Source organism: Silene latifolia, chromosome 2 (genome assembly GCF_048544455.1).
Source record: "Silene latifolia isolate original U9 population chromosome 2, ASM4854445v1, whole genome shotgun sequence".
NCBI classification, from domain to species: domain Eukaryota; kingdom Viridiplantae; phylum Streptophyta; class Magnoliopsida; order Caryophyllales; family Caryophyllaceae; genus Silene; species Silene latifolia.
In genome coordinates, this window is record NC_133527.1 from 5,564,866 (window position 1) to 5,636,954 (window position 72,089).

General features: G+C 41.2%; 6 protein-coding genes and 1 long non-coding RNA gene across 7 annotated transcripts; 3 read left to right on the top strand and 4 right to left on the bottom strand.

The window, feature by feature from the left end:
- Window positions 1–4,685: 4,685 nt before the first annotated feature.
- LOC141632762 (F-box protein At5g07610-like) lies at window positions 4,686–5,975 on the bottom strand. Its single transcript, XM_074445277.1, has one exon. It carries the CDS (start codon window positions 5,973–5,975, stop codon window positions 4,686–4,688), a length of 1,290 nt encoding a protein of 429 aa, XP_074301378.1.
- An 8,191-nt stretch (window positions 5,976–14,166) lies between these two features.
- LOC141632769 (putative F-box/kelch-repeat protein At4g22430) lies at window positions 14,167–15,489 on the bottom strand. The gene has a single exon (XM_074445285.1). The coding sequence runs from the start codon at window positions 15,487–15,489 to the stop codon at window positions 14,167–14,169; it is 1,323 nt and encodes a 440-aa protein (XP_074301386.1).
- Window positions 15,490–19,677: 4,188 nt separating this feature from the next.
- Window positions 19,678–20,258, top strand: LOC141628007 (uncharacterized). The gene is made up of 3 exons (XR_012537087.1): window positions 19,678–19,812; window positions 19,924–19,996; window positions 20,196–20,258. It is a non-coding gene; the product is annotated as an uncharacterized LOC141628007 (long non-coding RNA).
- Window positions 20,259–24,152: 3,894 nt separating this feature from the next.
- On the bottom strand, window positions 24,153–25,406 carry LOC141632774 (uncharacterized). The gene has a single exon (XM_074445289.1). The coding sequence runs from the start codon at window positions 25,404–25,406 to the stop codon at window positions 24,153–24,155; it is 1,254 nt and encodes a 417-aa protein (XP_074301390.1).
- A 1,402-nt stretch (window positions 25,407–26,808) lies between these two features.
- LOC141632778 (uncharacterized) lies at window positions 26,809–28,104 on the bottom strand. Its single transcript, XM_074445293.1, has one exon. The coding sequence runs from the start codon at window positions 28,102–28,104 to the stop codon at window positions 26,809–26,811; it is 1,296 nt and encodes a 431-aa protein (XP_074301394.1).
- A 2,082-nt stretch (window positions 28,105–30,186) lies between these two features.
- LOC141632785 (F-box protein At3g26010-like) lies at window positions 30,187–31,410 on the top strand. The gene has a single exon (XM_074445299.1). The coding sequence runs from the start codon at window positions 30,187–30,189 to the stop codon at window positions 31,408–31,410; it is 1,224 nt and encodes a 407-aa protein (XP_074301400.1).
- Window positions 31,411–31,935: 525 nt separating this feature from the next.
- Window positions 31,936–33,192, top strand: LOC141632791 (F-box protein At3g26010-like). The gene has a single exon (XM_074445304.1). The coding sequence runs from the start codon at window positions 31,936–31,938 to the stop codon at window positions 33,190–33,192; it is 1,257 nt and encodes a 418-aa protein (XP_074301405.1).
- Window positions 33,193–72,089: the final 38,897 nt, after the last annotated feature.

A 72,089-nucleotide genomic window follows, 5' to 3' on the forward strand; every position in this document is an offset into this window, starting at 1 on the left:
GGTTCACTGGTGGCATCATTATCATGTGGAATGCGGGAAAGGCAGCTGTCACCCTTCTCAATAAAACTGATCAGCTGATTAATGTGGTGGTTCAGGTACCCCTCACCTCCTCTACTTTTTTACTTTCTGCAGTTTATGCTAGCCCAAAGTTCAGATTTCGAAAGAATTTGTGGATCGACATCACTAACCTCTCTGTTAACCATGACCTACCTTGGGTCTGCTTAGGAGATTTCAATGAAGTAACCTGCGGTACTGAAAAAATTGGGGGTCGGGGCATTAAACAAAATAGGGCAAACCTTTTCAAGACTTCCTTTGATTCGTGTAACCTCATTGATTTAGGGTTTTCTGGACCTAAGTTCACGTGGACCAATAAGAGACGTATTAATCCCATCCTTGAGAGACTTGACCGTGTCTGGGTTAACCAATCTTGGCTGGAACTTTACCCTAATTCCCACAACTCTCACCTAACCCGGCTCTCCTCTGACCATTGTCCGATCATCCTCAAGACTTCCCTTCCCCAACAACCTGTTACTAAGTCCTTTAAATTTGAGTCTTTTTGGACTTGTGAGCCTTCCTTCTACCCCCTGATTGCTCACACTTGGCCCTCTCTGACCGATTCCATTCCTTCTAGACTCTCCAACCTCAGCCTCACAATTAGTGACTGGGCCAATGCGATCTTTGGCAATCTCCCCACTAGGAGAAAACGCCTCACCTCCCGCCTTCTTGGTGTCCAGCGTGAGCTTTGCCTCAATCCTAGCTCCAACTTCCTTACCACCCTTAATGACACCCTCACCCATGAACTCAATTGTATTCTTGACTTAGAACATTTCTATTGGAGAGACCGTTCCCACACCAGTTGGCTCACTGACGGTGACCGTAACACATCCTTCTTCCAGAAATCTGTCACCCTCCGCAGAAGCTTCAACCGCATCCTCTCCCTTACCAACAATGTTGGCCTTGAGATTACTGGTCATGATGCCTTGAACACCCATATTACTCAATACTTCTCTGGTCTTTTCACTTCTGGCAAAGAGTCTGCTTGCCTTTCCCCCACCACCTCTCTTCCCCCTCCTGGCCTCCCTTTCATCACCTCTTACTTAATCCCCTCTGGCGATGAGATTCGTGCCGCCCTCTTCTCCCTTGGCTCCAGCAAGGCCCCGGGGCCTGATGGGTTCCACGCTGGCTTCTTCAAGAAATGCTGGGACATTATCAAACCTGACTTTATCCCCTTCATCCAAAGTATCTTCCTCTCAAAAACCATTCCTGAGGCCATCAACAAAACTTCTATCTCCCTTATCCCAAAAATCCCTTCCCCTCAATCCATCACTAACTTCAGACCCATTAGTCTTTGTAACACTACCTACAAGATGATTACTAAGATTATTGTTAACCGCCTCAAACCTCTTATGCACTCTTTGATTTCCCCCAATCAGGGAAGCTCCATCCCTGGAAGGGGTACTGATACTAACTACATCATTGCTTCTGAAATCCTTCACTCTATGCACACCTCCAAGAGTAAACTCGGATGGTTCGCTCTCAAACTCGATCTTGAGAAGGCCTTTGATAGACTTGAGTGGGACTTCATCAGATCCTGCCTTATCACGGCCAATATTGATCCTGATACTATTTCTCTCATCATGAGCTGCATTTCCTCGACCTCGGCCTCCGTGACCCTTAATGGCACCCCTCTTGATAGCTTCCTCCCGTCCAGAGGAATCCGTCAAGGCGACCCCCTCTCCCCTTACCTTTTCATTATCTGCATGGAATCTCTCTCCCGCCTTATTCACCAAGCCTGCCACGACAATGAGTGGACCCCCTTTCCCCTTGGAAAAGGAGGCGTTTCTTTCTCCCACCTCCTTTTCGCTGATGACATCCTTGTCTTCGGTAGAACCTCGGAGAGAAACCTTTGCTCCCTTCAAGACACCTTACTCTCCTTTTGCTCTAACTCTGGGCAAAAGATCAATTGCTCCAAAAGCAAGATTACTTTCTCCAGGCACACTCCCCCCCTTGATGCCGCCCTGTTTGAGGAAGCCCTGGGCATAAAGAGGACCAACAACCTTGGCACCTACCTGGGCTTCCCCCTCCTTAGGAACAAGCCTAAGAGGGTCGATCTTCTTTTCATCCTTGATAACATTAAGTCTAAGCTTGCCTCGTGGAAATCTCAATTCCTCTCTAGAGCTGGCAGGATCTGCCTTATTAAGTCCACCTTGAATGCTATTCCTAGCCATGCTATGCAATGCATCCACCTCCCCTCCTCTATCCTTCGGGACATTGATAAGACTGCGAGAAACTTCCTCTGGTCTAGTAAGTCTGCAAACAAACTCCACCTTGCAAATTGGGATCTTGTCACTCTCCCCCTCACCCTGGGTGGGCTGGGAATCAAAGCCGCTGCCCCCCTCAATGATGTCCTCTCTGCTAAACTCAGCTCTCACATCCTCCTTAACAACCACTCTTGTGCTGCCAAGGCCTTACGCAGCAAATATTGTTATCCCTCCCGCCGCTCCTTTTCCAGCGGCTCCCATATCTGGAAGAATGTTGGGAGAGGATGGAACACTCTCAAAGACCACCTCCTTTGGTCCATTGGTGACGGTTCATCTATTAGTCTTTGGGATGACCCTTGGCTTAGCCACGATCCCCTGAGAAAGGCCATTCTTGGCCCCTGTAATCTCTCCTCATCCACGGCCAAATTAAGCACCATCATCAGAAATGGATCTTGGGACCTTGACTCCCTGGACTTTGTCCTTCCTGATCACATCACCACTAACATCCTCTCCATCCCCATCCCGACTTTACCTCGACCTGACACCCTTTCCACCTCCCTTGCCCCCAAGGGCAAATTCTCTACCAGTGAGACCTACCTTTCCCTGCGCCGGCCCACTCACACCCCCAGCCCTCCCCCCCTCTCCTCTGACCTGAGCTGGCTCTGGGACATACCAACCCAGCCTAGAATCAAAGTCTTCATTTGGCTTGCGTGGTGGAACAAATTGCCACATAAAGCCTCTCTCTTTGGGAGAAACATCCTCCCCAGCCCATCTTGCTCCTTGTGTCCCAACCCTTCTATCCCTGAAACCTCCCTCCATGCCCTGAGAGACTGTTGCTTTGCCTCTCATTGTTGGACTCTCCTTAATGTCCCTGACTCTTTCTTCACTTCCGATCTTCAACCTTGGCTCCTTGCTAACTGTTCGTCCCGCTCCTCTTCCTGGAATACCCTCTTCACTTTCCTTCTTTGGCGTATTTGGCTTAGACGTTGTGACCTTACCTTCTCCACTCCCAACACTTTTACCCCATCCTCCTTCTGTGCCTCTGTGACCTCCCAGGCCTCTGCCTGGATCCATGCCTCTGACCACACCCGCCCTGGCCCCCTTATGATTACCACCCCCCTTGATGCCTTTAGCTACTCTTTGAGCTGGGCCCCTCCGCCGCTTGGTTGGCTTAAGGCCAACGTTGATGCGGCCTTTTCCCCCTCCTCCTCGTTTGCTAGCCTGGGGTGTGTTATTAGAGATCCTTCTGGTTCCTGGGTATCTGGTTGGTCCACCCGCCTCCTTGCCCCTAACCCTTTCCTTAGTGAGGTTCTTGCCATCCGTGATGGGATCATTCGCTCTAGAGTCCATGTGAACAATGTCCTGATTGCTTCTGATTGTCTTGATGCGGTGACCTCTATTTTACGCCCCTCCCCCCCTGTGGTCCGTACTCTAACATTATTCTTGAGTGTAGGGACCTCTTGCAGGACTCCCCCCATTTGACGCTGGTTTTTGAAAAAAGGACGGCTAACCGTGTTGCTGATGCCCTTGCCCATCATTCCTTCTGGGACACCAGTTCCTCGTCAGGCTGCTTTGAGTGGGATTACCCCCCTCCTTTTGTTGTTGATCTCTGTATTTCTGATTCTGTTTTGGCCTGCGTGCCTCTATCCCCAGACCCGCCCCCGTGATGTATTGTAAACTCTTGAACCGTTTATTTTAATTCTAATGCTCCCCTTTATCCAAAAAAAAAAAAACGTCCAAATCGAATTTGTCTACACGATAACGAACTAACACAACTCTAAACTTATAACGTTTAGTGTGGGTGCTATAAAGTGGTCAATGGTCGTTCTTCCCAGCCATGCACGGTTGTAATGAAGGTCCACGATGGCTCGTTATAGCCCTTCAAAAGGGTGGTAGTGTTTTTCTTGTGGTTGGCGAACTGGCTATGAAAGTTGGAGTCGGAGATTAAAGAACACCAACGCTTGTTCACAGGACTGCATGCTAGTACCGTCGCACAATTAGGGAGTCTGAGTAGTATTAGAGTAAGCATATAGTCATCTAGATTGTCGATTCTTGTTAGATTACCACCATGGTTAATCTTCTGTATTTTTTGAGGCCTAGCCATGGATTTTTCACTAGGTAAATAACTGTAATTTTGGTTACTTATTCGCTTTTTATATGAGGAGTAAAAGAATACAATCATATTCCAAAAACAAATTAGATTAGGAAAATATTTCTTATTCTGTTTTATTTATAACTAATAGACGAGTTCATAAGAATAAAAGCGGTAAACAAATGAACTAATAGAGGTAGTTCATTTGAACAAACTGACAAAGTTAATGAACAAAAAGCAACACTAAAATGTCAAATAATCTGAATGGGTGGTCACATTAATTTAGGTTCGCCTTCGGTCATAATATTATTTATTAACCATTGGTGTTCGAGTCATTGCACAAGTGCAGGAACTGAAGTGGGCCACCATTGATGCTCGAGTCTATGAATTCTCGACAGAGAATACCTATGCACACTTTTTAAAGGCGTTATGTATCCCGTTTGCGTGTCGCACAAAACAAACCAGTCTTTGGTAGGAAGAAACATATAGATTAGCTTGTCATTGTATGGGTGTACCTCAATGAGGTCGCCTTCTAATGCGATGTTACGCTGCAATTGTCTACCCTTCCAAGTGCCTTTGCACACGCCTCGGAAAGTCATCTCCCACGCGAGACGTGCTTGATTCAGGTCCAACTTCCACATTTCCATCTCCAATTCAATAACCCTTCTATCTTCACTATAGCACACGAAAGTTTTGCTACATCTCTTAGGAGAATTTATGATCAACAATTGTCCCGATGACTCTTGCAAACACCCAAAATCGGGTAGTGGTGGCATAACTCTCGCCTCAAGGGTCGTGTCACAAGTGTCGTTCACATCAAACGGGTCCAATCCCACCAAAGATAACCCACTTTTAAAGTAGATGATGCCATTACAGACAACAGTGGTCTCAAGTTGTCGAAACTCCTCCTTGGGGACCCTAAGATTAATTTCCTTCCATTCACCAATCTCCGAACAATAAACGACTAAACCTAATGTCTCTTGACTAGAATCAATACAAGTATTACGAACCTCCACAACTCTAAACTTATAATGTTGACTAGAATCAATATAAGGTTGTTGGCATATCAAAGCGGTCCTTTTTATCCGTTCCTGTTCCCATCGATGCTTATAAACAGGGCATGGTGGCAGAGCAACCCATTGTTTGGTTATCGGATTGGTAATGTAATAAACTAGGCGGCCGTGTTCTTGATAAGTCCAGTAATTAGAGCATAGCACCAAATCCTTGAATGTGACCGTAGTAGTGCAAGTTTTACACGGTAGAAATTCAAGCGATAATTCACGAAACCCAAACATGAATTTTGTAATTAGAGGAACCCATTGTTGACTGGACTGCATGGTTGCAATCAAGTTCCAATGTGCCTCGTCATCTTCATGATCCGAACCCGAACCCGAACCTTTCAAAAGGGTGGTAATTTTCTTCTTGTGGTTGGTGAACTGGGCCGAAAAGGTTGGGTCGGAGATTAAAGAACACCAACGCTTGTTCACAGGACTGCATGCTAATACCGTTTTACAATTAGGAAGTCTAAATAGTATTTGAGTTAGCATATGGTCATCGAGACCGTCCATTCTTGTTCGATTACCGCCATGGTTAATCTTTGGTGTTTTTGGAGGCCTAGCCATGGTTTTTTTTTTCACTAGGTAAATAGGTAAATTTTATTGCGAATACAATTCTAGGCCAAAAACAACTCTAGTACATTACGGTAGAATCAAATTAGATTATGAAAATATCTGTTTTTATGGCAACTACCCATCGTTTCCATAAAAACAGACTAAGGGCAGGCCCAGACATAAAAACAAACTAAGAAATATTTTCATAATCTAATTTGACACACGCAAAAACCGTAGAATTAAATATTTCTTAATTTGACACTCGATTTTTGTCATTGTATGGGTGTACCACAATGTCCTCGGCGTAAATTTTGCCTTCGAATAATCTCTCGCAAACGGGCAATTTAATAGTATTCACATTGCCTTTACACAAGCCTTGGAAAGTCGTCTCCCATACGAGAGGTGCTTGATTCGGGCCCAACTTGGATACTACCATCTGCAATTGCTGTAGTGAAAGAATAGCAAGGCAGGAAGTCCAACGACAATTTTGGCGACCCAAATATGATTATATTATTGACTTTGTCGATGTCCGGTCGTCCAATTGTTTTCACCTTGGTGGTTGTAATGAAGGACCACGGTGGCTCATCATCATTAATGTCGGAATCCGAGCTCTTTAAAAGGGTGGTGGTTTTTTTGCACTAGCTAGGTAAATAGCGTTAGCTATTAATGTGAATTTGATTGATTTAATTAGAGTAATGTTAGAAAATATTTGACCTGTTTTAAACTTAAGACGTATAGTACCCGTCTTAAGCAAACCTACTAACCTAAAACATATTAGGCCCAATTTATAAGATAGTGATTTGAGCAGGAAAATTCCTATATACACCTAACAAATTCCGGACATTCGAGTCCCACACTCGAATTTCCTAACTTTATTCAACCAAAATGCTAATTAAATCTAATTTGAAATATTTTCCAAATCTAATTTGATTCTCTACCTTAATAGACTAGACTTGTTTTTGGAATAGGATTGTATTTGTGAATACTTTCCTAACTTTACTCAACCAAAAAGCTAATTAAATCAAATTTTACATCAACGATTCACATTATTTACCATGGTTAGGCTTCTAAAGACACCAAAGATTAACCATGGCGGTAGTAATTCAACAACAATGGAAGATCTAGATGACTATATGCTTACTCAAATACTACTTAGACTTCCCAATTTTAAAACGGTACTAGTATGCAGTGCGGTGAACAAGCGTTGGTGTTCTTTAATCTCCGACCCCAACTTTCAGGTCCACTTCGCCAACTACAAGACTTGGTGTTATGTTCTAGCAAGATAACCGATCAAAGTGGTCGCCGAGTTTATTATATTACCAATCCGTTAACCAAGCAATGGGTTGCTCTGCCACCACGTCCTCGTCAATGGCCGAGGATACAAAGTACTGCTTTGATATGCCAACCACCTTATAACCACACTCAACATTATAAATTTAGAGTTGTGGAGGTTCTTGATCCACATATGGACATATTTGATTTGTTCGTTTATTGTTCGGAGATTGGTGAATGGAAGGAAATTAAACTTAGGGTCCCCAACGAGGAGTTTCGACAACTTGATACAACCGTTGTGTGTAATGGCATCATCTACTTTAAAAGCGGGTTGTCTTTGGTGGGATTGGACCCGTTTGATGTGGATGACACTTGTGACACGACTCTTGAGGCTCGAGTTATGCCACCACTTCCTAATTTTGGGCATTTGCAAGAATCCTCGGGACAAATATTAGTCATACATACTCCTTCGAAAAGTTTGCCTCATAATAAAAAGTTGATATTTCATAGACTCGAGCAGCAATGGTGGCCCACCTTAGTCCCTTCACTTGTGCAACGCGTCACAGTAGAACAAAACTTGCCACCACTATAGTTGAAGTCTAGAGATGATAGTTGCTAAAGTTCGAGTGATTATTATTCACATATATATTAGTCGCAGTTATTTACAATGCTTTTATTTTTTAAATTGTCTCACGTCTAAAGCCGTCTCTTATATGACTCTCCGTAATATTGGCATCATCAACCAAGTATGGTCTAACAGCCACCACTACAGTTGAAGTCTAGAGATATAGATTGTTGCTAATGTTAGACTATTAGAGTGATTATTAATGGTATATTAGTCACAGTTGTTTACAATGCTTTATTTTTGTAATTGTCTCACGTCTAAGGCCGTCTCTTAGATGATTGTCCGCAATATTGTGTGTACAGTTGTTATTAGTGCACAATCGTCGACTATTCAATAAAACTAGCTTCAAACATCAGGATTTAGATCCGTTTACACATAAGAGGGAGTTGAATTGAAAATGCTAACCTTGAGGCGATGAGACAATATAGTTCGCTCAACAACTGTTATATGAAATATGGAGGACTATTTATGAATAAAATCGTTTAAAATATGGGTAGTAACTTGTAAGTAAGGTAATTGCCATAAAAACAAAATAAGAAATATTTTCGTAATCTAATTTGATTCTACCCTAATAGACTCGACCTGTTTTTGGAATAGGAATGTAATTACTCTACAAATAAAAGGGTAATTAAATCAAATTTACAAAAATCATGGGTAGGCCTAAAAAAACACGAAAGATGAACCGGCCTTGGAAATTGCTAAAGTTCAAGTAATTATTCGTATATTAATCACTGTTTGTCTACATTGCCTTTATTTAGTAATTGTCTCACGTCTAAGACCTTTTCTTATAAAACTCGGAAAATATCGTGTGTACACTCATTATTGCAGAATCGTCACCCATTCAATAAAACTAGCTTCCTCGCCTTTTTTACCTAGTGAAAAAATACCAAAGATGAACCATGGTGTTAGTTCAACAACAATGGAAAATCTAGATGACGATATTCTAATTCAAATACTAATAAGACTTCCGTCATGTGCAACGGTAATAGCATGCAGTCCTGTGAACATGCAAGAGTTGTTTTTGGAATAGGATTGTGTTTTCCTAAATTAAGTTAATTAAGTTATAGACAAAAGTAATCAGATCTATATTTATAGCTCATATTATTAACGAATACAAAAACACAGGAGAGAATTCAACAACAATGGAAGATCTAGATGACGATATGCTAACTCAAATACTACTTAGACTTCCCAATTGTAAAACGGTAGTAGCATGCAGTCCTTATTATAACCACACTAAAGATTATAAGTTCAGAGTTGTTGAGGTTTGTCATCCATGTATGGATCATAGTCTGGAGTCTCTAGACATATTTGATTTGGTGGTTTATTGTTCGGAGATTGGTGAATGGAAGGAAATTAAACTTAGGGTCCCCCAGGAGGCTGCTGGACTACTAAGAGTGACTAGATCAGGACCCGAGAATGTTGTTTGTAACGGTATCATCTACTTTAAAATTGGGCTATGTTTGGTGGCATTGGACCCGTTTGATGTAAATGACACTTGTAACACGACCCTTGAGGTGCGAGTTATGCCACCACTACCTGATTTTGGGTATTTGCTAGAATCCTCGGGACAATTGTTACTCGTGCATAATCCTTATATTCACAGAAAAGATGGAACAACTGTAAAATTGCACATGGTAGTGTGGAAGTTGGACCTGAATCAAGCACATCTCGTTTGGGAGACGATTTTCCAAGGCTTCTGTAAAGGCACTGTGAATAACATTGAATTTCCCGGCATAGGAAGCAGCATATCCGCCAGTGACATTGTGGTACACCCATACAATGACAAGCTGATTTATATGTATCTTGCCTACGAAAAACAGCTTGTTTTGTGCGACACTCAAATAGGCTGCATAACGTCTTTAAAACGCTTGTCTGAATATGTGTGGAGATTTCATAAACTCGAGCAGAAATGGTGGCCACCTCAGTTCCTCGACAATGCCTCACAATAGACTAGTAATGATAATTGATGAAGTTCGAGTGATTATTTATTGGCGTACTAATTACGGTTGTCTATATTTGCTTTATTTTGTACTCCGTGAATCCGTGATTATCTTACGTCTAAGACCATCTCCTATAAACCTTGTCTTTTTAATTAAGTGCAGTAACATCAGGCCATCACAATGTCTCCGGAAACATATAAAGTAGCAAACGAGCAATGGTCACATTATTTAGCCCGTCTAAAACGTTCAGACGGAAATGATCGTCTGAAGGGAGACTTCCTGATTTATAAAATTGCATGTTAAGTCACCCGGTAAAATTAAAATTAAAATTAAAATAATGTAATTTATTTTTCATAATTACTTCTTAACAAACCCCCGTCTTTTTAATACTTTTTCTTGAGTTCAAATTATGTACAAATTATTGGTACTCGTATATATGCAACGTTAATTTAGGCACTGTTTGATCAGGTCAAATTACAAACAAATAATAAACTTAATTGTATTTTGAGAAATACAGGTGCTGTTTGGCAAAGCTTTAAAAGTGTTTTTGTAACTGAAAAAGTAGTAGCTTGGCCAAAGAAGCTAAATTAGGAGTTTTAAAACTACTTTTAAAAAGTTAAAAACTAATTAATCACCCCCAAAAGTAGAAGTAGATATTTTCTACTTCTACTTCTACTTTTCACATAAACAACCAAAAAAGAAAAACAAAAGTGGTATGGAAGTAGTTAGGCCAAACACATACATTTTCTATAAACCGCTTTTACAAAAGTATGGCCAAACAACCAAAACTTTTCCAAAAAACAACTTGTGAATAAACCCCTTTTAAGAAGTAAAATCTATTTTACACAAATAAGGCCAAACAGCACCATAATAAGATATAGAGTAATCTAATTGTTTTAGCTTCGCTATTGGTCAAGATTTCCGGAATCATAATCCTAAAAGGTCAGGGCAAAACACTTAACCAAAATGGATTAGTGACTCAATGTCACAAAAAAAGGGTCAATTATTATTATTATCAGTTGGATCAAAAGAGTCGGTACGTCCGGTCCATCTGATTTAATGTAACACTCGCGAAGTTTTAATTTAAGAATTTATTAACTTAAATAAATTTTCTTATTAATTAAATATTTTATTAGGTTTACTTTATTAAAATCATGTTTTTAATATGTATATACTTGGGCAAGGACCGCTAGGCGCTAGCAAGTTGCCAAATAGACGTTAGGATTGGATTCTATGCGAAATCCGAGTAAAACCCGAGTCATTTGGATCATGGGTCAAGCCAAGTCAAGTTGAGTGATATTATTAAGTCTTTTTGTATCAGACATGACCACTTCAAACCTCTTTAAAACCACCCATGACCCATGTTTAGATCTAGTCTCAAAATCAACATATCTCTTTCATTCCTCCACCAAATCGCTTCATTCTCGCGTTATTTCCCGCTTTTCTCGTCCTACATCTTTCTATGTAAGAAAAATATAACCTTTTGAATCTTTTGGAAAATCTATCTTTTTGTAAAGTTGTTCTTAGGTGGAAGCTTTAGTGTTCCGTGGTTGAATTGGGTCGGAATCTTGTCTATTGAAGTGTGAAAAAGGTTTATGTGCAATTATTAGAAATTAGTCTTTGTTTGGATAAAGTTATTAACTTTACATGTTTATACATGTTTCGAGCTTGAATAATTGTTATTGGATGTTGTCTTAAGCATATGTGTATAATATTGAGCATGTTGTTGCCATTGTTATCAATTGGGTAAAGTTGGATGCTTGAATGTGTTAATTGTTGGTTTCCGTCTCAAATATGCCCTAATTTACATGTCTTAATTATATTGTAACACTTTTGTTTGGAGTATTGCAAGTGGAACGATCAATTGGGTGATGTCTTAATTACATGTCTCAAATATGCCCTAATTTACATGTCGTAATTTACTTTGCTTGTTGATTTCCAACTCAAATTATATGAAATTACATGTTTTCATTTTATTGCTACTATTTGAGTAAAGAATGGACGACTGCATATTTGCAAGTAGAGATATTTACCGTACGAGAAAACTTGTCTTACTTTGGTTTGTGCTGTGCAATGCTGCCTCATACATTACCTATTATTAGGATATTAGGCCCATTAGGGTTGACTATCATTAGAGTTAGGTTACGAATTACGACGGCTACCGTCTAGACAACTCTCTCCTCTTTTTCCAATGTGGGATACTCACATGTGCCTTTATCATGGGTGAGCTGTATCTTGACACCTATCAGTAGTACTAAGGCTTGTTATTCCTCATGGGAATTGAAAATTTATTGTTTGTCTTGAATTGTTTCATTGATATTTTATATTTTGCTGATTGAAATTTTTCAGGAAACGGGCATAGTAAGATGACGCAAAGCTTTGTTGGGCGTGTTCAGGAAAGTATTATTAACTGTTTATCGGATGAGTTGCTTATGGAAATCTTATGCCGACTTCTAGACTGCAAATTTGTTATACAATGCAAGTGCGTCTGCAAGCGTTGGGCTGCTATGGCCACCGATCCTTGGTTCATTTCCAAATTCATTGCAATAAAATCAAAATTAAAACATCAAAATTTGAGTATAATCATGTGGTATACACCTGATTTTTGTCATAATCTCTGGAATGGTGATGAGAGTTTCTTCATGTCTTCAATTTTCAAACCCAAACCCGAGGATTCCTACTCTTTCTCACCATTCCCTTTCATTAAAGATGATCAAGTTTATGCTAAAGTCAAACCAGTCGCTTCGTGTCTTGATTTGTTACTCTACTGTAGACATGATGTTAAGGACAAGAAGTATAATCATTACATTACGAATGTACAAACCAGGCAGTGGATTCAGCTTCCATCCCCTCCTTACTTTGGCAGATGGCCCCTTATTTTTGGGCTCATATGCGACACCCCGCTTTACTCTTGTAATGCTACAACATACCGTTATAGTGTTGTTGTTATGCGCCTCACAAATATCAACAAAGTTTATCGCACGTTTTTCATCTACTACAAATAAGTGGTGCGACCGAGTTTTGTCATTACCAACAACATGTACATTAAAAGGAAATGGCTTATTAGGCACTGGCTTTCACTTGGCCTCTGGCTTTTGCTTTGATGGAAAGCTCCATTTCAACTGCCTTCAGGGTTTCTTCGGTTTTGATCAAAACAATATTGAATTTGATGAGGACGAGATTCAGTGTCATTTTGTTCAATGGCCTTCTGGTATGTTATCTTTCTTGTTCTTCCGTGTGGGTGTTTCACAGGAGCATTTGAAGTTGTGTACACTTCGCGATAATGTGGGATTACGTGTTTGGATCCTTAAAGATTACAACAAGAGTATCTGGATGTTACAGCATAATGTTGAAAGTCTCGAGTGGGTGTCCCGTGATTCTTGGATGACGAAAAAATTTGAAATGTTTCCACAGCTTGAAACAATGCCGGCAAATGTGTTGGGTTTCCATCCTAATAATACTGATATAATTTATGTGGTTGTTCCTGGGGGTATTTTCTTATGTAACCTTTCGAGCAGAACGCTAGAGTTGGCATGTTGTATTCCAGTTGCTGCTGCTGCTGCTGCAACAGAAACTACTCCGAAACATTATTTGAGGATGTTCGCTAATTTACCAGTGATGCTCCCGATCTGGCCAACTCCACTCCCGTCCCATTCTCAGATGATCAGCCATCACTAATAACAATAATGTGTTTTATTCAGAGGATTAATACAATTAATTTATTCGAAAATGCTTTTAATTTGCTCTGTTGCGTAAACTTGATTTAGTAGTCCCTATATGACTGCCATTTTTAAGTTTTATTTCAGACCTGATAGTATAGCATGAGATGAACTTGTCCCATTTTTGCTTGCGGAGTTTCCAGTGATTATTTATTTAACTTGTTTTTTGGAATTGAATAAGGTCTTGACAAAAATGTCCTGTTTCAGATAAACTTCCTGATATTTTCCATGACAAAGAACAACATTGGGGATCGGATGTTTTTATTTGGTGTTGACTTGTCGTTTTGTGCTATGAGTCGTGATTTCTCGGGATTAGCCATGAGTTGCATTTGTTCACTGCCGCAAAACTGTATTTTCTTTGGTGTTAACATCAAGTTTCCTTCAGGGCTTACTCAAGAGCAGTATTCAGGTAAGTGTCTCATAATGGCGGTATATAATACGCTCTTCAAACTTTGATTATATCTTACGGAGCTAAATGCTGCTGTTCAGAAGGCTTATATGATGAATCTAGTTTTATTGAATGGTCGACGATTGTCCAATAATGAGTGTACACATACTATTGTCACTGAGTTTTGTCTGTGACGACGATCTTAGATGTTAGAAAATTACAAAATAAAGCAACGTAGACAACCGTGATTAGTATGCTAATACAAATCAGTAGCTATGTAGTAACTGTAATCAGTAGTGGTGGCAACTCCTGTTCTATTGTGATGCATTGCACAAGCAGGAATTGCGGTAGGCCACCATTGGTGCTCAAGTCTGAGGAATTTTGACAAACAATAGTTAGGCAAACTTTTTGAAGGCGTTATACATCTTGTTTGCATGTCACAGGAAACAAACTCTTCTTCGGACGCAAGATACATATAAATCAGCTTGTGATTGTACGGGTGTACCACAATCTGCTCCGGATAAATCTTGTTATTTGATAGAGTGTTAGAGGGCAATTCACCACTATTTAGAGTGCCATTGCATAAACCTTGGAATGCCATCTCCCATCGTCCGAGTATTATTGCTTTATTAAGGTCCAACCTCCACACCATCATCGGCAATTCAATAGAGCTCCCAGTTTTCTTGAACCACAACCCACCGTGTATTTCAGGAGTATGCACGACTAACAATTGTCCTGAGGATTCGTGCAGATCCCCAAAATCGGGTAGTGGTGGCATAACTCTTGCGTCAAGGGTTGTGCCACAAACGTCATTCACATCAAACGGGTCCAATGCCACCAAACATAACCCACCTTTAAAGTAGAGTAGGTCATTACAAACAACAATCTCCGGTTCTGCACTGGTCATTATCCTGAATTGTCCAGCCTCCTTAGGGATTCTAATGTTAATTTCCTTCCATTTACCAATCTCCGAACAATAAACAAACAACTTGATTGTATCTAGACTATGAACCTTACCCTGAACAAGGAGCTTCACAACTCTAAACTTATAATGTTGGGTGAGATTATAAGGTCGTTGACATATCAAAGCAATCCTTGTTATCAGTTGCTTATTAACAGGGCATGGTGGGAGAGCAACCCATTGCTTGGTTAGTGGATTGGTAATGTAGTAAACTCGGCCACATTTTTCGTAACTATAGCATAACACCAAGTCCTTGAATGTTGCCGTTGCAGTAAAAGACTTACAAGGTAAGCATCCCAGCGATAATTTTGGTGATCTGGATATGAATTCTTTGATTAATGGTTGTTCCCGTACGTGAATGGCTGTAATGAGGGTCCACGGAGGCCCATCGTCTTCATGATCGGAATTGGTTTTCTTCTTGTGGTTGTCGAACAGGACCGGGAAGTTAAGATCAGAGATTAAAGAACACCAACGCTTGTTCACAGGAGTGCATGCTAGTACCGTTTTACAATTGGGAAGTCTAACTAGTATTTGAGTTAGCATATTGTCATCTAGATCTTCCATTGTTGTTGAATTAAGACCATGCTTCATCTTTGGTGTTTTCCGAGGCCTAGCCATGATTTTTTTTTTTTCAGTAGGTAAATTATACGAGTATGAGCGAGTAGTATAAATATAGATTTGATTACTTTTGTCTATTATTTAGGAAAATACAATCCTTTTCCAAAAACAATTCTAGTTGATTATGGCATAATCTAATTAGATGCGGAGTCGGGTTATGGCAACTAATTAAAGGCTAATATTAACTTCAACTCATATCATATCATAGTTGGTCGTTTAGTATTAAAACAGACTTTATTTGATTAGCTTTATTTCATTTCGGATAACCAAAGCCGAAACGTTCGTTTAGTATTAAAACTGTACATAGTTCATTTTTGTTTGATGTTTGAGTTTGAAAGGAAATACTTGAGCTTGAAATTTACAAGAATTTGTATGAAACCGTCTTAAACGTAGACAATTACAAAATAAAGCAACGTATATAGACGACCGAAATTAGTGTGACAATAATAATTACTCGAACCTTAGCAACAATCATAAGTTCATAACTAGTCTTGGGTTTAAAATCCAACAATTACCACTACAAAGCGGTAGTGGTGTCAAGTTCTGCACTATTGTGAGGCATAACACAACCAGGAACTAAGGTAGGCCACCATTGGTGCTCGAGTCGATGAAATAATTGAACAGTCCGTAAATGATAGTTAGAGAAACTTGTTAAAGGCGTCAAGCATTGTGTTCGCGTGTTGCACAAAAACAGCTGTTCTTCGTGGGAAAGATACATATATATCAGCGTATCATTGTATGGGGTGTACCCCAATGTAGTTGGAGTAAATGTTGTATCGTAATCCAGGGGAGTTACGTGGCAATTCAGTTTTATTTCCGGTGCCTTTGCACAAGCCTTTGAAAGTCGTTTCCCATACGAGAGGTGTTTGGTTCGGGTCCAACTTCCACACTAGCATTTGTCATTCAATAGTTATCCCATCGTTTTGGTACCACAACCAGGGTACGGCCTGGCTATTAGGAGTATACACGAGTTTGTAATCGATCATCTTTCCGAGAACTACGATTGGAAATAAAAAATTGTCGAGTTTGGAATTCGTGACCAAGAGATATGGTCACTCAAAGTTTGTTCGGTCAAAAAACTTTGACATACAATAACTCATAGCCACGAGATCCAAATACAATATTTTTTTTTTTCAAATCGTAGTTCTCGAAAAGTTGATCGATTTTTTTTAAAGAAATTATCACTTTCTGAACTCGTAAACACGAGTTATGGTCTATTAAAGTTTTCCAGATCAAAAAATTGGATATTTCGGACTAAATATCAAACCACAAACACACTGCATACATTTCCCCAAAAAATAACTAGTCATGTACAACAATTATGATTTTAATGGCTTTTTAGCTAGGGTGTGACTTGTGTAGACAGGGCAAAAGCAAGCCGATCCGATTGACCCGATTCGAAAAAGCTGGCCTAAAATGTGAAATCGATCCGAACTACATTACCCGAATGTGACCTGAAACTCGAATTAACCCGACCAGACCCGAACATGACCTGAGCTTTCTTGGCCCGTAAAAATGACCCAATTTAAAACCGACAAACTCAGAACAGACCCGGCCAAAAAACCCAAAATAGTCCTGAAATAACTTGAAATAAATGAGAGACCCGAACTGACCCAACCCGAACTAGCCCGACCCGATTGACCCCTCACAACTGAGTGTTCTAGTATTACCAAATTGACGAGGAAATACAGCAGTTTGAACTCATGAGAGAGAGGTCTATCGTCCTAGAAGTCCTATTCGACTTGAATTCAGATAAAACTGGACGGTATACGATTAAAAAAAAAAAGAATGAACGAGTCGGGTCAAATTTGGTCGTTCTACTATTAACCCATGTGGGCCGTTTCAAAAAAAACGACCTACAAATCTAAAGCCCAAACCCGTAAACAAAACAAATAAGATTCCCGCCATTTTTGGCAGAGTTGTGTTCGTTGATCACGAGACTCAAAACCCTGTAAATTCTGCTCAAAGATCAGAGAATTAACCGGGTACATAATTCATCGGACCCGCATTCCAGCAGTTTGTAAGCCATGGCGGTTTGCTTTTGCTGATGTCGAAACCAAAGGAATTAAGAGCTTCCCATTAAAAATTTCATAGGTGATCGCTATGCATACTACATGCTCGAGGAAATGTCAGAGAGAATAAGTTGAGTTACAATTTACGCGAATTCTCCAAAAAGGCGGTAGCGTGTAAGAATCCGTGTTGTGAGGATGATTTGTTGATCACGGTGCTGTGCTATAAAGAAAAATTGATGGGTTTGAGGGTGAGAGACGATGAATAGTATGCGGTGTTTGATGGTAAAGCATCCAATTGTCTTGTTGTTGTCAAGTTTACAGATGAGATATATGGGATTGATTATGGAAACTCTGAAAAAGCGAGTCAACGTGTCGTTTCATTTTGTTTATTTTTTGCTTCAGGTTTGGGCAATAAAGACAATGGTGTATGTTAATGTTAATTGACCCGTCACATGGATAGGCGTCTAAAGGACAAGGGGGTGTCTATCGCGAAAAGAACCAACGAGAAAAGGCAACTTGAGCATCAAATTTGACATTAAGTTTCCGTCAAGGCTTACTCGACAGCATAATGTATGATTCTATATATACTGTTGTTTGATTCTGCAAGGAATCTTGTACTCTCGTCTGTTTTTGACATTTACTAGAATATTCAAATATAAATAAATAAACTTCATTTCTATTATTATGGAGGTATATAATACACTCCTCGAAACTTTGAATAAAACTTCCGCTTTCTTCTGCTCGGAGGACAAATATGTGTTTGTTCACTTTGTTGTATAGGGTTTAATTCTGTTTGTTCATTCAGTTTCAGTTACGATTGTATTTGTACCCTTCACTTCGGAACCATGCTCGTTCTTTGATTCACCTTGTGATCAGGCTGTTTTTAAAAATAATGCGTATAGGTTTTCAAATATGTAAATGGTGTTTTTTTTTGTTTTTTTTTGGGGTTATTTGAAACTATTGTTGCTGGATTGTTTAAGTGTGGGGATGTTTTGGATTTTGGTGGTTCGCTAACATGTTTAGCAAAGGACTATCTCGTGATGTTCTAAATTTTGGTTCTTTATGGTCAGTTAATTTTCATTTCCTCAAGTTTGGCTGGGGATGTTCTGGATTTTGGTGGATCGCTAACATGTAGAGGTGGCAAACAAAGACACAACACGAAAACACGACACGAACCCGACACGAAATTAACGGGTTTGGGTTGAGACTTAATGACCCATTTATGTAAGTGGGTCGACACGAACACGACACGATATTTAATTGGGTTGGGTTAGGGTTGACATCTCTAAACACGAACCCGACACGAATGACCTGTTTAATAAATTAATCCTAATTTTTCTTGATCCTCCATCACATAAATATACTTAAACTTTCAAAATATGGACGTGACACGAAAACACGACACGAACCCGACACGGAATTAACGGGTTAGGGTTGAGGCCTTATGACCCATTTATGTAAGTGGGTCGACACGAACACGGCACGAGATTTAATTGAGTCGGGTTTGGGTTGGAGGGATTGTGACCCATTTACATGTGACACGAACACGAACCCGACACGACTCGATCTGTTTGTCAGGTCTACTAACATGTTTAGCAAAGGACTATATCGTGTTGTTCTAAATTTTGGTTCTTTATTGTCAGCTCATTGGCATTCGCTCAAGTTTGGCTCTTTATGTTCATGTGACATTAGTTTTGAACTGGTTTAGTCGTAATTTGATGAATGAACTTAAATGGATTTTGGCGAGCTTTAGTTTATTTGATCAAATTCGGTTGGAATTGAAGATTTTGGGTTGAGATGAGGTAAATTGGTGATAATATATGATTGTGAGGAAGGAATTTTTTAAACCGTTGACAACTGACATTAGTTTTCAACTGGTTTAGTTGTGGTTTAGTGAATGAACTTGAATAGGTTTTTGTGAGATTAAGCTAAATTCTATTAAATTTGAAGTTTATTGGTTGAGATGAAGTAAAATGATGATATAACTGTTGATGTGAAAATTTGAACCCCCTTGGTCTCCTTTTGAACCCCTCCCAGCTCGTTAAAACTATCAACTTCACTGAAGTTCCTGCCTTTTTCAAACAAAGAAACATTAACGTTATTTGCTTTTCTTAAGGACTTATAGTAGGACAACTCTTCACCGCTGCTAACAGAGTGAGTGTAAAGATTCTAATCTTTCCGTTTTACTTATTACGAATGAGATAGCTACTGGAAAATGATGCAGAAATATATTGGAGCAGATGTAACATCAAAGGTCACGCTTCCTGTAGAGATTTTTTAGCCAATGATTATGCTGCAAAAAATGCCGGAGGTTTTTCTGCAAACTGTTTCTTCATAACGAGTGTGTTGTAAAAAATGAATTGGTGCTCAAAGTTTTGTGGCAATGGTGCTAATATCCATTTCTGATGTATGTCTCTGACAGCTGATGGAATATTGCTACCTGTTAGATCAGGCCGATGAATGTGAAGATTCTTACATGCGACTGGTTTATTATGGTGAGCATGATTTTTGTTGGAGTTTGTGTCTGGTACATTTATCATCCAATTGAAAGGCTAATATCCCTGTCATTTTAAGCAGCATCGTGGGCAATCTGTGTACTATGCTTATCAACGCACTTGGAAGCCTTTCAATCCCATTCTTGGTGAAACTTATGAAATGGCTAATCATCATGGGATTTCCTTTTTGGCAAAGCAGATTGTTGGGTGGAAATTGATGCGATATATTGAACTTCCAAGCTACTACGGCTGCATTACTTGGTCTTTCTTTGATTTTGGCCCTCGTGAGTGTTTGGGTGGTTTACAATCAATGTTTTTTTGGTTGATGGCTACTTTTAATGGATCCTTCGTCTTACCCAGGTCATGGTACGCTATAATTTTACCTTTGTGTTTAAATAAGCTTACACCGCCTTTGTCCTTCTGGTCGGCTCTCTTATTTGTGTTTTTTCCTTGCGACTGCAGGATTGTGGGGATGGAAATTGATGCAATATATTGAACTTCCGAGATACTACGATTTGCTTCACTTGGTCATTTTTTCTGCAGATTTTGGCCCTCCGAGCTATTGCGGCTGGTTTACAATCGATGCCTTTTGCTTTATGGATGCTTTTAATGGATCCTTCGTCTTAACCAGGACATGGTACGCTATAATTTTACCTTTGTCGTTTCACTGTTACCGTGATAATATACTCTCTGGGGCATAGCTTGCTTTGATCTTTACTTTTGAATGGTTTTTTTAAGATTGACATTGAATTGCTGCATTGGATATTGATATTCTTATGGGTTTTGTTAGGCTAGCGATGTGACCAGCTGAATTACTGATGCTATTGTTTGATCTTAAGGGCGTGGCAAGTTATAATATTCATCATGTCTAAATTAAATGGTGTGACAAGTTATAAAATTGGTCATATGTGTACGACCAGCCCAATCCCTATATGAGCCATTATTCTATGACGTGATAAGCTAGAGATATAGTTATGCCCTTGCGTGCACTTCAGCCTTCCATTAGAGGTTCAAGTGGCTGCCATGTCAACCTTTCCATCTTATGGTGCCTTTCAGGTGGCTTCCTGTCGCCAGTGGTGGCTGCCATGTCAACCATTCATATTACACCTTCTTCTCGAGTTCCTTCACTACCTTCATCAAGATATAGTTACGCTTTTCACTACACACTTTTCGCTTTTCACTACACACTTTTCGCTTTTCACCTATGTTAGATGCTCGCTATTCAATGCATGTTTGTTTGTCGCAGATCTGCTAATGGATGTTTCCGCCCTATAATGGTCTTCTATTTGTATTTGTTTTGAATGCAATTGGTTCGCATTTACATATATATACGCAGTAACCATTAGTTACAGCCACAGTGGAGAGCTAGAGGCAAATAAATCGCAAAATATTGTCTTTCAAGTTCTTGATTATACTTGCAGAAATATGCCATTACTAATCTCTAATCAATAAATTGTGTTTTAGTCAGACTCTGCTCATGTTGTTCTGGTATTTTAATGGTGTTCTGCATGTAAATATGAACCGGGATTGTATCAATATGGGGAATAGGTGCTTTTACAATGGGTGTTATAACCTCTTTTTTATTTTATGATGGGCGTTTTAGCCTCTTTTTTATTTTATAATTTAAATTATGCATTTACAAATTTTATTTGGCAGATTGGTAATAGCAATCTCGAGCTTTCGCTTTTTTTTTCCCTGCCAATTAATTTTCTATTTTTTTGGGTATATTTTGTATCATCACATCGATCAGGATGCAGAAGAGATACGGGACCAGTGAGACTGATAAAACCTATGATGAAGACGAAGAGAAAAGAGAGATTATATCCAACTAAGTATAGTTTTTAATGAAGAATCAATTTGAAGTTTTGAGTAGTTTGTGTTTGTTTAATCATCCGTACGTAATTGAAAGACCGCGAGATAAATACATTTGCAGCTTAATACACAAAACAGGGTAAGATGCATCTCTCCCTCTTGAATGGTCTTAATTGTTTTCAAATCAATGACTCTTGTAAGGAAGTATGACTTTGTTTCATTGGTCCCTGATCTGGCGGAGAAGATTTCGAGTTTGGCGTCACATGATCCAGGGTTCGACCCCGGGTCATAATTATTAGGAATACCATTATATAACTACTTGACTGCAGTTGTGAAGCTAAGTTACCCTGCCTGTAAAATGGGATTTGTCTCTTTCCAAACTTAAAATGCCATTCTCGGATAACCAAATGCAGTCTCATGCATGGTTAGTTTGAGCTCAACCTTCGAATGGCATATGTCATGCTTACTCATGCATGGTTAGTTTGACCTCAACCTTCAATGCCTTTGATGCTTGCCTTGAACTGTTTTGCTCTTAGCTTGCTATTCATTACACCTGGTTTACTCATTTAGTGTTGCACGGTTATTATCGCATAGGAAGGAGTTGCAGCAATTGAGGTATGGCGGTATGGCTTTAGAAAGCTGCACGTTGACACACCTGCACCTATCTGTTGCCTACCGGTACGTTTTGTGTATACAGAATGGCAGCAACATTCGAGGCAGCATACGAGACTGGGGAGTATACTCTCACTGCATACACTGAAAATGTAGAAAGCCTTCTGAAAGTTAAAGCTGCCTTCTTGTACCCAATGACTGCACAGGTATTCTCCATAGTCATTTTTGCAAAACACGTAGAACCTTCGCGAACCAATATGCCTATGGAAATTGGAGAATGTACTGTCTGCATTTTGAAGATTATACTCCACCTTCCAAAACAGTTGCAGTGCCCAAATATTCTGTTTACATTAGATGAAGTGGTCATGCATCTCGCAAATAACCTGAGATACCCTGACATATGCCAGCCTAATGACGAAGCCTAACGAAAAATCCTGCATTTAAGCTGAGACTAACCATAAGTACATTTGCCTGTTATGCAGGAAAGAGAGGCCTATCTTGACTATATTGAAAACAAATTAAGGACAACTAAGCTGTACGTTCAGGTAGTGCCAACAACAGCTCTCTCCAAAACTCGAGATGGAGTGGGTGCTCCAAAAAGTCTCTAATCTAAACACCAAAAATTCCAGGGCTATTTTGACAAATTTTAGTACAATTTTGTACCCGGTGCACACTTTCAAGTATAAATTCGGAATGGTAGAAAAAAAGCCGGATACATTCGGAATGTAGCGGATGATTAGTAACATATGACTACTAGACAAGCCCTACCTTTTGTGTAGAAGTATCTAGCTTTTCTGCAAAACTATGTTTTACTCCTTTCATGTATTCCTCACTTTGTCCCATCTCTGCAAAACTATGTTTTACTCCTTTCATGTATTCCTCACTTTGTCCCATCTGAATCCTATCTAGACTGTATCATCTTACCTTTATTTTTTCTTTCTGGTGCAACCCACTACTCCCCGATTATTGGCCCAGTTGTTAACTTATACGTTCTGGCCCCAGGGCTATACTATAGGATTTTGACTGCCTAAGATGGTAGCGTAAGGCTGTCGATGTGTCTGCTAAATGGTAGGGACCAACTTTGTCAAGTAATTATCATGCTATTCTAAGGCCAGGCACACATTAACTATACGGAAATCCCATTAGTATCATGTCAGCGGTTAATCAAATTGGGGCTCCGCGCCCAGGAGGGCGAGGCACAACGACTAGTTATAAAAAAAAGTGACGGAACCATTACAATATCATAGCCCATCCATCAAACGAAATGGACTAGGACATCCAAAACTGCTTACCAGCCCAAAACAGCCAGCAAGAGAAAACAAAAAAAAAAGATAGAAAAACTATCTCATTACAATAGGACACTTTACTCTTCCTTCCACACCTTCATCTTCTACCCACCCCAACACAAAGAAAGGACCTTCGATCAAACCTCATATTCTGTTGGTGATGCGTGAAATCCAACTTTTATCCCCATTATTAGCATCATTAAGAGGATCTCCGATTAATCAGAGTCTAATTTCTTCAAAAATTTATTAAGTGGTATATCGTAAAAAATTGATTATAACTTATTGGTGCATGACAGGGCGAGTTTCATTGAATGAATGCGCTTCAGTTTGGATTTTGGAATGCACTTCAGTCTTAGACGTGAGACAATTACTAAATAAAAGCAATGTAGACAAACATTGATTAATATGCGAATAATAATCACTTAAAACTTTAGCAATTGTCATTACTAGACTCTAGTTGTAGTGGTGGCCAGCGCCGAAACTGAGGTGGGCCACCATGGGAGTCTATGAAATGTCTTGCCATAATAAAGCAAACTTTTTGAAGACGTTATGCATCCTGTTCGCGTGTCGCACAAAACAACCTGTTTGCCGGGGATAAGATACATATAAATCAGCTTGTGATTGTATGGGTGTACGTTAATGCTCTCGGCGAAAATGCGGCATTCTAATCTCGAGTAATGGGGCAATTCGCCTTTGCACAAGCCTTGGAAAGTCGTTTCCCACACGAGAGGTGCTTGATTCAGGTCCAACTTCCACACTACCATCTGCAATGTAATAGTTGTCCCATCTTTTCTGTACCACAAGCCATTCTGAGGAGTATGCACGACTAACAATTGTCCCGAGGACTCTTTCAAATACCCAAAATCGGGTAGTGGTGGCATAACTCTCGCCTCATGGGTCATGTCACAAGAGGAGGCATTCACATCAAACGGGTTAAATGCCACCAAACATAAGTTACATAACCCACTTTTAAAGTAGATGATGCCATTACAAACAACAGTCTCGGTTTCCTCATTGACAAGCCTGAGTGGTCCAACCTCGTTGGGGACCCTAAGTTTAATTTCCTTCCATTCACCAATCTCAGAACAATAAACGACCAAATCGAATGTGTAATCCATACGAAGAGGACTAGCCTTGACAACTCTAAACTTATTATAATGTTGAGTGTTGTTATAAGGTGGTTGGCATATGAAAGCAACATTTGTCATCGTCTCCCATTTATGCTTATCACTACTAGGGCATGGTGGAAGAGCAATCCATTGTTTGGTTAATAGATTGGTAATATAATAAACTCGGCCACGTCCTTTATAGGTCTTGTAATCAGAGCATAACAACAAGTCCTTAAATGTCGCCCTTGTAGTGCAAGTATTACAAGGCAGATAATTTAGTGACACTTTTGTCGACCCAAATATGAATTCTGTGGTCAATGGTAGTTTCCAAGACTTTGTGGTTGTAATCAAGTTCCACCGTGGTTGATCATCTTCATGATCGGAATCCGAGCCCTTTGAAAAGGTGGTGGTTTTCTTCTTGTGGTCGACGAACTGGACCGAAAAGTTGAGATCGGAGATTAAAGAACACCAACGCTTGTTCACAGGACTACATGCTAGTACCGTTGCACAATTGGGGAGTCTGAGTAGTATTTGAGTAAGCATATGGTCATCGAGATCGTCTATTCTTGTTCGATTAACCCCATGGTTCATCTTTCGTGTTTTTTTAGGCCTGCCCATGATTTTTTTTTTCACTAGGTCATTGTAAATTTGATTTAATTACCCTTTTATTTGTAGAGTAAAGTTGGCTTGGGCCTTTATTAGGTCATTCTGTATTAGGTTTAGAGAGTATTATATAAACTCTCTAAACCTCTACCTAGCAGTCATACCGTCTGAATCTGTAATCTGAGAACTCCTCACATATCAATAAAACTCTCTCCCTTCTGCCCTGTGGACGTAGCTAACACACCGTTAGTGAACCACGTAAATCTGTGCGTTTGTCTCTTTATTGTTTTTATCAGTTCATTCTTGCATTCGTTATAACACTCACAACTTACAATCTTTTTCCAAAAAGAACTCTAGTCTATTACGGTAAAATCAAATTAAATTAGGAAAATATTTATTATTTTGTTTTTATGGCAACTACCTTACTTACTATCCATAGTTTCCATGTTCCCTTTGATTTTTGGAGTCTTTGCAGCATTTTTTTAAAACCTTTTTATTCATAAATAGTCCTCCATATTTCATATAACAGTCGTTGAGCGAACTAATATTGTCGTCTTGTTTTTTTTTTCCTTTCCGGTGTCAAATGAGCCATAAGGACAATACAATATAGGGGGTGGGAATTCAAATCTGAGACCTATTACGTAACTAGGTTGGGTCTAGGTCCATTTCTAGACGATCAGGAAGGATGCACCTCTGGTGTACCAATTATCGTGCCCATGGTAAACGAAGTATGCGCTGGTGTCACTCTTGCTTATTTGATACTACCTTGCCATGTCGCGTGAGGTCGCTTTTATCTATTTTCGGCTCAGTTTGAGAAAATATCGAAGCAGTGCTTCTGTGTCCTCCCCTCGAACCAAGTTGATGCATATATTATTCATTTGTAGAGCGTAATTTCACCAATCGCTTCCGTGAAATATTAAACAAACATATTACGCGTAAATGAGTTGTCTCATCGCCTCAAGGTTAGCAATTTCAATTCAACTCCCCTCTTATGTGTAAACGAATCTGATTCCTGATGTTTGAAGCTAGTTTTATTGAATAGACGACGATTGTGCACTAATAACAACAATAATATTGTCACAGAGTCATATACGAGACGGTCTTAGACTTGAGACAATTACAAAAATAAAGCATTGTAAACAACTGTGACTAATATACCATTAATAATCACTCTAACATTAGCAACTAGCTATCATCTCTAGACTTCAACTGTAGTGGTGGCTGTTAGACCATACTTGGTTGATGATGTCAATATTGCGGAGAGTCATATAAGAGACGGCTTTAGACATGAGACAATTTAAAAAAATAAAAGCGTTGTAAACAATTGTGACTAATATATATGTGAATAATAATCACTCGAACTTTAGCAACTATCATCTCTAGACTTCAACTATAGTGGTGGCAAGTTCTGTTCTGCTGTGACGCGTTGCACAAGCGAAGGGACTAAGGTGGGCCACCATTGCTGCTCGAGTCTATGAAATCTCAACTTTTTATTGTGAGGCAAACTTTTTGAAGGCGTTATGCCTCCTGTTCCGGTGTTGCACAAAACCAACTTATTTTCGTGGGCAAGATAAATATAAATCAGCTTGTCATTGTATGGGTGTACCCTAACGTCCGTGTCGTAAATGTATCCAAATTTGGTAATATAGGGCAATTCAATACTATTCCATGTGCCTTTGCACTGGCCTTGGAAAGTCGTCTCCCACACGAGAGGTACTTGATTCGGGTCCAACTTCGACACTACCATCTCCAATTCAAAAGCATTTCCATCTTTTTTGTACAAGCCTTGTTGTCTCCCGGGAGTATGCATGACTAATATTTGTCCCGAGGATTCTTGCAAATGCCCAAAATTAGGTAGTGGTGGCATAACTCGAGCATCAAGGGTCGTGTCACAAGTGTCATCCACATCAAACGGGTCCATTGCCACCAAACATAACCCAATATTAAAGTAGATGATCCCATTACAAACAACATATTCGGGTTCTGTAGTACCCACCCCGAGTAGTCCAACCTCGTTGGGGACCCTAAGTTTAATTTCCTTCCATTCACCAATCTCCGAACAATAAACGAACAAATCAAATGTGTCTAGAGACATACGTGGATTAAGAACCTCCACAACTCTAAATTTATAATGTTGAGTGTGGTTATAAGGTGGTTGGCATATCAAAGCAATACTTTGTATCCACGGCCATTGACAAGGACGTGGTGGCAGAGCAACCCATTGCTTGGTTAACGGATTGGTAATATAATAAACTCGGCGACCACTTTGATCGGTTGTCTTGCTAGAACATAACACCAAGTCTTTGAATGTGGCTCTTGTCTTGATAGAATTACCAGGCAGGAATTCCAACGACAATTTTGGCGAACCAAATAAGAATTCTGTGATGAATGGTTGTTCCCAGAACTTCATGTTTGCAACGACTATTGTGATGGTTGCAATTAAAGACCACTGTAGCACGTCGTTCAAAAGGGCTGTGGTTTTATGCTTGTGGTTGGCGAAGTGGACCTGAAAGTTGGGGTCGGAGATTAAAGAATACCAACCCTTGTTCACCGCACTGCATACTAGTACCGTTTCACAATTAGGAAGTCTAAGTAGTATTTGAGTTAGCATATAGTCATCTAGATCTTCCATTGTTGTTGAATTACCGCCATGGTTAATCTTTGGTGTCTTTAGAAGCCTAACCATGGTAAATAATGTGAATCGTTGATGTAAAATTTGATTTAATTAGCTTTTTGGTTGAGTAAAGTTAGGAAAGTATTCACAAATACAATCCTATTCCAAAAACAAGTCTTGTCCATTAAGGTATAATCAAATTAGATTTGGAAAATATTTCAAATTAGATTTAATTAGCATTTCGATTGAATAAAGTTAGGAAATTCAAGTGTGGGACTCGAATGCCCGGAATTTGTTAGGTGTATATAGGAATTTTCCTGCTCAAATCACTATCTTATAAATTAGGCCTAATATGTTTTAGGTTAGTAGGTCTTGCTTAAGACGGTACTATCCGTCTTAAGCTTAAGACAGGTCAATTATTTTCTAACGTTACTCTTATAAAAGGCTAATTAAATCAATCAAATCCACATTTTACCTAGTGCAAAAATCAAAGTCAGGACTCTAAAAAAAACAAAAGATGAATCAAACAACAATAGAAGATGTAGATGATCATATGGTAACTCAAATACTAGTTAGACTTCCCAATTGTGCAACGGTATTAACATGCAGTCCGGTGAACAAGCGTTGGTTTGCTTTAAACTCGGACCGCAACTTTCCCGTCCAGTTTGCCAACCACAAGAAAAAAAACCATCACCCTTTTGAAGACCTCGGATTCCGAGGTTGATGATGATGAGCCGCCGTGGTCCTTCATTACAACCACCAAGGTGAAAACAATTGGACGACCGGACATCGACAAAGTCAATAATATAATCATATTGATGACAGAAGTCATATTTAGGTCACCAAAATTGTCATTGGACTTCCTGCCTTGCTATTCTTTCACTACCGCGGCTACATTCAAGGACTTGGTGTTATGCTTTAGTCATACACCCGATCAGGAAGGCGGCCGACTTTATTACATTGTCAATCCGTTAACCAAGCAATGGATTGGTCTGCCACCTAGTCCTTGTCCTCGTCCATTAAAGCTAATAAAAAGTACTTCTTTGATATGCCAACCACCGTATAACCACACTCGAGATTATAAGTTTAGAGTTGTGGAGTTTCGTTATCCACTTATTGATCATAGTCTAGAATCTCGAGACACATTTGATTTGGTCGTTTATTGTTCGGAGAATGGTGAATGGAAGAAAATTAAACTTAGGATACCGAAGGAGGCTGGACCACTCGGGAAACGTTTGAGTGATTATTTTGTTTGCCTCACCTCTAAAACCATCTCTTATATAACTTTGTGACAATATTGTGTGTAGACTTATTATTGCACAATCTTCGACCATTCAATAAAACTGTTTCCTCGCATAAGCATTTCAAAATCCAAACAGCATTAACCAGCAGATCAGTCCCAACTCATAACCCGAAACTGACACATTTATTCAATAAAACTCACCTTGTCGATCATGTACTAGTAAGTTATACTTAGTTCGCTGCAAGCCAGCAAGTTCAGCTCAAATATTTCCTTTCAAATTCAAACTCGGGACCAAAAACATAATAAAGTAACAAATGAGCAATGACCAACTTACGAGTGCAGTACACTAAACCATTGATCGATAGTCCTAATTTAGTCCAACGAAACAAGTGTATTATAACACGAGGCCTTTCAAAAGAGAATCGTTCCTAGTACTAATCTCGGGGTATACACATACATAGAAATTAGATAGGTAAACAAATTATATTTTTAATTAAATGTTTTTACTAACGGGATTTATATTTTATAATGCTAAGTGACCTCGTCTAAATCATAGTTTTAGTTCGTATAATGGGAGTTTTGGTTCGTATATTAATTGATTAGCGCATACACGGGAGCAGAGATCATTTGTCCCACTTTTATGTCCCATCTTGTGTCACATCCCCTTAAGATCTGACACATCACACTTGAAATAATAAAAGTGTTAATATTATATCTCAAAATGCTAACGTAATGTACCCTATAGGCTCAAAAAAACCGTGAAACATGGAAACAATGGGTAGTTGCCATAAAAACAGACTAAGAAATATTTTCATAATCTAATTTGATTCTGCCGTAATGTACTAGAGTTGTTTTTGGCCTAGAATTCTATTCTTAATAAAATTTACGTTATTTACCTAGTGAAAAAAATCATGGCTAGGCCTCCAAAAACACCAAAGATTAACCATGGCGGTAATCGAACCAGAATGGACGATCTCGATGACCATATGCTTACTCAAATACTAGTTAGACTTCCCAATTGTAAAACGGTATTAGCATGCAGTCCTGTGAACAAGCGTTGGTGTTCTTTAATCTCCGACCCAACCTTTTCGGCCCAGTTCACCAACCACAAGAAGAAAAATCATAAAGATGATGAGCCACATTGGGACTTGATTACAACCATGCAGTCGAGTGAACATCCATTCATCATAAAATTCATGTTTGGGTTTCGTGAATTATCGCTTCAATTTCTACCGTGTAAAACTTGCACTACTACGGTCACATTCAAGGATTTGGTCCTATGCTCTAATTACTGGACCCATCAAGAAGACGGCCGCCTAGTTTATTACATTACCAATCCGATAACCAAACAATGGGTTGCTCTGCCACCATGCCCTGTTTATAAGCATCGATGGGAACTTGAACGGATAAAAAGGACCGCTTTGATATGCCAACAGTATAAGTTTAGAGTTGTGGAGGTTCGTAATACTTGTATTGATTCTAGTCAAGAGACATTAGGTTTGTTCGTTTATTGTTCGGAGATTGGTGAATGGAAGGAAATTAAACTTAGGGTCCCCAACGAGGAGTTTCGACAACTTGAGACGACTGTTGTCTGTAATGGCATCATCTACTTTAAAAGTGGGTTATCTTTGGTGGGATTGGACCCGTTTGATGTGAACGACACTTGTGACACGACCCTTGAGGCGAGAGTTATGCCACCACTACCCGATTTTGGGTATTTGCAAGAATCCTCGGGACAATTGTTGGTCGTATATTCTCCTAAGAGATTTAGCAAACCTTTCGTGTTCTATAGCGAAGATGGAAAGGTTATTGAATTGGAGATGGTAATGTGGAAGTTGGACCCGAATCAAGCACGTCTCGTGTGGGAGATGACTTTCCGAGGCATGTGCAAAGGCACTTGGAAGAGTAGTAAATTGCATTGTAACATCGGATTAGGAGGCGACCTCATTGAGGTACACCCATACAATGACAAGCTAATCTATATGTTTCTTCCCACGGAAGACTGGTTTGTTTTGTGCGACACGCAAACAGGATACATAACACCTTTAAAAAGTTTGTGCAAGTATTCTCTGCATAGAATTCATAGACTCGAGCATCAATGGTGGCCCACATTAGTTCCTGCACTTGTGCAATGACTCGAACACAAATGGTTAATAAATAATATTATGACCGAAGGCGAACCTAAATTAATGTGACCACTCATTCAGATTTATTTGACATTTTAGTGGTACTTTTTGTTCATTAACTTTGTGAGTTTGTTCATATGAACTACGTCTATTAGTTCATTTGTTTACCGCTTCCTGGTGCAGAATACATCTAATTAAGATTACTCAGCTAGAGAACTGGTAGCAAAGCTACATCAGTTCATCATAGTTTTTCGGAGATAATGCATTGATAGCTCAAATGTTTCGGATTTGCTAATCTCAATCGAAATAACTCAAATCAAATAGAGTTTATTTAGAATCTTAGTTAAGGAATAATTTTCCATCAATTAGTTACCATAATTAAAAAAATAAAAATAAAAAAATAAAAAATAAAAACAGAATAAGAAATATTTTCCTAATCTAATTTGTTTTTGGAATAGGATCGTATTTTACTCCTCATATATAAAAAGCTAATAAGTAACCAAAATTACAGTTATTTACCCTAGTGAAAAATCCATGGCTAGGCCTAAAAAAATACAGAAGATTAACCATGGTGGTAATCGAACAAGAATCGACGATCTAGACGACCATATGCTAGCTCAAATACTACTCAGACTCCCTAATTGTAAAACGGTACTAGCGTGCAGTGCTGTGAACAAGCGTTGGTGTTCTTTAATCTCCGACTCCAACTTTCATAGCCAGTTCGCCAACCACAAGAAAAACACCACCACCCTTTTGAAGGGCTATAACGAGCCACCGTGGACCTTCCTTACAACCGTGTATGGCTCGGAAGAACGACTATTGACCACAGAATTCATATTTGAGCCAAAATTATCGCTGGAATTTCTGCCATGTAATAAATGTACTACAAGGGCCACATTCAAAGACTTGGTGTTATGCTCTAGTTACAAACCCTGTCAAGAAGGCGGCGGCCGAGTTTATTACATTACTAATCCATTAACCAAGCAATGGGTTGCTCTCCCACCATGCCCATGGGGGTCGATAACATGGACTGGTTTTATATGCCAACCACTTTATAGCGACACTAAACGTTATAAGTTTAGAGTTGTGTTGGCTCGCTACCGTGTAGACAAATTCGATTTGGTCGTTTATTGTTCGGAAATTGGTGAATGGAAGGAATTTAACCTTAGGATCCCTAAGGAGGTTGGATCACTAAACGTGAATACTGAAGAACCCGAGATTGTTATTTGTAATGGCATCGTCTACTTTAAAACTGGGTTACGTTTGGTGGCATTGGACCCGTTTGATGTGAATGATAATTGTGACACAACAACCCTGGAGGCGAGAATTATGCCGCCACTACCTGGCTTAGGGTATTTGCAAGAGTCGTCAGGACAACTGTTCGTCCTGCATACTCCTGAGAAAAACGGTGAAGCTTCCTTGCCATACCAAAAAGATGGGACCGCTATTAAATTGCAGTTGGTTATGTGGAAGTTGAACCTAAATCAAGAATCTCTCGTGTGGGAGACGACTTTCCAAGGATTGTGCAAAGGCACTGTGAATTATCCCGATGACCCCACATTCGAAGGTTACATTGACGCCAAGGACATTGGGGTACACCCATACAATGAAAAGCTGATTTATATTCATCTTTCCCGCGAAAAAAAGGTTGTTTTGTGTGATACGCGAACATGCTGCATAACTTCTTTAAAAAGATCTGATCATGTGGGGAGATTCCATAGACTCGAGCAGCAATGGTGGCCCACCTCAGTTCCTGCGCTTGTGCAATGCCTCACAGACTCACAGAACTAGTAATGATAATTGCTAAAGTTCGAGTGATTATTATTAGCATATCATATTAATCACAGTTGTCTACATTACTTTATTTTGTAATTGTCTCACGTCTAAGACCGTCTCCATTCTAATCAATTATATACATTTGATTAAAATCAACTAACTCACATATATTTCACAAATGTATAGTCGTGAATGGAATAGAGCGAGAAGGGAGTATTTAATAATGCTAAATGACTATTTTTATGATAGTTTAAGTTCGTATATAATGCGAGTTTTGGTTCGTATTTATTAATACGCGCATGCACAAATGGTGAACAATGCAACGTTACATAATGGCAATTTTACTGAAAAAAAAACAAGTCGTTTTTGGAATAGGATTGTGTTTGTAAATATTATCTAACGTTACTCATATAAAAGGCTAATACAATCAAAGTCAAATACTAGTTAGACTTCCGTCGTGTGCAACCGTATAAGCATGCAGTCTTGTGAACAAGCGTTGGTGTTCTTTAATCTCGACAAATTATTTTATAAGACGAACCGGTTAGTAATTGCCTATGAAATACTCGGGGTGGGGTCCAATGAATTGAATATCTACAATTTTTTTTGACTTTGATCGAATCTGTATTAATATGATACTTATAATTTGAATTTATTAAATTCAAATTCAAACAATAATAAAAACAAGTGATAAATAAATTTGTACAGCGGATAATCAACACCTTTTACAACTAATAATGAATATCGTTAAATACTCTGCTTCCTATATATCCTTATAAAGGAAGTAATAAAAGTATCTCAAAAACTGTTTACACAATTAAACGAATATGACATAAATCTATGACCACTATTCACCAGAACGATGCTTGAATAGTTATTGACTTGAGTAACACGACTTTTTAAAAAAAAAAAACAAATTTTGCATTTAAAGACTCTTTTAAAACAAAAACAAATTATGCTTACAAGTTATTTGGAAAAGTGAAATTTTTATGGGCGACACAGTTCCTATTGATAATAAACTAGTTTGGATGCCCGTGCGTTGCAACGGGGTAATTGACTTAGTAACAAAAAATGGTTATAAGGTCTTAATATTTACATCTTATGTCTAATCATTTATTTAGATATGATCAAAAGTCAAAACATCTTATTTAAGAGACGCAAAAGATGTTGGGTTGATACCTAAGTTCCATGGATGCCTCATGTTTATAATCATAAGACCACCACATCTTATGTTAATTTTTCGATGTGGGACAATTCTATTATTTTTATATAATTCTACATTATTTTTCAATGTGGGACATATAACATACTAAGAACTACACAATTTTATATATGTACAAATTATATGAAATCTATACGCTAATGATAGTATTTTTACCACGAATCAAATTATGTTATTTTCATAATTTTCTTAACGATATTTTTTTGCGAAATGAAATGTAAAAGTTTTTATATAAAAATTAGAAACATCACTTGAATATAATATAGGAAATAAATATTATAATAATTAAAAGATTCTCCACTTTATTTTTTACATCAAAAAATATTATTTATGATACTTTCCTAAATTAATTTTTAGGATACTCCACCTTATGATAATTTTCTGATATGGGACAATTCAACTATTTATATGTAGTATATTTACCACACCTACATTATTTTTCCAATGTGGGACAAATAACACACGAAAAAGTACACCATATTTTTTGCACCTATTTCGATATCCAACCCGATTTAATAATGAGAAAATACTATACTATCTATTTATATTCGTACGTTTTTTTCCATTTTTTGTCATAATTAAAATATGTACAAATGATATGATTTAAATTACATTTTTTTTCCTAACACGATTTTTAAGATGTAATTGAGGGAGCAATAAAATGTATAAACAAATGCAAAATATTTTCTTTTCAGGTGCGATTTTGATTAATGGTTAAAAATTATGATGTGTTTTAGTTACTCAAATGTAATGAGGCATAATAATTACCTATATTTGAAAGTTATAAAGATTTAATTCTACTATTTATCAAAGTAAAAAAGCTACTTACATTATTTTCCAATGTGGGACAAATAACATACTTAGAAATACATCATATTTTTCGCACCTAATTCTACATCCAACCCGATTTAATAATGAACAAATACTATACTATCTATCACTATTCGTACGTTTTTTTTCCTATTTTTTATCATAATTAAAATATGTGCAAATGATATGAAACATATATATACTCTAGTGATAACATTTTTTTACCACGAATCTAATTATATAATTTTCATAATTTTTTTACGATATTTTTTTGTCAAATAAAATGTATAGGTTTTTATATAAAAATTATAAAGATCACTTGAATTTAGTATAGAAAATATATATCATGTTCTGGAGATAATGATAGAAACTCTTAAGAGTTATCTAGGACAATATTTAAGAGACTCAAAAGATGTTGGATTGATAGTTAAGTTTCAAGGATGTCTTCTATTTATAATCATATGATCACCACATCTTATGCTAATCTTTCGATGTGGGACAATTCTATTATTTTTATGTAGTATATTCACCACACCTACATTATCTTTTAATGTGAGATATATAACATACTAAGAAGTACACAATCTTATATATGTACAAATTATATGAAATATATACTCTTAATGATAGCCTTTTTTTACCACGAATCAAATTATGTTATTTTCATAATTTTCTTAACGATATTTTTTTACTAAATAAAATGTAAAAGTTTTTATATAAAAATTAGAAACGTCACTTGAATATATTATAGAAAATAAATATTATATAATAAAGAATAATAGTGTTTAATGTTAAACAAACAACTTGTCAAACAAAAAGTTTGTACCTAACAAATATTCTAGCCTGACCCGTAATGATGGAATCTAATGGTTAAACTTGAGTAAAATTCCAGGGGACCCAAGTTTAAGTCTTCAAAAGCAATTTTGTGGAATATTTATGGTCTGAGTCCATGTCTTATAGATTTCGAGTCTGTCATCCTTAGGTGATTTGCTGGTATACATGGTTTACAGGCTATTACGTATACCCGAGAGTTTATCCAATGTACACCGAAGATAACTGTTATGGGTTTCTAGTAAAAAAAAAAAAAAAAGCCTAGCACAAGTTTTAGACACAAACAAACCCCTTATTTGTACAACCTTGTGATATACTCCCTTTGTACGAATCCAAAGGTAACATGGTAAAAATTGGGAAACCAAGAAAAGAGGGTAAAAGTGGGAGCAAAAGAGGAAAACAAGCTTATATTATTGGGTTGGTGTGTGGGGTACAAGTTGGTATTTATGTAACTAAAAGAAGAAAATAAGGGTATTATTGTCAATTTATAGTCTATTTATAATATGTTACCTTTAAATTAATACGGACACTTTAGACAAATATTACCTTTAAATTGATACGAAGGGACTATTACCCAAAAGAGAGAGTATTCCAAACAAGTGCTTTAATTTGAAGGAAAGTTGAGTACAAACAATAATGGAAAGAATCAACTCAAACAAGTGCTTTAATTTGAAGCCAGGTTGGCGAAGTACAATAATGAAAAGAATCACACAAATTTCACGTGAAATCGTGAACGCGGAAGGGCTGGATACTACTTGCATTAGCAATAGATGAACCTTTAATAAGTTTGTTTTTATACTACATAAAATAATATATAACTCATTTACTTACAAATCTCATACCAACAATAGATAAACCTCTTCAAGGTTCATAATACGACCCACTATACTATTTCTTCTCTCACATTCTCTCTCCACAAACCTGTATACTATTTTCTAACCCCTCTCATCCATGAACCTCAATACCATGTCCAACAATAGAGGGTTTGTAGACAAACCTCTAAAATAATTGACACATCATTCTACAAACCCTTTGACAAACCTCTATTGCTAATACCCACCTGGCAAAACGAGTCAACGGGTTGGGTTCGGGTCGGGGTTTCTCATTGGTTTCGGGTTAACTCGGGTCGGGCGGGTTATTTCGGGTTTGCTGGTCGGGTCTGTTCCGGGTCAAGCGTGTCGGGTTGTTTCAGGTCGGGTAATTTTCGGGTCAATGAATAATAGAGAAATTGTCATTTCAAGTCTTATCGGTTCAATTAGAGTTATATTTTGTCGAGTCATTTTTGGGTTTGGTGGTTTCGGATCGGGTCATTTTCGGGTCAGGCCAGTTCGGGTCAAGAAAGCTCTGGTCATGTTCGGGTCGGGTCGGGTCAATTCGGGTTTTCGGGTCACGTTCGGGTAATGTAGTTCGGGTCATTTCGGGTCTCGGGTCAGACTTTTCGGGTCGGGTTACTTTTGTCAGGTCTAGGTATGTGTGAGGTTCTTCTATGGGCTATGGAACAGGGACTACGATACTTGGAGATCTCATCGGACTACCTTTCTCTTGTTTGTCAAATGATCGGGATTGAGCGACCACATCATCTAGTTAATGTTATCCTTGATGACATTCACTCTTTTTTCTCATCCCTTTAATAATGTGGCTCATAGTCTTACTTGTAAGGCTATGACTAGTTAAGTATACCTGTTTTTACGGCGGCCCAAAAAAAAATATCGGAAAAAACGGTGGGTTTTCTATTTATGGATTAAATAATAATAAAAATGCACAGATTTATTTTTAAGACACATATTAAATATACTTGCAAAAATATTTTAACATGAAATTTTCAACAAATAATTGATGAAAATGATGTACATAATAATGACATTAGCATGCACAACAACAATTTACAATCATCTAGAAATGTAGATATATGGAGTCGTATAACCATGCTTGCTAAAAACCCTAATAATAATTTACACTTGCTTTGTTAGCTAGATATACTATAAAATTATTATGTGTATGGATTTTGGAGTATATGTTTTACTTCTTTTTTTAATAGTTATAATACTTGTGATCAAATAAAATGATAATTTTCGCCCTTAAAGTGAAATATAACTACTGTATGACATTTTATAATGTTTTGTTACCAAACACTTTGTATGTTAATTGAATGCTATTATCTGCAAAATTATGAGATTGGTCACAGTGTCAACACAACATTATATTGAGAAAGCTTAGTCAACTTTATAGTAATCGATGACTACTAAATAAATCAAATACTATATATAAAATCAAATATGTAAAAAATATATAAATGTATATAAAATTTACAGCTTACTTTAGTTATTATATTGTTGTCTTGAATTCTAACTAAATGAAATTTTATACAAAACTTAAAGAGTATATAATTCATTTATGTTAAAAAGATATTTAGAGTAAATGCTTAAATTTATATTAATGTTTTTTCACGTAGTAAATTTCCTAAAGTATACTCCCTCGTTTTAGTCAATAGTTTATATTTGTTGGGTCCAGAATTACTCTGCCTGATCAGACAAGAATCAGGCAATATCCAAAGCTAAGCCTGAATGGAAGACATTCTACACAAAGCATCTGAGCACCTGAGCAGGCACTAACCAGAAGGCCGAGGGAAAGAATACAGGTCAAACATTCGTTAAGCTAGACCAGAGGGGACATCTCACCAAGCCACATGATAAAGCATAACCTGAAGGCGTCAAGCAACATCAAAAGATCTTCAAAGTAGGTCCTATTTGTACGGAAAACTTATTCAACAATGTCCACAACAACTATTGATGCGGTCAAGCTGGCAGGAAAAGAGGCAACCACTTCTGAAGTCAACAAAACTACTCCCAGGTAAATAGGGCACGAGGCCTATTAAACCCTAAACCAACCTCAAAGGACCGTTGCAAGGCTACTATAAATAGCAAAGAACAAGAAAATAAAGAGAATCCATTTTTGAAATAATGGTCAAAAATAAAATATTTGTCGTTTTGGGCCGGTTTTGAAAATATTTGTCAAAATGGTGTCCACGTAGACTTGGGATTTCTGGACCTAAAACACGCCACTACCAATGGCGTGTTTATAATGAGTAGGGAAAGAAACTTCATTAAAAAATGGACTAAAACAAACACGTCATTGAGAATGGCGGGTTTCGGAGGAGAAACACGCCACCCCCTATGGCGTGTCTTATGTAATTTTTTTTTTTTTTTTAAGTTCAGTCAGTTGAGGAAAAAAATTGTTGTAAAGACACATCACTGCTAATGGCGTGTTTCCTTCACAAAAAACGCCATTAGTAGTGGCGTGTTTCAGGTCTAGAAATCCCGAGGCTACGTGGACACCATTTTGACAAATATTTTCAAAATCGACCCAAAACGACAAATATTTTATTTTTGAGCATTATTTTAAAAATGGACTCGAATAAAGAAGGCACACACTTGCTTAATTACTCACTCATTTACTCGTACTTTTACTCTCATACTTGTAATCAGAACATTACTTAGCATTATTATTAAGCAACCACACCTAAATCTTTCTCCTGACATACATATTTCCTGTCAGGATACCTAAAATCATAGTGATAATCCCTCCTAACTTGGTACCCGTGGTTTTTTCCCTTATTCCCAGGGTTTTTCCATGTATAAATTCTTGTGTCTCACTTTCTTATTTATTCTTTATTCACTTTGTCGTACTAGTCAGGCTACTTATTTTGAGTTAAATCACCCCGCAAATCCTTTCCTGACAGGACATTGTCTTTGTGAGAATTCCTCCTAAAACAACATTCACTTTATTTCTCTCACAAATTTTGGTTATTATATTGTTGTCTTGAATTCTAACTAAGTGAAATTTTATACAAAACTTAAAGAGTATAATTCACTTATGTTAAAAAGATATTTAGAGTAAATGCTTAAATTTATATTAATGTTTTTTCATGTAGTAAATTTCTTGATATATACTCCTCGTCTTAGACAATAGTTTATATCTACTTTATTTCTTTCACAATAAAGTAGATGTAAACTATTGACTGAAACTAAGGGAAAAAGTATAAGAAAATTTTATAAAACAAATTGTCTAATAAAATGATAAAAATGAAATACTCCTATGTTTTTCTACAAATTTTAATGTAACACAAAATCTCATTAAAGACGGCACGTATCCGTCACTTTGGAGTGACGGATACCATTTCCTCTCACAAATGACCCTAAAAGAGGAGAGAGGGAAGTACATGGGTGATAAGCGGGGTTTGTCGCACTCCCCCGATCAAACAAATAACTCAACTAATGTAGTAGGGTAGTCGAGGTCGAATCCACAGGGAGCATGGGTGATTACTAATTGTCTATATTCTTATGCTTAGCTAAGTCGGAAATATTTGGATGAGGTTTAAAGCTAAACAACTAAACTAAATAAAATAAAATGCAAATTAATAAAAGATGATAAATGAGTAAGAGAGGAATAAAGTTGTAAATCAAATGAATAAAAGGCCTAGAACTCGGTTCTCCCACAACAATTCGTAATTCCACATACTAATTCCCTAGGCTAATCACTCGGGTAGACAAGTAAGGAGGAGATGGCTCTAATTCGCCTAAGACCCCCCTCTCGGGTTCGAAGTAGGACACTAGCACTACCCACCAACCCCCCTCTTGGGTTCGAAGGTCGGAATCCTTAACTCAACACCCAACAACCCCAAAAACGTGCACTTTTCCAAGGAGGTCAAGAAATCGGTCAAGGTCATTAAGCCCCCATCGTATTCCGGGTCATCCCACTCCCTCTCTCGAGGGCCGATTTCAAACGCTAGTCTAGAGATACCCTCCCTTAGTTCTCCCTTTCGGTCTCAACCAAGGTTAGCGATAAGACCAAATTCCGGGTACCCGATTTACAACCTAACCAACTCTCGTTGGTGGACAAGGGTTACAAGTCGACACTACCCAAAAATCGATCCTTAAACCATGTAATTCCTCTAAACTACCCTCACCAATTTCCCCAAATAATTAGCCCATATGAGAATCAATTAGTGAAGCTACTCATGTCGGGTCAAACCGAGTCCTAGTAGAAGACTACTCACATATCATGGTACCAAGAGCAATAAAAATAACAAAGATGGTTTCTTTATGCATAATCATGATGGAAATGTAAATTCTATTACTAATCATGCAAATACCCAACCCAAATTACAAGGAAAGACAATTTAATTCAAGAGACAATGAAGATTAAACTTAAAGGCACAAACTTTAACTCAATAAACACAAAGACTCAATCTTTAAATGAGAAATCAAAGATTCAATCTTGTAAACAACACAGGTGAGTAGAGAAAAGATGAACAAGAGAGAGAATAACAACAATCTAACAACAAAGATAGGAATTCTAACATAAACAATTAAGATAAAACTTGAAAGAAAAGCAAATGTAAACAAATGAAATTAGGAAGAGAAATTATACCAACTTCATAGCAAAGAAAGGAATTTGGATTGAAATATGGAAGGATTCTTCAATTCTCCAAATACAACCCAAAATTACTAATTGTAAACTAATGAAAAGAGAAGAACTTGAATGAACAAAAGAAGAATTAAACTAATAATTAAAGAAAGATAACAACTTTTTATTGAATGAAAATAAGAGAGAAAATATGAGGGTTTTACAATATTGAGAGAGAATAAGATGAACTAGTCTAATTTCTAATCTAATAATTGTGTATATCCTCCCTAATTCTATTCTAATGTGGTCTTTATATACCACTTTACTAATAATTCAACTACCACTAATAATAATAATAATAATAATAAGTGAAAATTGTTACTTACCACCTAGTATTTATCGTATTTTACAAATTAACACCTTGTATTTTGTTTATTACAATTTACCACCTACATTACACCCTAAATATCCCATCTACCACCATATTTCAATCCCGATCATCATTTTACTTATGTCCCGACTCGTTGAGTTAATAAACTATTAAAAGACCAGAATACCCTTACTAATTCACTAAAAACACCTGGATTAAAAGATAAAAATAACACCATTCAATCATTCATCAGTCATCACCAACTACGCATCAATTGCAGTAAAAAAAAATCATCATCAAATTCTAGAATCAACACCCCAATTATTCTTCATCGTCATCATCAACGCACCATTTTCTCACCACCACGTCCACCGCCTGACTACCACCCTCCGTACTGTAAACCGAGACCCACCATTTCATTGCATCCCTAGATCTGCCACCGTCGTGACGCACTAGTCGACCTTTATGTTGTCATCACCATTACACCCACCCACGAAATCCATCCCCGCCATCTTCATTTTCACCACCCCACACTTCAAACAACCTATCCCATCAATCGTCTTCATCATCCACGAAATTTCCAGATCTATGGTTTTCGTGGGTTGGGAAGGGTATTTCGTGGGTTCGAGCCTCGGGGTGATGTGGCAACAAGTTAGCGGTGATGAATATGACAAATCTGGAGGTGCGATGAGGAAGTAGGTTTGGGTTTGGGACTTGGGAGTGCGGAGGATGGTAGTCAGGTGGCTGAACCGGAAGGAGAAAAGCGATGGTGGAGTTGTATAATGTGGAATGTTCATAGCAATTCAACGTAATATTCATAGAAATTGCTCATTGAGATTGTGTAAGATGGATGGTTCTCTTGAAAGACGAGTTATGATTGTTGGATTTTGACGATTTTGATTGTATTTTTGGGTTTAAGTTTGGTTTTGTTTATCTAATTGGTAGTGATTGTTTGAAATGAGTGAAAATAAGGGCATTTTGGTCACGTTATAGTTTATTCACTTAATGAGTCGGGAAATTAAGTTAATCATAATTGGGAACGATATACGGTGGGAGTCTGGATATATACAATGCAAAATAGGTGGTTGTTTGTAATAAACGAAATACTAAGTGGTAGTTTGTAAAATACGTTAAATGTTAGGTGGTAAATAACAATTTTCACTAATAATAATAATAATAATAATAATAATACACTCACGCATTCCCCAAATAATTGAACAAAAAGTAGACAAAAAAGACAAAACAAGGAAAAAGGACGATCAGGGGTTCTTTGCCGGTCCACCGGCCGCCGGCCGTGTCACCGGCAGCGAGGCCATTGAGAAGAGAGCAGAAATCAAGTGGGATGTGTGTTCTGCCGGTCAGTCGACCGCCGGGGCACCGGTAGAGAAGACAAAGTTGATGCGAGATTGTTGATTGTGGTGCGTTGTGCCGGCTAGACGGCTGCCGGTCCCTATACCGGCAGCGAGGCCTTCACAAAAAGAGAACAAATTGGGTGTGTTCTGCCGGTCGACGGAGTCGGCTGCCGGTTGACCGGTATGGAGCACAAAGCTTCTATTTTCAAATAGTGCAGTTTCGATCCCGAGTTCGTGTCCAATTAGTTCAGATGGTGTGAACAGTTGGTTGTCGTGGTTATGCGAGGCAGAGGATGTTGGATTCGGGTTGGTGATGGTGTGGACGAAAATGGCAGTGATTTATGACGATGGTGATTGGAAATGGTGGTGTTTGGTTATGGAAAATGGAAATGCAGGGGACAACAATGGTGATGGGCCAAAAATGGTGAAGGTGGTGAATGGTGAAGGAGGAGATGTTGCGTGTTGTTGATGATGATACAGGGAAGGTGATGCTTGGCAAGGGTGATGAAAGCAAGTCATTGGTTGAATTTGTCAACCTTTGACTTTGCTACTTTTGTTTAATACTAGATCTCGCATTGACCCGTCTCGCTCCTCGATTTCCGTTCTCTTTTATTCTAACTCGAATCTCCACTTTATTATACCGTCTCGCCTACAAATTATAATGAAACGATATTAATGTTAATATTAAATAAAAATCCAACTAATTAATAAATATAACCAATACGACTAATTATTATAAATTAGTAATTAAATGAGCTAATTAGACCATTAAGCACGCAAAATCGAGTCGTAATAAGATATAAATGCGGGGTAAAAACTGACTAAAATACTATTTATCAATGGGGGTGCCTCCACCTTGTCCCCCCAATCCGTTTTGTGAGTGGCATTATCCGTCATTTGCTCCGACCCGTCTTCAGCAAGACTAAAGTGTATGTAAATAGGGCAATTTATTGGACTACACATTAATTGCAAAACCGAATTGAAGAAAATGATCCACATCATTTGAGAAACAATAAGTCTTGTTGAAGAAGGGTCGGAGCAAGTGACGGGTAATGTCACTCACAAAACGGATAGGGGGATAAGGTGGGGGCACTCCCATGTGCTTCCCTCTCTCCTCTATTTGGGTCATTTGTGAGAGGAAATGGTATCCGTCACTCCAAAGTAACGAATACGTGCCGTCTTCAATGAGATTTTGTGTTTGAGAAAGACGTAGTTATTCCCCAAGCCAGCTTGGATAATTCCCAAAATGTGGAAACCTAACTCTCTCCACCTCAAAACCTTTGTCTGCCCTCTCTAGTTAGCCTCCTTTCAAAGTTTCAATAATAAAGCATTTCTATTCATCTCCTTTCAATAATAAAAGTTGATTTTAAAGTTAGTTTAATTTAATTATCTTATTTACACATTCACATTCATGTTGACATGGGCGGCCAAGAGGGGGAGCATTTCAGCTCTTTATACCGGGGCCCAAGGAAAACTATTACACACCAGTCAGGATTTTTATACATACATCTACTATTCTGCTTCTTTGTTTCCACTTTCCCCAATTTTTTTTATTATTATTTAATTGGTTTATAGACTACACAATAGTAGTAAACTATTACACACCAGTCAGGATTTTTAAAGACACTTTTACCTTTTTTTTGATTTTTGTGTTTTTTTGGTGACAATTTTATCTTTCAACTTTTTACCGTAATCTATATAACATTATTAAAAGGCTAGTAAAAAAAAAGCCATGTAGACAATGCCACATGGGATGAAAAAAAGCCACGTATGCAATAACAATGTGACTTGGCAAACTAATATGACATGGATTATCAATTTATTATTATATTACATTAATTTAATTCACTTATTTCCCTTACAAATCCATCCATATTCCATTAGCTTTAAACTTAATTAACTAAAAAAACCTACAATAAAAAAATACGCATTAGTTATAAGTTAATATTTTCAAGATATTCCATATGGAGTAGTATTATACTCTGTATGTATTTAAAATAAAAACTGTTCCGGGTGTAATTCCAGAGCAGATATTTGTTACCACTCGTAGCTTGTAGAATGACGTCTTTGCTTGACTCCTCCTTCGATCTCTCCTGAAACGATGAACAAACTGAGGGCTCGGCTTTGGCCGAGCGTACTCACTCCGACGCTCAAGTCAGTAAACTTAGAGAGGTAAGTTGTTGTTACTTGGCTAAACGTGTATTGTAGAGAGATAAGGAAGATATTACCAGATGAATAGTGGTTATTAGGTTAATTTGTGGATCCTTTCCTCAATGAAGGTTGAGGAGTATTTATAGACTTTCACCTTTTGTCACGTGGTAGCCAAGTGGCCAAGTGGTGGCGGGTGGAAAGACCGTTCTACCCTCGGCCGATGGACCTATGGCGGTGGCCGAGGGTCTTGGATATGAGTACGCGGATATGTGCCCCGGTGGCTAGTTGCCAGGCGAGACCCAGTGTGAATGAGACGATGGGCTTCATCGGCTAGACTGTCTAAGTCGTTGACTTTCTTTGTGGATACCCTTGACCTTGCTTAATATGTTGACTTGGTCAGTGGTGCAGAATATGCCCCATCAATTTGCCCCCAGCGTAGTCTATGCCGTGGTATGGGTTCCGATGTATGTTGAGCGTATATTCTGCGTAAGTATTTTTGCAAAATTCTTGGTATCGGCTTCTTCTGATGCATCGGCGTGGTTCTTGTTAGGCCGTACCATATCCCCCCTCCACATGGATGCGTAAAGGGCATCCGATGTGGAAAAAGAATATGACGCTGTTGGCCGAGACCAGGGCCGAGTGCTTAGGTTGTTTTTGATTGCCCCCGGCCGGTGCTTCCTAGCTTGGTTGGTCATGTGGCCGGCAGTGACCAGATACCTAGGAATTTGTTGAGGAAGATGAATAGGCGAAGAGATGTGAATGGCGTGTTGAAGACGCTTGGTCACTGTTGCATTGATTGACGTTCAACTGTTGCAACGATTGACATTCCGTGGTTGCATGTCTGACACGTGTCTGTTCTCTGATTGGTTGACGCTTCATGGGCTGTGCCCTGATTGGTCCTTCTTCATGGGCTTTTTCCTATAAATAGGGCAGTTATTCCGTGATTTTGGCCACCAATTTCAGTTTCTCAAATTTTTCTCCAAAATCTTCATCTTTCTAAACTTTCAAGAGCTTCCTTTTCTTCCAATCTTCAGAGTCTTTGATCCGGCGAGTGTTTTTCTTCGAGGTAAACAAACAAATTTTTCTTTTATCTTGCTAGTAATTTGTTGTGAACATGTCTTCTGCTGATGCTGGACCTAGTAAACCTGCGTCGGGGGGCCCTAGGTCTCCTTCTCCTGAAGTTGATCCTCAAATTCTGGAGGAATGGGAGGATGATGATTCTTATGGTGATTTTGGTGATGATTTTGGTGATGATGCGGAAAGGTCTCGTCCTAATGAGGGGAGACAGTACGTCATGGATCACGGCGACGCCTGTAAGGTTCGCCTTGACCGTGCTTGGTCCCATAAGCTTGCCGATTGTTCAAAGCGAGAAACTTTTCGAGGGCCATTTTTTCTTTGGTAGGGGATACAAAATTGTTATCCCTGAGGAGGGTCAGGCCGTCTGTTGTCCTCCGCCGGGCTACACCGGCGTGTACATGCGGCATTTGGAGTACGGGCTCCGGTTTCCGCTGAATGGGTACGTTATGGCCATAATTAGAGCCATGAACGTTGTCGTTGCCCAACTGCACCCGTTGGCTATGAGAACCATAATCGGTTTTGTCTGGCTTTGTCTCTTCAAGGGAGAGGCTCCAACGGTGAATTTATTCCGCCGGCTTCATCATCTCAAACCATCAATCTCTGGCCGCGTCGGATGGTACAGTGTGCAAATGGAGCAGGGTTATGTCTCTGTTGACAAACTTTCTTCTTGCAAGGACTGGAAAGATCGGTGGGTGTACGTTAAGGTCTTGGGATGACTATCCGCTGCCCCGCTCCTTCCAGCACCAAGTTAATTTGCGGTGTGAGACTAAGGCGGAGCATGACAGATGGGTCACCCGGAAGCATCTTAAAATGGATGCCAGCAAGGTCCTTCTTAAGGAGGATGAGAGGCTGGCAATGAGGCTCTTTGAGGTGGACAAGAGTGGGGTGCCGAAAAGATGGATTCCCCCGACGCAGATCATTCTTCAGGATGAGCCGCTTTGCCATGTCGGCCTCATACCGGCCCTAGCACGGGGTGAGTGGGGTCGGTGTGAGGCCCATCACCGCTCTCAATGTTCTTGTTTCTCGAACTTCGATTTATTTCCTCTACTTAACTCTTGCTTTGTTTCTTTCGCAGACCACTTTGGACCGGACCTGTCTGAGGATATCCTCCGGAGAATGGGGCTGCACAAAGATAAAACCGTTGCTAACTTGCATCCCAAGGCTCTAGCCCATGACCGCAGGACGTCGCCGAATGATCTTATGGAACAACGGCTGAAGGGCTTGAGCGGGGGAGGAGGCCCGGCGAAGGTTGTTAGCGGCGTAGTGCGTCGGACGCGGAAAACAAAGTCTTCAGCGGCACCGGCGTCGACACCGGTTCCACCTCCCATCCCCCCCCCCCCCTAAGAAGGTGGAGATTGTTGATATTCCCGATGAGGGGGACTCTGATGCGGAGGGATCTCCACTTATCCGTAAGAGGAAAGAGACAGCCTCTACCGCTGGCAAGGAAGTGCCTCCTCCGGCCAAGAAGGCCAAACATGGTACCTATCTATCCTGTGGCTCAAATTTAGCCGTGTCATTAGGTGCTCCCGATGACGAGGCTTTTACGATATGTCGAAATATGTTGATACGATGCCTTTATTAAATTTTTGTAGACCAGGCCGCTGGCTTTCGCTCTCATTGGGCAGCAAGTGGAGGGGATCTCTGCGCAGGTTGGTGATCAAGGCGTCACCGTCAACTCTTCATCCCAGAAGGCTTCCCTCTCCCAGCTGCAGGCTGGTGGTCAAAGTGTCACCACCGTCCCCTCATCCCAGAAGGCTTAGTCTCCCAGCTTATAGAGGAAGGTACGAAGCTGATTAAGGAGCTGGCGAGGTGGAACGTGGTTACCGGTGCTCGTCTCATGGAGCAGGAGAAGGCCGTGGCTCGAGCTATTTTTGAGCGTAATGCCACTAAGCAGGTGGCTGCGTGTAGACACCTCGTTTCTGCACCCCTCGCAAACCACCCGGTGATGATTGGGCCGCATGTTTGGTTCGCGGAACGATTAGTGACAGTTCGTAAGATTATCGTCAAGTGATTGCTCAAAAATTAATGTCAGCCTCTTAGTTGTCATCCACGTCCCGATACGGTCGTTTTGACAGTAATTAGAGTACATTCGGAGTCCGGGTCAAAAACCGTCTCCATTTTCTGATAGCTGCAAAATCCCGAGTCAGAATGTTCTGGAATGTTCCGGATATTTCTATTCCATATTTCTCAAATTTTATCTTTTGGCAAATAATATCCCGTAATATTCAAAAGATAATCGAATTAAATCCGTCCTACCATAACTAAAACACGGAAATCTTTCTTAAACAGAGGAAACCTCCTGGGAATAGACGCAGTCTTTGCGCCTCTTCCAAGAGACGCAGTGGCTGCTGCGCCTCTTCCCAGGCCCTTCTTTGCATGATTTACGTATCTTTTTTATATCTTTCCGAGATTCACTTCCAAAGAGTCTCCGAAACCCTATTCCTCCGTGTGATTAGTATAAATAGGAGCTTTCGTTCCTCATATTTCTCACGCGAGTGTCCGCCCTTCTCTTCTCCCTTTGCATTCTAGACTTTGTTCTTACTAATTGGCGCCTACGTGCTTGAACATTCGACCACGTAAGCTCGGATCTTTCCGGGTACCAGCCTCTCCGTTGCATGACCGACCAATTTGACCACTACACTTAATCAATCTAATTAATCAATTTGTTCAATCGTTTTCCTCTTACGAGGGCACTCTTTCCTTGCATTCGCGTCGAGCATCACTAATCGATCTTCTTAGTTCTTCTCGTTTCGTCAACATGTAAGTCTGAGGGTGTATAATTCTCTTTATTTATTGTATTTTGTTTATCGTATAACAATTGTAAGATTTATGTCGAACACACCATTAAAACCGATTTCTAAAAACCGTCTTTAAAACCTTTTTACGGTTTCCGGTGAGCAGACGAAGAGAAAAGACGCGACAGCAGCTGCTGCGCCTCTTGAAGGAGCGCAGCACTGCCGCGCCTCTTCGTGAGGCTGCCGCAGTTCCTGCTTCTTTTCTTCTTCTCCGTCCTCTGTAATTCGTGTTTGTGTTTGTTTTATTTGTTTCTTTTTGTTCATTAATTCGTTCATCATAATAAATTAATAACATATCAATTCACATGTATATAATTGTTCATTCATCATTAATATGCCTAATTCATCATTGTTCCGACTTAAATCCTAGATAATCAATATTTACGGGTTTTCGTCATTAATATTCAAATCTGGGTTTTAGAAGTTCAATTTCGTTCATATTGAGTTTCTGGAATTCATCGTTGATATATTTGCATCCATATTCATTGATAATTCGTCATGTTTAGTTTCATTCACCGATGTCACTAATTAATCGTTCATTAACATCGACCCTTCACATAATTAATCCGTCTAATTTCCGTCTCATTCATGTTTCATTGTTTATTGCTTTCATGACCATCATTCATATGTAAATAACATGCTAATCACTTTCATCCGAGTAATTATTGTCGTAATCAATCATTAAATTAACAATTGACATTAACGGTTTGCAGTTCCGGCTTCACAGCCAGAACTCACCCTTGGAACAGACGCAGCAACTGCTGCGCCTCTTCCAAAGGGCGCAGTACCTGCTGCGCCTGTTCCAGGATGAGTTCTGTCTCTGAACTTCCTTTCTGCCTTGACCTAATTAGTTTACGTATTAATCAACTATTATCCGTATTATCACGCTAATTCCTGTTTGTTAATTTATTTATTTATTTCTTTTATTTCTTTTATTCCTTTTTCTCAAATTATCCGTTTTAAAGGTATTTTCGACATAAATCGCCTATTCGATGTAATTATTGTAATTTTCATTATTATAATTCATATTTATTGTTTTCATTCTTGTATTGTTTGTATGTTCTCACATGTAAATCAATATTAAATCCCGACTTCGACCTCAATTGTTTGCTAATTACGTGTTCACCGACTTAGTCTACTTCACATGATAGGATTAATTTATTGGATGTTGCATAGCATGCATATAGCCGACGATATATCGAGTACGAATAAACTCCCTAATCATTAGTAGAGGCCGCTATCGAGGCGGGCGGGATTAGGTGTTCGATCAAAAGAGCTTCCTAATACGTACCCTCACCCCTTACTCCAGATCTCCGTGAGCACCCGTGTTCATTGGCATCCACGAGAGTCATTCTAGACATAGAATGCTAAGGTTAACGATTGCTTAGTGTTCATGTCACTACTTTGTGTCCTGACATGACACGAGGTATTCGAACGGTTCCAATTTCCCATAAAAATTGGTGGCGACTCCTTACAAAATGCAAACGCTTGTTTTCGAGCCCCTTCGTCCCAAAGCGCCCCGTGGGCGGCCCGCTCCCACGTTTGGCGACTCATGGGGATCATACACTTACGTGTAGCTAGGGTGAAACTCGAACAAGGTTAGGGAATAAGTTTGTACAAGACAATTGTCGGTTTTCATAACTCGGTCTTCCTAGACCGTTTAAATTCGGCCTTCCTAGGCCCAACCCAACCCATTCGACCAATCGTCCCGTCTAAACGGTCCTAATTCTTATTTGGGCCTAAGGATGGATAGCGATTGACGTCATCCATACCATGATGCTTACTCTTGTTTGTATCAAGGGCCTTCACTACTTGAGGAAATGGACTAGGAATCGGCCTTACTCTTGTTTGGCACGAGCCTCTCCACAGACTTCGGGTTTGATGGTTCGGTATGGCAACCCACCCTTTAAAACAAAACCTTTCTAAATGCACTCAAAGATCCCGTTATAATGCTTGTATAAATATGCAAAACCTTATGTGATCACCATTTCAAAACAAATCATGACGAATTTTCAAAAAAATCAAAACCCGTTTTCAATCAAGAATTTCGAAAATAGGGCCTTTAATTAGTACAAAGTCCGGTCAAAACTCTGTCCGTTTGTCAAAATTCGGGCCACAAGCCCATTTCAAAACCTCACTTCGAGTCCACTCCTACAACTACACTACGGTTGGCTAGGACACACATTTTCAAAGACCTTGTCTTTCTTCAAAAACTCACTCAACACAAGTGGCACACACCCACTTCACGAGTCAAACTTTTCCTCTTTTAGCAAATGTGATAGAATGGTCGATCGTGTTTTGATTCGTCGCCGGTCTCTTATCCAGTTTCCAAGATGCCTGGGTCAAGTGATGATACAAACCTCCAGCAAATTCAAGAGAGTAATGATCGAATCCTAGCCGCGATAACCCAAATGCAAATCACTCAAGAACAAACCTATGACCGCCTTGAGCTTATCGAAGGCCGCATCTTTGATGTAGAGGGAAAGCTACCTCCCATTAAAAGTGAAGTACTAGGTTTTTCCGATGACGAGTCCAAAGATGAGAATCCTCTCATGGGGACAACCGCAGCTGAGAAAAGACTCCAATACCTAGAGGAGCAATTGATGTACCTTAAGGGGGATGACATTTACAGGGAGAACAATCGAAAGTATGAGGCCGTCAATTCCAAATTGCCCACTAACTTTAGCATGACGGATATCCCTAAGTTTAAAGGACATGAGAACCCTTTGAACCACATCCGCGCCTTCAAGGACTACATGTCTATCAAAGGCATCAAACCCGAGATGTTCTTAAGGATCTTTCCTTCATCTCTTGACACCATCCCAAAGCAATGGTTCTACACTTTAGATCACAAAAAGGTCGCTACTTGGGAAGACGCCGCCATTGAGTTCTCGAAACAATACGCGGATAATGCCGAGATCCAAGTCAACATGCGCACTCTAGAGGTTCTTACCCAAAATGACAAGGAAGGATTCACCGACTTTCTAAGTAGGTGGAGGAAGACTAGTACTCAACTAGTAGAACGCCCAGATGAGGCCACTCTTGTGGAGAAATTCGTGGACAATCTCAAGCCCATATATGCCAACCATTTGAGATATCAAAACATCAAGACTTTCAAAGATTTAACCGTGTTGGGGACACGAATTGAAGATGACATCCGCAAAGGGCTCTTGTCCAAAACGGTAGGTCGAGGATATCAAGGGTCCACAAGTCGTTCATACGGCTCTACTAGCAAGACCGACGAAGTTAACCTTCTCGAGCCATCCAAGAAAACTAGCCCACCAAGGAAGTTCACAAACCTTGGGGACACGTACTCCAATGCTCTGAAAAGGCTAATGAAGCAAGGCAAACTCCAACCCATTGGACCTACTCCCGAACCCGAAAGGAAGTCCAAGTTTTGGGATGAAAATTCCTCTTTGAATACCATAGGGGCAAGGGGCACGACACAGAAAAATGCTACAAATTGAAACATGTGCTTCAAGATATGATTGAAGATGGTCGGCTTCCAATTCCACCAGGAGGTAAGCCCAACAACACTCAGAATCCTCTTGGAGTTCTAGTGATTACAAGTGACGAATCTACCTTAGATTGCTCACATCTCATTTCTCCCACCGAAAATGAAATTCATGCAATTGAGAAAGAAAGACTCTACTCTACCATCTCCCCTACCATTTCCGACTTCATCGCATGGGCAAGGAGTGTAGATAGACAAGTGTGGGAACTAGAAAACATGGTAATGATCTTACGCGATCCCAAGGCAACGCCTAAAGAACGCGTATTGATTGACCTTCTCTCAAAATGCCACTATGCAAGAAGTAGTCACCATGGTCGACAAGCTAGTCGATCAAATCATACAACTAGAAAGCGACATCATGAGAATGAGGGAACTAGCCGCAATCAATGGGGTTTGGGCCGATGACGATGAAGACGAATACCTCATTGAAAACTCTTTGGTAAAAGAGATAGTCCAAAATGGCGAAGACCAAGATGTGGATCACCTAACTCGCTCGGGCCGTCCATACCAAAGTACTACTCAAAACAGTCCAACCAATGTCATCATACCAAATGACAACGAAGACGACCCCACCGATCATTTGCTCAAGCAATTACAAAGAACCAAGGCCGATCTTTCACGGCAACTAGTGGCAAGCTCATTTCCACACCGCCAAGCTTTACTGCAAGCTTTGGCCAAATTGAATGTAGCGCATAACTCTACTCCCGAAGATGTAGTCAACTTGGTCTTCCAAGAATCACCGAAGTTAAGTAATCCTGTTACTTTCTCAGACGAAGACTTGCCACCTTTTGGCGCTAGTCACAACCTTGCTCTATACATCACATCATCATCATCTAAAGAAAAATGTGCCAATGACCTTGGTAGATGATGGCTCCGCTGGCCAACGTCATACCCCTCAAAACGGCATATAAACTAGGCATGAAAGAGTCGGATTGGACCCCTACAAGTCAAGGCGTACGCGCATATGACGGTGCGCGACGAAAAAGTGGTTGGACTTGCTAGCCTAACCATAGCCACAGGACCAATCGAGCGAAAGGTCAACTTCCAAATAGTGGACATCGAAGCTTCATTCAACATACTTATGGGAAGGCCTTGGATTCATGCTTCCAAAGCGGTAACATCCACCCTTCACCAAAAGATCAAGATCCCACTCAATGGCAAAGTTGTGACAATCACTTAAATCGCCTATCAAGGCAATAATCGAGAAACAATCAAGCAATCAAGTCCTTGCGGATCCCATATACGAACTTGGGGGCTTCCAAAGTGTAAGTGTCATAGAAAGCGAGTTGGCACCCTTATACTACAATCCCTACTCTAACTTGGTGGTCAATCACATACTCAAAAATCAGGGATACTTCCCCGGAATGCCTTTGAACCCAATTCGGAAGAACACCTTCGCGCCATACAAGAAAGGCAACTCATCAAGAATACCACTTGGACTAGGGTACAAACCCACAGCTGAAGAAGTTCTCGAAATGCTTGCTCAAGTCCAAAATCGCAAGTATGTAGGAGTCCAAATGAGGCCATATCTCCCCACCTTAAATGGATACTTCGTTCAAGAAGGAAGTTCGGAACTCTATCACGGGTTTCCCGAACCTTGGCATTACCTCGAGAGGAAGTTAGCCGGAATCGAGATCTTTCACGATTGCTACTTTATCCCTCCAGAAACGGTTCCTACCGTCAAAACCCGTCAAGCACCTTGCTTAGACGAACAAGCTGTTAGCCTCCTGTTTGGGGAGGACCGATTTGTTAAGGCCGCGCAGGATGAGATCATTACTACAATACTTCAAGACGATCGCTTCAACCCCACCGCGTTAATCACAGAAATCGATACAAAGCGTGAAAAGGATGGAGAAAATCAATCAAATGGACCAACAATCAAGGAAGACTCTTCAAGCTCACCACTGGAGAAGGAGAGATGTTCAAAGAAGAGCTAGAAGACGACGAGTTCGAATCAGAGTCGGAGTCGGAGTCAGAGTCAGAGTCTAGAGAAGTCATTAGAGAGTCTACTCCTGTCGTCACCCCCACTCCTTTCGTTTCTCCTAGCTTACTTTCAAGTAGTCACAGTAGTTCGGGAAATGCCCCAACTACTGTTCCTTTGCCGCCACTGACCATGGATCAGTTGGCTTCTTTGTTTCAACTTTACTCAAATCTTAATATGAATAAATCAGGTTCTGCTTACTCTTTGCGTTATTTTGAGTGCAATTCTGTTTATGATGATACTGAGGATGACCAAAACCCAGAGTTGACCGAAATACCTCCCTACGTAGCCAAAGAAATACTACAGGAAAGGGAAGGGGGACCAGTAATTGAGGACACCGAACCCATCAATGTAGGAACTGAACTAGAACCCAAAGAACTTAGGATAGGGACTACCTTGAGCTCTACCGAACGGGCCGACTTCATAGACCTCCTAAATGAATTCAAAGACGTTTTCGCTTGGTCCTACAAAGACATGCCAGGGATCGACAGGGATATCGCCGAACATAGAATTCCGATTAAGCCAGGTTTCAAGCCCGTAAAACAGAAGCTTCGACGGATGAGAACAGAATGGGCCCTAAAGATCAAGGAAGAAGTTGATAAGCAATTCAAAGCCGGGTTCATCAAGGTTTCCGAGTATTCTGACTGGGTGGCTAACATAGTACCCGTACCTAAAAAGGATGGGAGAATTCGAGTTTGTGTTGACTTTAGAGATTTGAACAAAGCAAGTCCGAAAGACGACTTTCCTCTACCCCACATCGACATATTGGTGGACAACACTGCAGACCACGCTTTGCTATCCTTCATGGATGGATATGCGGGTTATAACCAAATCAAAATCGCCATGGAAGACATGCACAAGACCGCGTTCGTCACCCAATGGGGAACCTATTGCTATACAGTAATGCCATTCGGATTGATCAACGCTGGAGCTACATACCAACGCACCGCAACTACACTCTTACATGACATGATGCACAAAGAAGTTGAGGTATACGTAGATGACATGATCGTCAAATCCAAAGAGAGAGAGGGACATATTGCGAACCTTCGCAAGTTCTTCGCAAGGCTACGGAAGTACAACATGAGACTCAATCCTCAGAAATGCACATTTGGGGTAACATCTGGCAAACTCCTAGGATACGTCGTTAGCCAACGAGGTATAGAAATAGATCCCTCGAAAATCAAAGCTCTGATTGAAATGCCACAACCTCAAACAGAAAAAGAAGTCAGAGGATTCCTGGGAAAAGTTCAATACATAAGTCGATTCATATCGAAACTTACAATGATTTGCGAGCCTATCTTCAAGAAACTCAAGAAGACAGACCACACCATGTGGGATGATGATTGTCAAAAGGCGTTCGACAGAATCAAGGAGATATTGGCTAAACCACCAGTGCTCATGCCACCACAACGAGATCAACCTCTTGGTTTGTATCTCACGGTAACCGAAACCGCCATGGGTGCCATGCTAGCTCAAACCGTAGGAAGTGAAGAAAGAGCTATTTACTATCTAAGTAAGAAGTTCTTGGAATACGAGTGCAAATACTCACAACTCGAAAAGACATGCCTCGCTCTTGTGTGGGCAACAAAGAAGCTACGCCACTACATGCTTAGCTACTCCGTCAAAATATTCTTTAAGATGGATCCAGTCAAATACCTCTTCGAGAAACCTGTCCTCAATGGACGCCTAGCAAGATGGACCATGATGCTCTCAGAATTTGACCTCAAATACGTGCCACTAAAAGTAATAAAGGGTCGCGCCGTCGCCGAATTCTTCGCAGAAAATCCCATCAACGACGCACAAGCCATCGATACTTGGTCATTTCCCGACGAGGATATACTTCAAACAGATGTAGACTCCTGGGACCTATACTTTGATGGAGCATCAAACCTAAGAGGATTTGGGATAGGAGTGTTGCTCATTTCTCCTGAAGGTGAGCATACGCCGATCGCTGTCAAACTCGACTTCGAGGTGACAAACAACGCCGCAGAGTATGAGGCTTGTTTAATTGGACTACAAGCGGCAGTAAGCTTAGGCATCAAAAACCTCCGAGTGCATGGAGATTCGTCACTAATCATCAACCAAGTTACGGGATCTTGGAAAATCCGAAGCGAAAGCCTAGCACCCTATCAAGCTAGGATTGACCAAGTCGCCCAATTCTTTGATCACGTAACCTACTTGCACTTACCTCGGGAGGAAAATCAATTTGCAGACGCTCTTGCGAAACTTGCATCTTTGATAAATATGCCAGATTACATGATGGGAATGCCTTTGTGTATCGAACGACGGTCGAGCGAGCTTATGTCCATCAAATTACCGATGAAGAAGAAATCGCACAAGAACCCTGGTTCCAAGCAATTCTGAACTTCAAGCTTAATGGTACCTATCCACCAGATATGGACAAAAGGGGACAACGAGCTATACGCCTACTAGCTTCACAATACGTCCTCATGCAAGGAGAATTATACAAAAGAACACCTCTTGGTGTAGTCCTACGTTGCCTTGATCATTCACAGGCACGAAAAGTGATGGAAGAAGTCCACGACGGAGAATGCGGTCCTCATATGAGTGGACCTATGATGGCAAAGAAAATCACACGTCTAGGGTACTATTGGACCACAATGGAATCCGATTGCATCAAATATGTGAGGCATTGCCACAATGTCAAATCTTCGGAACGTACAACACGTCCCTCCTTCGTTGCTCTACACAATGACATCTCCTTGGCCATTCTCCGCGTGGGAATCGACATAATCGGAAAATAATCCCGGCAGAACAGGAGGTCACTGTTTCATCCTAGTAGCAATTGACTATTTCACCAAATGGGTAGAAGCGGCTTCCTACACCGCTCTCACGGCCAAAAATGTAGCCAAGTTCATACAAAATAACATCATCTGCCGATATGGTTGCCCACATGAGATCATCAGCGATAATGGGTCCCACTTCCAAGCCGAAACCGAACAGTTGCTAGCCAAGTACAAGATCAAGCATCATCACTCATCGCCCTATAGACCACAGACTAACGGCGCGGTAGAAGCGGCTAACAAGAACGTCGTCACAATCCTCAAGAAAATGACCGACAATTATAGAGATTGGCCAAGCAAAATACCCTTCGCTTTGTGGGGGTATCGAACATCCGTCGGGGCGCCCACTGGGCTACTCCTTTCTATTTGACTTACGGCATGGAAGCCGTACAACCCGATCGAGCTAGAAATACCATCCTTGCGCATCCTACTAGAGAGTCGATCCTCGAAGCCGATTGGAAGAAAGATAGATACGAAGAACTCATCCTCTTGGATGAACGTAGGCTTCGTGCCTTACATAATGTCCAAACATATCAAGCACGTATCAAACGAGCTTTCAACAAAAGGGTTAGGCCAAGAAACATCAAAGAAGGAGATTTGGTTCTCAAATCGGTCAGAGCTCTTTTACCTGTCGACCCAAGGGGAAAATTCAAACCTAACTGGGCCGGACCATATCTAGTCAAATCCATACTCCCAGGGGGTGCGGTTAGAATCACAGACCTAGATGGGAATGAGTTCTCAAACCCCACAAATCTCGACCAACTGAAACGATACTATGCCTAGGATAGAACAGAAACGCGCCTCGCGTAAACCCGCGTGTCGCTCTTGCGGCACTAAATAAGCGGCCCCTGGCCCTTTTGAATGTCACTATGCTCTTGCATTTTGGTAAACTTGTCATCCTCGTATCATCAAACAAACTAAATTCGCACCTCCAGAGTAAGCAAAAACTCATGCTTATTTTCTATGTTCATTACGAGCTCTTGCTTCGAACAATTATTCTTTTACATTTACTCGAACTACGCGCAAGGGTTTGATTTCACTTATAAGTGAATACGTAGGCAATCCTTCACGGGATTCAACCCACCATTTTATTTAAAATGTAAATAGAAGGACATTTGCATTGCATTTGAAATTCGACAAGAATAATTAAAGAAAATCACAACGGTTTCGTAACCACTTAACCTTTTGTATTTCATTCAATTTCTAATAATAATAATACGACAAATAATAAAAATCGACTAGGCTAGGATTCTAAAAATCCCTCCTTTTATTACAACAATAATAATAATAATCAAATAATAATAATAAGACTTGGGCTATTCCTCCATCTTTCCCTTGCCTTTGTCGTTCTTGTCATATTTCTTGTCACGACCTCGAGCCGGACGCTCCTGCACCACTTCAGACCTAATCACCAACGGTCTTTCTCGAGGCCTGACTCTCCCATTCTTGCCAACCACCACCTCTGCGACAGGAGTAGTCTTCGATTTCTTCGAAGGATGAATGACTTGGAACCCGGCTTCCTCTTCTCCTTCATCGATGCTTCTCCTTCTCTTTCTCTCCCTCGCGTACTTTGTAGTCAACGGGCTCGCGCTTCCTCGCCTCTTTCGCTCTTCCCGAAGTTGCGGCCTTCCTCCACCTCAGATAAGAATCCGACACCCACAAGGCATTGGAGGAGAAGCTCAAGAACCACATATTTCTTTGGGCCCATTTCATAGCCCACTCTCTTCGGCTCTCTGTAGTAAGCGCCATAGCGATCATGCGAACGGTGTCAAGCCCGGGAATCATCTCGCTTCAACCCGACTTGCCTCATCAATCTCTCGGGAAGATGAATACCATGAACTCCAATCCGGGAATGCGCACGGACCTAGTAGGATCCAAAGAAGACACTCCGAGACGGACTTGAGGTGCCACCACGGTACAACCCACCGATCAAAGGGCCATCATCGTCTTGACTTGTTCTTCCAATAATCGCAGACCCGGGTAAAATCCACCATGTACAGCCGTGTCCTCATCGAAATCATACGGGCATGATAGGAAAGTGCATGAACTGGGGGCTCGAGCAATCGGAGACGTTCCATAAGCCAAACCTACCAAAACAGGTATTAGACACCCAAAAAAAAAAAAAAAAAAACAAAAAAAAAAAAAAAAAAAAAAAAAAAAAAAAAAAAAAAAAAAAAAAAAAAAAAAAAAAAAAAAAAAAAAAAAAAAAAGGAGGGTGTCTTTTTACCTGTAAGATGACGGACTCCCCAAAATGGAAGATCGCGGTTGGATTTCCTATTATCCAAGCCCAAGATAATCTCCCCTAAGCACAAGCAAGCTGGGCTCCTGCGCAGCTCCATTTGCTCAACGAGACCCAATAGGCGGGGATCACCTCTCAAATCTTCATCAACATGTCCCTGAAAGACATAAACGTGAAGCAAACAGAAGCCAAATGCTCTCCTTCTAGCGACATAAGAGACAGTAGGGTCGGCCCGTTGATGAATCGATCCATAAAGTCCAAAGATCCGCACGCCTTTCGAAGTAACAAGACGATCTACCTCAAGCCTAGTAAGTCCAAGCAAATCTCTAAACTTGCTCTTACACCCTTGTGAAGTGGAAGGGATGGCGGGTAGATGTTCGGGGTCCCACCCGCCAATAGCAAATTTCCTCCTAAAAGGACAAATATCACCTCCTGGGAACGCGAAAACATGATAATTTGGATCCCAATAATCAAGACATGTATCTAAGAACGGTTTTACTACCTTAATGAGTTTCAAACTCAACAAAGACCCAAGGTTGTAAGCACCCATGTCATGTTTCTCAATATTCGAAAACTCGTTAGTCCATTCCTTCAAGCGAATTTCTAGGGTATTCATGATGATAATTTTCTCTTGAAAATTTATGGGGAGTTTTATATGTGAATCGACGAAGAAGAGAAGGAAGAATCGTATGATTTAAAGCCTCATCGACGCTTCTATTTATACTAATTGCTGTTTCCAAAAATCTGTCAGAACCGACCTGCTTGGGAACAGGCGCGGCATCTGCTGCGCCTCTTCAAAGGGACGCAGCTCTTGCTGCGCCTCTTCCCTAGCATCACTTCTGTGATTTCCGCGTTTGGATCTTTCCTAATTCTATAACCGAATAATTTCCTATTCCTACGGGATTTTATTTTGGTAAATCCGCGAAATTTACCATGCTCCAGGTTTCCTTGATCCATGAACGCGCATTTCGAGGCGACGTCGGCATTTTCGGCCATTTTTTCTCACACTTTTATATTTAGTTTTCATTTTAATTCCTTTCTTTGATTCTTTTCTTTTTCATTTTCACTTTTATTTAATCATTTCACTTCTATTTTCTTCATTTTCTAACTTATATATTTCTTTTTTCTTTTTTTTTGCGGGGGTAACCCTCCCTATCGTCCGGTCATTTCCGACAAAATTTTTGCATTTTCGCGTCCTTTTCGAGTCTCATTTTGCACCAATTAAAGGCCTTATGCGTATATAAAAATGTAAATGAATGTGTTTTTCTATGTGAATTTCGGCAAAGATGATGGTGCAAACCGTTGTCTACCAAACTTGTCCAAAAGCTAACCTGCAGATACAAACAACACAACCCAGCAGCAAAAGGCACTCAGGCCATCGTATATACAACAAAAAAGCAAATGTACGAGCAAACTGGGGGCTTCGCCCCAAACAAATCCAGATGTGCAAACTGGGGGCTTCGCCCCAAACAAATCCAAGTCTAAACAAACTGGGAGCTTCGCCCCAAACAAGTCCAAAAATGTTCAAAATCAAGACCACGCAGATTACTGCTGAGCACCCTCCAACTCGGCAACCCTCGCCATAAGAGCGGCAATCTCGGCGTCCCGAAACTCGAGCTCCCTCGACAAACGAGCCGTCTCCTCCCGAGACTGGGCTAACTCTCGCTCCAGCTCACGATCGGCCTGAGAACAGCAACAAGTTGGCTCATGTCAACCAATTCAAACAAAACTGGAAATCAAAAAGTCAAAAGAGATCCAACAAGGTTCATACCTGACGACCTCGACCGCCGACAAGTGCCTCGATGGCCGTAGCTCGTAGCCGGTTGGCCACCCTCCATAGTGCCACGAACCGAGATGGCGCGACCTGCGTTTCAAAAGCTTCTCAGTAAACTGAACAAGTTTAATCAAATGTGTTCTTACACAAAAAAAAAACTATGCAAAGTAAAAGCTCACCCTCCGAATCGATGATCTTTTGCCGCCATCGTCTAGGCCAGCATCCGTCACAGCCACGTCAAAATCACGCAACTCGAAGATCGTCGTCCTCCCGGTCGCGTCGGTGTACTCGAGGGTCTCGGGATACACTGGGGGCTCGATGCCCGCCGCCTCAACCTCCTGCAAAGACAAGTAAGCTTTCATTAATCGATGATCCTTCATCGTAATTCCCGAAGCCAATCAAAGAGAAATAAAAGGATACTCACCACTACCGGCCGCACGCCAACCTCCCGTAAAGGAACGCCGAGTAGTCCTCACCAGCGAAGGAGGTCATCGCCACCGGCACCACCAAGTCTGCCTCCCTCTCGGCCTCGAAGGCTCCCAACATCGTCCTCGGAGGGTCAATAGGAACCGTCAATGCACCCCGAGAGCACCGACGAGCCAAACGCTCGCCTAAGTACCACACAGACCCATCGACGTCCACAACAACAAATGCCGACTCGGGCTCCTAGGTCGAAGGACCTCGAAAAAAAGGAGGTGCCTCGGCATACTCCGCCCAAGGTCCGGGCACCCACCGTGACAAAGATAAAGACAGAGATCATTCCTATGATCAGATGAAGGGAAAGAAGTATAAATGCATACAAACGGGATACTCACGCCGCTCGGTGAAGGGCGTTCACATCCCGCCGGTAGACATTGTGAGAAGAACGCTTGCTCTTCGTCCGACACATGACCCAATCCTCACCACGGGATAGGCCCTCTCCAGCGGCTCCGTCCTCTTGGGCGCGAGGCCCGGAAGTAAGAGTACACCCACGCCCGTAAAACGGATAACCAATGACGATCTTTCGATCTTTGATAAAAGAAAGGAATTTATTTTGGTCCAAAGGAAGGTTCATACCTCCAACAAGAGCTGTGTCCGACAAACCAGGAGAAGTCCCCTTCTCCATCAACTCCGGACGAACCATGGCCCTCATGAAGCGGATGAGGACCGCAAAACCAGCGGTGACCCGGTCCCCAACGCCCTAGGGAGCTCGGTCGGCAAGAAAGGGAAGAAGCTTCGTCGAAAGCCTCTCCCCCCTTGTCTCCGAGGTAAATCGAAGACAAGAACCACCAAAGCCACGACGAGCCCTCCGCTCACCAGTACAAGGAGGAGGAGCCGTCTCCCTCCCATCGATCACCACCGATGCCGGGGTCTTCCCCGCGAAGTAATCTCGAACATAGGTACTGGGTACCAAACCCGATCGCAACAGCCTTTTCGGCAATGTTCCACCCGATCAATCTCCTCGCCTCGGCCGAATCCGCTCTCATGCCGCCTCTCGCCACACCATCTCCTCGATCCCGCACGGCACACGTAAATCATGCCGTAATCCTCCAAGGTGACTCCCACCTCACCAAAAGGCAGGTGAAACGTGGAAGTCGTATCCCAAAATCGATCCCAGAAAGCGCGGACCAGGCTAAGGTTGGCCCGCAACTTCCTCTTCACGATATCCCTCCAGACCTGAACCAGAGGACCGAACGCTCCACGCTCAATCATGGCCCTCTCCTCCTCCGACAGCCGCTCGTAGTGCTCCATCGCCGTCGTGTACCCCGAGAACGACCGGATATTCCCGGCCTCCTATTATGATTCGAAATAAAGCTATCTTTAGTTCTGAAGTGAATTTGAAGGAAATTTGAACGAAAAACAGAAAGAGGATAAGTAATGAGTTAGGGAATTCCTATTTACCAAGCTCTTCACCGTCCTGTAGGACAAGTGACCCTCTGCAGCCCACACAAGGTGTCTACTCTCCCAAGTCTCACCACGCGGAGCTCCTCTCGACGACCCCTCGTCCGAGGTGGGCCCGTCGCGGAATCTCCTCCTCATCAGCAACCTCCTCCTCAGGAACCTCGTCTGCAGCAGCCATCACCGCGTCGGTGAAAGTCTGCTCCAAGGCCTCCTCAACCGTACTGGCATCAACCTCCATGGGAGTCCTCCCGGAAGTGGAAGCATCATCACCTGCAACATTAAAGCAAGTCCAGGCCGCATCATGTGATGACAAGCCTTTGTTAAGTAGCTATTTCGAGCCTTCAAGGCCCGGAAGTCGCCCATTTCTGGCCATCCTTGGCCATATTCTCACCAATTCAAGCACTCATGTGACAAGTTGGGTCAAGTCAAGTCAAAGTCAAAGCCTAGTTCCGGGTTCGAGTCGAAAATTCGGCAGCATTTCGCTATAATGGCGGTTATGCCCTAGAAAGGTGCCCTGCAAAAGTTGTCACCAACCAAAATTCTGAGATGACAGGAAGTTTACCCGTCACCCAAGGGTCCCAAATATCAAGTTTCATCACAAATGGGCAATCCTAAGGCCATTTTCGAAGCCATTTTCGATCTAGTCAGAAACCGTCTCAAAAATTCGCTCAAGGGCTCAAAACTCGATGAAAATTCAAAGTGAATACATGGTTATGTTCCTAACATTGCCTACTATCCATTTCTAGCATCAATTTGGCAAAGCAAATCCATTTGGGGGAAAAGCCCCAAATTTTCGAGTAAAAGGGTCGAAAACCCTAATGTTTGCGGCTCAAAATTCGACAAATACGGGTGATTAACGCAAGATTAAAACACATACCTCGATTAGTCATATTTCAAGCAAGCTTTTGAATCTAACCTTGACGGAAATGGTGAAGATTTGAGAGAGAAATTGAAAGATTTGTGTTTCGAAATAATGAGATAAAACCCTCTGATTTCGCGTTTTTACGCAAGAATTGTCAAATTGGGGAAAGGACGCAGCAGGCGCTGCGCCTCTTCCAAGAGACGCAGCTCTTGCTGCGCCTCTTCCTTTTGTTCCCTCCTTACGAATTTTCGAAAATTCGTTATGAGTTCGTTATTTGTGGGCCCATCTTTGGTGCGCCTCTTCCTCGATGACATTTTGTATCATTTTGGTCCGTTTCGACGATTTTTCTTCGTTCCGGCCCGCATTTTATCCAAATAGCGACAATATTTTGCAGATCGTCCAAATTCATTTTATCCCTCGCAGCAGATTTTTGCAAAGATTGCTCATTTTGTTTCGGCGCAGTGGTATTTTGCAGAACCGCTCACTCAAGACCTTCTTCCCCGACGATCAAGATGTCCCTAATCGTCGGTGTATTCCCCAACGAGAGTTTGTTTGAGACCGACGCAAGCAACTTCAACCTCAAGTTTTCTTGCCTGAGTTCGCTTGAGACCAACGCAAGCGGATTCCCCCCCAGCCAGCTTACCGACGTCCCGCTTTGCTTTCAACATTTCTTGTTTCCCCGCGAAGTTCGATTAAGTCTCGGTATGGTCTCTTCTTATGGTCAAGCGAGCTTCCTTACGTAGTCTAATGGACTTTAAACGACCCTCCCGATAGTCGACGGACTCTAAAATGTTCCCGACGACAGTCCTTGGCTCAGACCCCTTGAGCCGCCTCGCGTCGCCATAGTCGTCGGGTTGTAATCTTCGATTGACCTGATGGCTATACTTTGACTTTCGCCTTGTCCAAGCCTCGGTCAAAGTGGGGCTCTGACACCTCGTTTACGCACCCCTCGCAAACCACCCGGTGATGATTGGGCCGCATGTTTAGTTCGCGGAACGATTAGTGACATTAAATAAGATTATCGTCAAGTGATTGCTCAAAAATTAATGTCAGCCTCTTAGTTGTCATCCACGTCCCGATACGGTCGTTTTGATAATTAGAGTACATTCGAGTCCGGGTCAAAAACCGTCTCCATTTTCTCGATAGCCGCAAAATCCCGAGTCGAATGTTCGAATGTTCCTGATATTTCTATTCCATATTTCTCAAATTTTATCTTTTGGCAAATAATATCCCGTAATATTCAAAAGATAATCGAATTAAATCCGTCCTACCATAACTAAAACACGGAAATCTTTCTTAAACAGAGGAAAACCTCCCGGGAATAGACGCAAGAGTCTGCGCCTCTTCCAAGAGACGCAGATGGCTGCGCGCTCTTCCCAGCCCTTCTTTGCATGATTTACGTATCTTTTTATATCTTTCCGAGATTCACTTCCAAAGAGTCTCCGAAACCCTATTCCTCCGTGTGATTAGTATAAATAGGAGCTTTCGTTCCTCATATTTCTCACGCGAGTGTCCGCCCTTCTCTTCTCCCTTTGCATTCTAGACTTTGTTCTTACTAATTGGCGCCTACGTGCTTGAACATTCGACCACGTAAGCTCGGATCTTTCCGGGTACCAGCCTCTCCGTTGCATGACCGACCAATTTGACCACTACACTTAATCAATCTAATTAATCAATTTGTTCAATCGTTTTCCTCTTACGAGGGCACTCTTTCCTTGCATTCGCGTCGAGCATCACTAATCGATCTTCTTAGTTCTTCTCGTTTCGTCAACATGTAAGTCTGAGGGTGTATAATTCTCTTTATTTATTGTATTTTGTTTATCGTATAACAATTGTAAGATTTATGTCAAACACACCATTAAAACCGATTTCTAAAAACCGTCTTTAAAACCTTTTTACGGATTTCCAGAGAGATGACGAAGAGAAAAAAGACGCAAAGAATCGCTGCGCCTCTTGAAGGAGCGCAGACTGCCGCGCCTCTTCGTGAGGGCCGCCGCAGCTCTGCTTCTTTTCTTCTTCTCCGTCCTCTGTAATTCGTGTTTGTGTTTGTTTTATTTGTTTCTTTTTGTTCATTAATTCGTTCATCATAATAAATTAATAACATATCAATTCACATGTATATAATTGTTCATTCATCATTAATATGCCTAATTCATCATTGTTCCGACTTAAATCCTAGATAATCAATATTTACGGGTTTTCGTCATTAATATTCAAATCTGGGTTTTAGAAGTTCAATTTCGTTCATATTGAGTTTCTGGAATTCATCGTTGATATATTTGCATCCATATTCATTGATAATTCGTCATGTTTAGTTTCATTCACCGATGTCACTAATTAATCGTTCATTAACATCGACCCTTCACATAATTAATCCGTCTAATTTCCGTCTCATTCATGTTTCATTGTTTATTGCTTTCATGACCATCATTCATATGTAAATAACATGCTAATCACTTTCATCCGAGTAATTATTGTCGTAATCAATCATTAAATTAACAATTGACATTAACGGTTTTGCGATTCGGCTTCACGCCTGGAACTCACCCTTGAATGACGCAAAGAATCGCCGCGCTCTTCCAAAGGGCGCAGTACCTGCTGCGCCTGTTCCAGGATGAGTTCTGTCTCTGAACTTCCTTTCTGCCTTGACCTAATTAGTTTACGTATTAATCAACTATTATCCGTATTATCACGCTAATTCCTGTTTGTTAATTTATTTATTTATTTCTTTTATTTCTTTTATTCCTTTTTCTCAAATTATCCGTTTTAAAGGTATTTTCGACATAAATCGCCTATTCGATGTAATTATTGTAATTTTCATTATTATAATTCATATTTATTGTTTTCATTCTTGTATTGTTTGTATGTTCTCACATGTAAATCAATATTAAATCCCGACTTCGACCTCAATTGTTTGCTAATTACGTGTTCACCGACTTAGTCTACTTCACATGATAGGATTAATTTATTGGATGTTGCATAGCATGCATATAGCCGACGATATATCGAGTACGAATAAACTCCCTAATCATTAGTAGAGGCCGCTATCGAGGCGGGCGGGATTAGGTGTTCGATCAAAAGAGCTTCCTAATACGTACCCTCACCCCTTACTCCAGATCTCCGTGAGCACCCGTGTTCATTGGCATCCACGAGAGTCATTCTAGACATAGAATGCTAAGGGTAACGATTGCTTAGTGTTCATGTCACTACTTTGTGTCCTGACATGACACGAGGTATTCGAACGGTTCCAATTTCCCATAAAAATTGGTGGCGACTCCTTACAAAATGCAAACGCTTGTTTTCGAGCCCCTTCACCAAGCGCCCCCGTGGGCGGCCCGCTGTCCACACTGCGTCGGCGAAGCTGGATCTCCTCAATGAGCAGAGGCTTAGGGGAGATGCTGAGAAGGCGCTCTTGGCTGAGAGAAAACTCAGGGAGGACGCTGAAAAGGAGGTCCTTGCTGAGAGAGCCAAGGCCGAGGCTGCGGCGGCCGAAGGCTGCCGTGCTGGAGAAATGTAACCTTGTTCGAGGCGTGCCGACCTCTATCTCCAGCGAGAGGAACGAATCCAGTACTGTTTAAGGCCCAAAGCGAGGTGATTCGGGGCAAAGAGGCCATCATTAGGCAAAAGGAGGAGGACATTGAGATGCTCCAAACCGTCATGCTCCCCAAACTGTGCGCCGAATTCCGGGATTTGGCCGAAGAAGCTGCTAGGGAAGTGATCGGGGAGCTTTTCCCTCTTGATGGTTCCTTTCCGTGGGGCCAATTTGACGAGCTGCTTGATGACAAGCTCGAGGCTAAGGAGAAAGCCGTGGCGGAGAAGGCCAAGGAGGCGGTGAGGGCGAAGATGGAGAAGGAGGCGGCCGCGAGAAAGCGACTCTTCTTTGAGAAGGCTAAGGCGGCCAAGGAGGAAGCCGAGAGGATGAGGGCGGTGATCTTTGCCGAGGCCAAGGCCGAGGCCGCTAGGAAAGTCGCCGGGTTGCCTATTGAAGAAGATGCGGCTACCGCTGCGATGGCAAGCAAGAACGAGGCATAGGGAGACGGGCGGTTGTCACCGAGCTCACCCGGCGTCTTGGATAGCCTCGCTCCTCACACACTACCATGTGCTGCTTGATGAGAACAAGTTTATAGCAGATCTGCTTCAGCTGTTCGGGAGCCAAGTATTAAGCCCTTCCTCCCTGCCATCCTTTGGCGCTTCAAATGATATATTTGTAACTTTTGCTTTTCTTTCCTTGTAGTTTGTACAACTTTGGTAGGTTGTGTTTTGGCTTATCCCAATGGGGACGGCCGTCGTCTGCATTCTTTTCACCTGTAACCTGTTATTATCAATAAGAGTTCGTTTCTTTTGCCTTCGGCATGGCCGAGGCCTTTACCTTGTTTCTTTTTCTTGCGCTTTTTAAAAGTTGAGCGTCTCAACTGTATTTAGCGTTTCCACTTTGCCTCTGGCTTGGCCGAGGTCTTTTCTCGTTTTTGTCTGAGTTGCCCTCTTACGTTATTAATTGAGCGTCTCTTTTTTTGTTTCCGCCTCGGCTTGGCCGAGGCAGTTTAGAGTGTGTATCTCAACTGTGTTTAATGCTTTTAAGGTATTTTGAATATTTTTGCGAGTATCAACTGTGCCGGCCGCGACTGTCGCGGTGTCTGCTTTCTGGATAGCGTGTTACGCGGCGTCTACTACTTGGAGTGACTGCCACAACGCTACATTTCTTGATGGAGACCACCGCTCTTGTCTATGACAGTGTGAGCCGGCGTCTGTTCCTGGATAGCGTGTTACGCGGCGTCTACCACTTGGAGTGACTGCGACGGCGCCACACCTCTGGGGGTGACTGCCGTAACGTCTACTACTTGGGGTGACTGCCACAGCGCTACATTTCTTGATGGAGACCACCGCTCTTGTCTATGACAGTGTGAGCCGGCGTCTGTTCCTGGATAGCGTGTTACGCGGCGTCTACCACTTGAGTGATCGCTGACGCGCCCACACCTGGGGGGTGACCGCCGTAACGTCTACTACTTGGGGTGATCGCCACGCGCTACATTTCTTGATGGAGACCACCGCTCTTGTCTATGACAAAGTGTGAGCGGCGTACATTCCTGGATAGCGTGTTACGCGGCGTCTACCACTTGGAGTGATCTGCGACGCGCCACACCTGGGGGGTGACTATGTAACGTCTACTACTTGGGGTGATCGCCACAGCGCTACATTTCTTGATGGAGACCACCGCTCTTGTCTATGACAGTGTGAGCGGCGTCATTCCTGGATAGCGTGTTACGCGGCGTCTACCACTTGGGTGATCTGCGACGGCGCCACACCTGCGGGGTGACTGCTAGTAACGTCTACTACTTGGGGTGATCGCCACAGCGCTACATTTCTTGATGGAGACCACCGCTCTTGTCTATGACAAAGTGTGTGCGCGTCATTCTGGATAGCGTGTTACGCGGCGTCTACCACTTGGAGTGATCTGCGACCCCCCCCACACTGGGGTGACTAACGCCGTAACGTCTACTACTTGGGGTGATCGCCACGGCGCTACATTTCTTGATGGAGACCACCGCTCTTGTCTATGACAGTGTGAGCGCGTACATTCTGGATAGCGTGTTACGCGGCGTCTACCACTGGGTGATCTGCGACGCGCCACACCTGGGGGTGACTGCCGTAACGTCTACTACTTGGGGAAACTGCCACAGCGCTACATTTCTTGATGGAGACCACCGCTCTTGTCTATGACAGTGTGAGCCGGCGTCTGTCTCTTCATAACGACTGCCGCTCTTGTCGGGATGACAGTGTGAGCCGGCGTCGGCTTCTTGGTAGAGACTGCGGGAAAAATGAGCACCTTGATGGGAAAACTTAGATTATTCTACATTAGATACAAATATGCGTCGGGGTGCCCACAATCGTTTTGGACACCTCCGCCGCTATACAATGTTTTCACAAAATCGCCGGTGTCCTAATGGCTCACTAAAGGCACACCTCCCTCGTCGGCCGTCGATTGCATCCATGAGGTCGCCCTCCGTTGTAAGGATGGGCTTTTCCCCTTCTCTCGATCGTCTTGCCACTTTGAGGGATTGCATGTTGCATCCTCCGCGGATATCCGGGCGTTGACCACCTCGTCCTTCTCGTCCCTTGGAGACGAGCTTTTGCGCTTCCCCGGTCCGAGACATACATTAGTGTCGGGGCCGGATGGACATCACTGCGTCGGCCTCGCTCAGGGTAACCCGGCCTATGAGGACGTTGTAGGCGGACGAGCCGTCAATGACGACGAACTCAGCTAGGACATTCTTAGCCGCATTCCCCTCGCCGAGCATCACTGGCGGTCCCGATTGAACCCGGGGTACCAGGCCACCGGAGAAGGCATGCGGTGGATTGGTGCGGGGCTCAAGTCTTTGACTTTCGGTAGCCGAGGCTAAGGAAGCACTCCCCAACATGATGTTTGTGTAGGCGCCTGTGTCAATCAGGCACCTCTTCACCAGGTGGTTGGATATGTCCAAGTTGACTACAAGCGGATCGCTGTGAGGGGCGATGACTCCCTCGTAGTCCTTCCTCCCAATAGTCATATTGGGAATGTCAGGGGCGATCGTTGTGTTGGGCACAAAGTTGATGGCCTGATACAGCTCGTTTAGGTGCCGTTTGTGCCCATGAGCTGACCCGCCGTTCTCATTTCCCCCGATGACCACATGGATCACCCCTATCCGTTGGAAGACGGATTTCTTATCTGAACCGCTGGCGTCAGTCTTTTGGCCTTTGGCCACATACTTGTCGAGGCTTCCCTTCCGGATTAGCTCTTCAATGGCATTCTTCAGATGCCGGCAGTTGTCAGTGAGGTGGCCGGTGCAACCGTGGTACTCGCAGTACTGGCTCGTGTCACCGTCTCCTTTTGGCTTGGGCTTCTTCTCCGACTCTGCTGAGTCGGACTTCTCTGGCTTCTCTGTGGCAGGCCTCGTCGGTGCTGCGGCGACGCTGTCCTCTCGTGAGTACGGGGAGGGCTCAGGTCTACCACTAGCACTCTGGGCTCCTCTGGTGTCTTGGCAGGGTCGGCTTCTCCTAGTGCTCCGTTCAAATTTCTTGGAGTCACTTTCTGGGCCATGGTCTCTTGGACGGCTTCCGCGGCTCCCGTCGGCGTGTCAGTGTGAGCCGGCGTACTCCCAATTAGGTCCAGGAGCATCTTCAGTTTTGCTGTGTCAACCACGTGTCCCATGATGGTGACCTGGTTGGCGGGCAGCGGCGTGTCTGGTATTATTGGCATCCCGAATTCCGGTTGGATTACTCCACCGGTGGAGGGCTGCACTACTCCAGAATTGTGAAAGGTATCGTCTTGGTAGAATGCGGTTTCGTCGGTCGCGACTACTTCTTGTTGTTTCGACATCTTCTTAGCTTTTTGGGGTGGGTTTTTGTGTTTGTTTTTTTTTTTTTTGTTTGGGAATGAATGTGACTAGCTTCTAGTGTCTTCCCCACAGACGGCGCCAATTGTTCCGGGTGTAATTCCAGAGCAGATATTTGTTACCACTCGTAGCTTGTAGAATGACGTCTTTGCTTGACTCCTCCTTCGATCTCTCCTGAAACGATGAACAAACTGAGGGCTCGGCTTTGGCCGAGCGTACTCACTCCGACGCTCAAGTCAGTAAACTTAGAGAGGTAAGTTGTTGTTACTTGGCTAAACGTGTATTGTAGAGAGATAAGGAAGATATTACCAGATGAATAGTGGTTATTAGGTTAATTTGTGGATCCTTTCCTCAATGAAGGTTGAGGAGTATTTATAGACTTTCACCTTTTGTCACGTAGTGGCCAAGTGGCTGGCAGGTGGAAAGACCGTTCTACCCTCGGCCGATGGACCTATGGCAGGCTGGCCGAGGGG

Bases quoted from the DNA above. Each gene is read 5' to 3' on its own strand.
- LOC141632762 (XM_074445277.1), bottom strand. From the start codon at position 5,975: ATGGCTAGGCCTCCAAAAACACCAAAGATTAACCATGGCGGTAATCGA.
- LOC141632769 (XM_074445285.1), bottom strand. From the start codon at position 15,489: ATGGCTAGGCCTCGGAAAACACCAAAGATGAAGCATGGTCTTAATTCA.
- LOC141632774 (XM_074445289.1), bottom strand. From the start codon at position 25,406: ATGAACCATGGGGTTAATCGAACAAGAATAGACGATCTCGATGACCAT.
- LOC141632778 (XM_074445293.1), bottom strand. From the start codon at position 28,104: ATGGTTAGGCTTCTAAAGACACCAAAGATTAACCATGGCGGTAATTCA.
- LOC141632785 (XM_074445299.1), top strand. From the start codon at position 30,187: ATGGCTAGGCCTCCAAAAACACCAAAGATTAACCATGGCGGTAATCGA.
- LOC141632791 (XM_074445304.1), top strand. From the start codon at position 31,936: ATGGCTAGGCCTAAAAAAATACAGAAGATTAACCATGGTGGTAATCGA.